Source organism: Mesoplodon bidens (assembly GCF_964165515.1).
Source record: "Mesoplodon bidens genome assembly, chromosome: 16".
NCBI classification, from domain to species: Eukaryota; Metazoa; Chordata; class Mammalia; order Artiodactyla; family Ziphiidae; genus Mesoplodon; species Mesoplodon bidens.
This window is the reverse complement of record NC_138173.1, coordinates 26,469,183-26,541,271: the sequence shown is the minus strand read 5'-3', so window position 1 is coordinate 26,541,271 and position 72,089 is coordinate 26,469,183. Positions and strand designations below refer to the sequence as shown.

Sequence of the window (72,089 nt, the reverse complement as noted above, 5' to 3'; positions counted from 1 at the left end):
CGGCATGTGGGATCCCCCCAGACCAGGGCACGAACCCGTGTCCCCTGCATCGGCAGGCGGACTCTCAACCACTATGCCACCAGGGAAGCCCTGTTTTTTAATATAAACTCTCTAATCACATTATGAGAAAATTTAAAGTATAGGAAAATCTATTTTAAGCAAACAATTATTCTAAAAGTTGAGAAGAATTTACAAATGAAAATTATGAATGGACCAGATTCCATGTGACCCATGAAAAATTAGACTATTAAAAATTATATTGTATTTTTTACTTTGTTTAGCTCAGAGGTATTTCTGTGGCTTCAGAATCTAAAAAATGAATTTTTCCTTTAGTTACCAAATATCTTTTAGTATCTCTTCTACCAAATCCCATTTTATCTCTCCTTTCTTTACTTTTTATCATAATAGTATCATTTCTCAGTCATGGCTAGGTACATTTTTCAAACTCACTGGTGACTGAGCCACTGTTCTCCCTTTCCACCTATGTGTCAAGGGTTGAAGAACGGCAGTAGGTTTCCTCCTTAATTTTCCAGTGCTTCTTTCCATACTGTCAAATTATATTATAAGGGAGCAGCAGACAGGATTCAGGCTGCCCTGAGGAGGCTAATTATTAGCTGAAATCCCTTTCTCTACTACAGAAGTCTCCAGCAGCATTATAAGAAATAGTTATTTTTTCTCTTACTTAGTAGTTCACAGTGATTCTTTTTTGTATTTGGAAGAAAATTTGTGAGTATATAAAAATATAAATTTTGGCAACATTTTAAATATTTCAAATTATTTCACTAAAGGAGTTGGGTCTTTAAGTGGTATTCCAAAATCTTAATTATTCAATTTCTCAGTCTAGAACTTCAAAATCACCAGGCTGTTTTAAAAATGCATGCTTGGAGCAACAAGGAAATCTGAGTAAGTGTGTAAGATATGTATTCATTTATATATATTTTTATTCTATATTCCTGGAAGTGTAATTCTTCAGATTTATCTTTAATTTAATGTGATTCAAATTTATATAAACGGGCATCTACTCAAAATGTACAATATTGCTTTTTGGAAAAAAATAACCTTATAATATGACATATTTTACTGTCATATTTTTTTAAATATGGATGGTTTTACTTTTTAAATAATACCTATATATATTTAATATTATTCACTGGAGAAAATATAAACTATAAGAAGTTATAGCTTTTATAGAGTATGTAGTTATTAAAAGCATATTTTCAATATTTTTGTAATATAAATATAGCTTGTCAGAGTGTCCTATAAAATCTCAAATATACTAATTAGAACTTCACTCACAACTTAGCTTTAAAGTGAGAGGAGGATCCAAGGAAATGAAAGCTACAGTATCTTGCATAACAAGTTATTTATATGAATTAAGGGACATGTAAAAGAAGAGTAAAAATGAAACTGGCAATGTGTTAATAGTTTCTTCCCATAGTAGGAGGAAGTTTTGATTATAGCACCATCAAATTTCCTTTTTCTTTTAATAGCAATTTATATTGTCCATCTCAGTTTTTTCACAGATAATTCTTGGCAACATTCATGCAGTTTGGTGGAAAGCTTTATTTCTGGCTTGAAGTGTTTTATTATTTTCCCACTGTCTCTTGAAGAAGAGTTTAAAATCTGAAGGATTTCCCCAATTTTAAATTCATTGTTTTCTGCCAAAGGAAAAACTTTCTATCTCCCATCTCCAGTTATATATTTATTACCATGGACTGAAGGTAGTAAATTTAAACATTTGGATATCTACAATTTCATTAAAGAAAAAAATTATAATAAATTGGAAATTACATTAGAACAAATATTTTATGTCAATATAGGCTTTACTTTGACTTAAATCCATATATCAGAATTTTCTCCCTTCTGTAATTCATGTACAGAAAAGCTGTATTAAAAATTGAGCCAAATTTTTCATACTAAAGAACTGTTATTATTATATTTACTTCTTCATCCTGCTCTTTTGATTAAAATTTGTCCATCTTTTTGTTTTCAATTTTCTTTCTTGTACATGTATGTAGTGATGAAAGTAAATATTGGAAAACATTGGTAGTTAAGTTTTTGAAAAATTAGAAAATATCTTAGCAAGAATCCTATTACAGTGGCAAATATTTGATTTAAAAACATAAACAACTATCTTTTATTAATAAAAATATTTTGATAAAACACTTGCTTGGTGCTAGATAAAGTGTAGGATCAATAGCTGAAATATATTTAAGAAAAAGTTAAGGTGGGGAATTGAAGTGGACAGTTTGATAGAAAAATAATAAAGCTGTTATTGTGGGGAATAAAAGTTTCCACAGAAATCATTTTTAATATATTAATTACGATGCTCCATCTGTGCTTGACATGAGCCTAAGTTCATAACCACTGAGTTCCTGGTAACATGTATGACAAAACTTCCCTAGCTAGAAAATAAGCAAGAACACTTGAATTTTACACTCAGGAATTCTGCAAGAGCATTTACTTCTGTAGGATTTGACTTTGGTTGTGGGTAGGCTTATCACATCAGCATTTCATTTATAACAATAGACTTTCTGTATTAATAAATTACAATAACAGCATCATTTCTTACATAAATTATTAGAAATTCCTGGTATTTTGTCAAAATGGTCTTGGTTTGAGTTCCCCTAAAAGCAAAGACTGAGGCAAGTTCCAGGTGTTGGTAATTTATCAGGGAGCAAATCCCAGGAGTCACAAGTGAGGAAGTAGAAAAGAAGAGACAAGGCGGGGAGAAAGACCAACAAAGGGCACATTGATGAGTGGGTTGTCACTGTGGACAATTGTGGTTCAGTCCTAAGGGGGATCTGAGGTAGAATGTGTATCTTCATATTATGGATTAAGAAAATGGTTTATTTTTCACTTTCACTAATAAACTTTCACTAATAAACCAGAAAATGGTTTGTTAGTTCTGGAGCCTGGTGATTCCTACCCTTAGGCTAAGCAAGTTCCCATGGCAATAGAGAAATTTTATGTTGAATTATATGTTGGGTAAGCTCCTACTATTAAGGGTGATTATGTTTGTGTGTGTGTGTGTATATATATATATATATATATATATATATATATATATATATATATATATATAATTTTTATACATATTCACAATACAGATGTGAGATTTTCAGCCAAAATATCTAATTAATAATCGACAAATTATAAAAATATGATGACAAAACTTCTTAAAACTAGAGAATGTCCCCTGTGTTCTATTTTGAAAAATCTATAACTAAAAGTAGTACTAGGGACACGCATATACCCTGTACCTTGATTCACCAATGGTTAACAGTCTGTCTCATTTGTTTTATCTCTTATCATAATATCATTATTGCCATGAAGAGATTTAACAGTAATATGACAATACAATCTATTTTAGAATCCATAATTTTAATTTAACATATATTCCAAAAGGTGTTCTTAGGCATATTTTTAACTTAAAACTTAATCAAATGTGAGCAGTGACATTTGGTTGCCATGAATCTTTAATCTCCTTTAATGTGGAAGAATCCACAAGTTTTTTTGTTTTATATCATATCAATATTTTTGAAAGGCCCAAATCAGTTCTCTTGTAGAATGTGTCAAATCTGTATCCCCTGATTGTTTTCTTACAATATGATTCAGGGTAGAAATTTTTGTAAATAATATAACTAGGGAGATTTGTGTACTTTCTATTTCATCTCATCAGAGGGTTCATAATGGTAGTTGGTTCCATTATTAGTGATCCTAAGTTTGAACAATTGGATAAGGTTGCATCTGTAACAACTCTCCACTAGAAATATATCTTTTTTCCTCTTGTAATTAAGAGATGAGAAATCTTGTGATTTTTCCTTATGTTTATGAGCATGTGAATATCCATTTCCCTAACAAGCTTTCATTCAATGATTTTATCATCCATTATTTTTCCTTGCTGGAAACTGTTACCACTTTTGGGTTGCAAAATTGTGACTTTCTAGTTTTGTCATTGCTTTTAGATTTATTATGCAAACTTTTTTTCTTTTTTTTTTAAAGTTAAATCATTTTATTAGGCTTCTAATACACAGAAATTTTCTTGCTTTAGCCTTCTCTATACCCAGTTTCTTGCTCCCAAGGCAATCCAACTCTTTTGGTCCTGATGCTTTCCTAGTTACTTTTTTTATAGCTTCTTTTTATTCTATGTATTTCTTTTTCTTTTTTTGTCATCTTTATTGGAGTATAATTGCTTTACAATGGTGTGTTAGTTCCTGCTTTATAACAAAGTGAATCAGCTATACATATACATATATCCCCATATCTCTTCCTTCTTGCATATCCCTCCCTTCCACCCTCCCTATCCCACCCCTCTAGGTGGTCACAAAGCACCTAGCTGATCTCCCTGTGCTATGCGGCTGCTTCCCACTAGCTACCTATTTTACATTTGTTAGTGTATATATGTCCATGCCACTCTCTCACTTTGTCCCAGCTTACACTTCCCTGTCCCTGTGTCCTCAAGTCCATTCTCTACTAGGTCTTATTATGCAAAGTTTCTTAAGTAAAGTAGTGCCTCTCCCCTACTTTTTGAGTATCATTGAGAATTCATGAGTTCTTTTGTATCCTGCTAAGAACTATGTAAGGTCCACAAATTCATAGATATTGGCAAAAATCAGGAAAATCCTGGTTCAAAGGCAAAAAACACAGCACATTTGATAGCACAAGCCTCACAGCTGAGGAATCTCAAACTTAGAAAACCTCAAACCTTATAAGGGGGCTACTGATAAATCTGTATAACTTTACCCCAGAGTGAAATTATACCTTTTTATTTTGGTGAGGAAACAAACGTTTCTTCTGCCTCAGAGGGAAGAAGTGTCTTTATTGTCCAAAGCAGTTTGCTATAAAAATATTCTTAAAAAGATAGTCCTGACAAAAGCTGTCATTGCCTTTATTCAAAGATGTGCAAAAATGCAAGTGCCCCATGGAGAATTCTCTCGCAACAATACAGTGTTGTAAAATCCATTCCTAATATTCATTGTGGTACTTTAATTTTCCAAAATTGTTCACTGGGAATATATTCAAGTTGGTGCTTTTATCTTTCAAAATCTCCCTCCCTCTCTCCCTCCCTCCCTCCCTTCCTTCCTCCCTCCCTTTTTTTCTTTCTTATTTTCTTCAATTCCACCCCCCCACACACTTCCCTTTCTGTCTTTGTCTCCATCTGTCTCTGTCTCTGTCCCTCTCTTTCTGTCTTTCTCTCCAACACCTTCTTGTTTTCTGGCATATTATTATACTTTATGCTTTCTCTTCTCCAGACCTAGAGTTGGTTATTTCTCTAAAAAAGACTTGATTCCTTTTAGTAGAAATGGTATTCCAAAGCAAAACTTGCAAATATTTTATAAACACTGTTTGACATCCAAATATAATTCAAATCAATTAAAATATTGCCTGGGAAGGATTGTCACTAAGGAATAAATAAGAATGTTAATCACTTTTTTGTGGATGTTTGAATTTAGCATACAGTAGTTTAGGAGTGCTGATTATATATATATATATATATATATATATATATATATAAAATATGCTCTTATAACATGGTAGGCATTGGGTTAGTGAATGTTAACTGAATGAAACTGTAAGTTGCATAAGATATAAACAAAAAATTTAGAGACTACTTACCTATAGTTTTCTTGGCAGAGAATTTTTAGTATATCTACTTTAATTAAAAGAAAATATTCTATTCTATATTGCAAATATTTCTAGTAACAAAACTTAGTTTGTCTTTGAGTATTGTAAATATATTTTGGATGTGATTTTAAGCTATGGAAAATGTTTGAATGGCTATATCTAGATAATTGATCAGTATCCAATGATTTGGAAATTCAGAGGAAGATTTTCTTATTTAAAATCTTTTGGCGGGCTAGGTAAGATGAGAGTGAACATGCAAGTTTTATATTGACAAAGTTAAGGAATCACTGGACAGAATGGAAGGATATAAATTCATTTGAACTCATCAATACCTATCAATATTTTTGACAACTTTGGCTACAGTTGAAAGATATTTATTGGGAACTTGAGGGCATGGCTTTATAAAGGGAAGATATATTATGTATTTTTTTACTAAAGAATTTGTGACTATATTTGTAAATAGATATGAAAAGATCAATCATAATGATGAGATTGATGACAGGAGAAAATAAGTTTATAATCAAGGAAGGAATATAGTACCAGGATCTCAAGATTAGATCAATGTTAAGAGTAGAGAAATGAAGATTATACAATATGTCAAGGTGCATATTGGCAAGACACTGTGGAATGAAATGAGATGGTAAGGCAAGAAGGAAACACTATCTGGAACAAAACCCACCAACAGAGAGAAGACAAGCAAGAAAGTGACAGATTCATCTACATGTATTTGGAAGAAGCCAAGTTTGGAAGCCATAATGCGGTAACAAAACAACATGTAAACAAAGAGCAAGTTTAGGACAGCCATAGGCTTCTCATGGGTCTATCATGGATAATCAACCTGTCTTCAATGCTGATTAACCTGATCATTGGAATTCAGTAGGCAGCAGAATCCTAGAAAAAGTTGTTAATAAGGTTTCAAGTTTTGAGAAACATTGTTCACTATTTTAACTTTTGATATTTATTTGCTAGAGGACAGAATATGAGAAGATAAGAAAAGAACAAGTTAGGTTGTTGGACAGCAGAAAGAAAGAATTCTAGAATTAAAAAATAAATAAATAAAGCAGTGAGTAATCCAAGAGGTATTGGTGTACCAGAGAGTTTATAAGTTCAAATGAGAATCAGGTATCAATACAGTAATCCCATTTCAAGAACTGAAGAATGAGCTAAATCAAATTGTCAACAAAGTATGACCTTTGGGCTTCATCTAGCTTGTAGCCTGTTTTTATATGTATCCTAGCTGAGAGTGACATTTAGAATCTTAAAGAATCATAACCACACACATGTACACACACAAAAAACTATCCAAAAGAGGATTTATTTGCCCATAAAGTACCGTACACATTACTAATGACAAACACTTAGGTTCTGTCTACTTTGTGCTATAAACAGTAGCTCCTAGAAACCCCAAAATTTACACTATAGGAGGAGTCAAAGTGGTGAAGTTTCAAAGTGTCATCTCTACAGATAATATATTCAATGATGTATTTCTTTACCTTGACTCTCCTGCCTCAGCCCTGTTATAGACCTTCCAGACACCAATTTATTCCTTAAACAAATCCATAAATAAGGGCCTGTACTTCACTAACATGTTCTTCCCAAAGCTGTTTTATCAGAAAAAAGATTTTGCTTATCATTGACTGATTTTTACCTCAGAATCATTGGGTCAGTCATTCATTCTATCAGCTCTCCAGCCAATATTTTAAAACATTTATCAGACAATAGACACTGTTCTAGAAGCTGAGAGTGAAATGTTGACTAGGATAGAGTCCCTGCTCTCACTTTGCTTCCAACCTACGGATGTAAAACAAGAAGGAAAGAAAGAAGGGACAGACGGAGGGAGGAAGGGAGGGTGGGAAAGATAAATTCTACGAAGAAGATAAAGCCAGGCAATGAAAGAGACTGGAGAACTATTTTAGCTAAAAATGGTAAGGGAATTTTTCTCTGAACTGAGACTTGAATCCATGGAAACAGCCATGGGGAGAGCATTTTAAAGAGAAAGGATATTGAATGCAAAGACCCAGAGAAAGAAACAAGCTGGAGGTGTTTAAAGGACAGAAAGGAGTTGAGGATGGGGCAGCATCTTGATATAGAAATGGCCAAGAAAAAGAGGACAGGGAGTAGGCAGAACACAGAGACTTCCTCATTACTGCCTCAAATGTTTTAATCTGTGACAAAAGCAATAACCAGTGAAGCAGAAATTCAAACACTTTTGTAATCAACTTTGACAAACAATAAAAATAATATCAATTATACCGAAGGTTGGTATGAAATAGTCTCAACATAACTATATTCAGCAAACTCTTCTTTTTCCTTTTTTTAAGGGCAGCAGCAAATATACCACTTTTCTGGAGAAAATTTCCAAAGAACTATCATATTGAAGCTTATTATTAAGTATCTCAGAAATTTATCTGCCATATTCTCCTAAAATTTCTGAGGAAAAAATGATCACTCCAGAGTAGGGTCATCTGAATTAGGTTACCTGAAAAAAAAATGACATTGAGGGGTCTTGAAGAAGGGTTGAAATTGGAACAGTAGACGATGTGGGTGGTGGCAGCCAAAGCCTGGTGAGATGTTCCCCCCTAAAACAGGGGTCCCTAACTCCCAGGCTGCAGACCCAGAAATGGTCCACCGCTTGTTAGGAACCAGGCTGCATGGCAGGAGGTGAGTGGAGCGCCAGCGAGTGAAGCTTCACCTGACACTCCCCATCGCTTGCATTACCGTCTGAACCATTCCCCACCCCCATCTGTGGAAAAATTGTCTTCCTTGAAACAGGTCCCTGGTGCCGAAAATGTTGGGGACTGCTGCCCTAAAGAATGAAACAGAATAGTTTTCCTGAGCTACAGTGTTTATGTGGAAAAATGGAATATGTATCTGGAAAGAAATCCTTGGAGCAGATGACTGTGAGTCTGTTCAAAAGTGTCTTCCAATTTAAAGAGCAGAAGTTTTAGGAGAAAGGGAGATTTTAATACTCACACAGCCACAATATACTAAACAAACCAAGCACTTATCAGGCACATATAAAGAAAGGCACTGTTGGAGATCTACAAACAAAAGGGAAGTGACATAAACCACCCCACCTATTTATCCCCAACCCCAGAAGTCAGGGCACTCTTTCTACCTGGATGATTGTGATTGATGTCCTATATGGTGTTGCTGACTGCTGTGTATCATTGCAAATGATTTCAACTTTATTTCCCAGGGAGAGCTTAAAGAGTACTTCTGAGTCTCTCAGTGCATTGCAAAAATAGGATGAACGTGATATTCCTACTGAAGCACTGTATATGGTCCCTCTCAAGTCAGGCTCCCATTTATCAGAGCAATGCCTCAGTTCTACTGGCTCTTTTTCTCTAACTTGTACCAACAGAAGCAGAAGGCATGGCATTTACTGTTTTATTTAGTTTAAGGAGCAAACTACTGTATTATAATATTGGCACTAATACTATATTTTACTTATGAAAACAAAGTGTACAAATGTTTTGTTTTAAAGAATTTTATAGCCAGAAATTCCCATAATAGTTAAATCTGATTGACTAAACATTATCAAGGCAAGATATATTCAGTGCATCTATGTTAATATATTCATTGTAACTCTCAGTTGATGCCACACAGATTTCCACAAAACTCCATACACAGGCTGGCACTGCCTTTTTCTTATCTTCTTAAGAGAGTTATTAATGACAATGACAAGTTTACTAAACATTTTTATAAGTAAGTATACACCAAGTTAAATTATATCAGTCAATATTTTTATAAAATACATTTTTAAAATTCAAATAGAGCAAGCAAATATTTCCAAATGACAGAACATAAAAATGAGAGAACCAGGGCTTCCCTGGTGGCGCAGTGGTTGAGAGTCAGCCTGCCGATGCAGGTGACAGGGGTTCGTGCCACGGTCCGGGAAGATCCCACATGCCGTGGAGCGGCTGGGCCCGTGAGCCATGGCCACTGAGCCTGCGCGTCTGGAACCTGTGCTCCGCAACGGGAGAGGCCACAGCATTGAGAGACCCGCGTACTGCAAAAAAAAAAAAAAGAAAATGAGAGAACCAAACATCCTAAGGAAGAATAACAGGAAACCCCAGTATATAGGGGATAGAAGTAGGAGCACATAATGAGAAAAACTGAATTACAAATCATAAAGTTAAAAAGAAAAAAAAATATAAAACAAATATTATGGATATCCTTGGGGAAAGGGCATTTGAGGAGAAGATCAGTCATAGTGGCCATACTCACAGACTGAAGACTGAGAAAGACTTTTCATATCTATTTAATAATTTATTGAGGGGGCTTCCCTGGTGGCACAGTCGTTAGGAGTCCGCCTGCCAATGCAGGAGATGTGGGTTTGAGCCCTGGTCCGGGAGGATCCCACATGCCGTGAAGCAACTAAGCCCATGTGCCACAACTACTGAGCCCTCGTGCTGCAACTATTGAAGTCCTCAAAGCTAAGAGCCCGTGCCCCGCAACAAGAGAAGCAACTGCAATGAGAAGCCCACACACCACAATGGAGAGTGGTCCCCACTCACCTCAATCAGAGAAAAGCCTGTGTGCAGCAAAGAAGACCCAACACAGCCAAAAATAAGTAAAATAAATAAACATTAAAAATAATAATAATTTATTGAGGAGACATTCACATAACATGAAATTAACCATTTTATAGTGAACAGTTTGGTGGAATTATCTCTAGTTTTGCATCATAGAATCTGAGAATTAAAAAGGGTTTTAGATATTAGCTCCCCTAGCAACAGAAACCAAACAGAAACACTTTTCATAACATAGTTCATATACTCCCATTAAACCTCTATGTGGACTTATCCTGGGGGTTCTAGTGTTTATTTTTCTAAACACAGTTGATTCCCTAGAGGTTAAGCTTGTTAAGATTCTTTTTTGTAAACAAGGTCCCCTTGATGAGACATGGCCTGGCAAGCACACATGCCATCTTGAAGAATGGTCCACATTAGAAAATCTACCCACTACAGAAGGGTTTAGATCAAATTAAGCATCAAATCTGATGTCAATACCCATTATGTTATTTGTTTTCTGTCAAGTGCCCAGTTTTTCTATGACTATCTACCTCTTAATCTAGGTTTGCCAGATATAATACAGGACACCCAGTTAAATCTGAATTTCAAATTTTACAAAAGCCTACCCTTTAAATAGGTACCAAATAGTGCATGCGAGTTACTTACACTAAATAACTGATTTGTTGTTTGAACTTCAAATTTATTTGGGTATCATGTATTTTTATGTGCTAAATCCAGCAACTTTAATTAAAACTAAACTTAAAACTAGACATCTTTTTCTTTTCACAATTTTCTTCCCAGAAGAGATTCTTCTCTTGTCTGTCCTTTCCCAGTTGCCTCTTTAAGAAAGATGATGTAGGCTTCTAATAGGACATATTATTTTTCTAATAGTGTTTCTACCTCAGCACATAAATTAAGAGCACCTTCCCTTTCTGAGTGCTAGGAAGAATAGCCTTTCCATAGCCCCAAGAAAATTTGTGATTTCCGAGTTTGAAAGGAAGAGCTAAGAATTTTTCAGTTGAGTTCTCTCTAGAAATATAATTTTTTTTCCAGAGGTAATTTTCAATAAGATATACAGATTTTTATGTGCAAAATGACACAAATTTGTGCTGTCTATGCTTAGAACCTCTGTGTTTTTCCTGGGACCAAGTAGTTAAATTTAATGCAATGACAGTATTAAGGAATCCAAGTGTGACCTCTTATCCATGTTTCATTTTCCAAACAGTTTATTTGCAAATACTTGACATTTAAATAGACTTATTATATTTTATTTCTCTATTAGTTTTAAAGCCAGAGAAGAGAAAGAGAGGTGTGAATAATTATTATTGCTAAAAGCCAAACAGCATATTGACACCTCCCTCTCTCCCACTTGTCTCAAGTCCCATTAATATTAATTTATGCTGATGCAATCCAGATGTTCTGAACCTAGGGTTTATTGCTGAATTTCATAAGGTCTTGATCCCCTTGACAGTATGTAAAATTTATCTCTACTTCTATGAGTATGTTCCTGGATAAGAGTTTATAATGTCATCAAATTTTGAAATTATTGAGAAATCCACAAATTTTTCTGAACCACTGATGGCTATTTACTTCTCTACCCTCTTCACTCAGTTCTCTCCAGAGCTAGTGAAACACTTCTTGGCATATCCTTCAGTTTATCTTCCACATCCATCAAACAATAGTTTTAAAAATTATGGTTGCTTATTGCAATGTCCAAAGATATACTACAAATCACTGAAGATATAGCTCAAACCTTTCACATAGTCAGAGATCTGTATGATTTTGATATTATTTTTGTCTTTTCTCTTGTTTTGAAAGTCTTCCCATTTAGTTTAATACTTAAGTCATACTGAACTAGATTAAAACTTACACATTGAGTGCTATGAAATAAAATATGTGCTATTCTTGAAATCTCAATGTCACTCACCTAGAAAAAGGTTCCTGACAGTAGGTCACAAATTAGGTGTGGTTCACCAGGATCATAATACAATATCAAAATTAGTATTAGGCACGTTCATTATTTATCTTATACCCAACAATGTAATTCTTCTTTAAGAAACACTTTAATAACATGTTCTCACTGTAAGTGTATAAGAATGCTTATATTATCTTTATTTATAATAGCCCAAATCTGCAAATAACCCAACTGTCCATCAACATTAGAATGGATAAATAAACTAGTATGTGCCCCCAGTGGAATACTATACAGCAATGAGAGCTAACAGCCTGCTTCATGCAACAACATGGATAAATTCTAAAGCAAAATAATCGAAATCCAAAAGGGTAAATGCTTTATGATTTCACTTATGTGAATTCTAATAACAGGCGAAACTAATCTATAGTGTTAGCCACTAGGAGAGTTTTTCATCTGGAGATCTTTGGGTTTGCTCAGAAATACATTCTATTCAAACTCTAAGTGGTAAATATTTAAAGCCCAAGGACGTCTTCACCTACAGTTCCTACTCTTTCTCACCTTTGAGCTTTCCCATTTGCTGCTACTCAAAGTGGAATGATTCACCTCTATTTATATAGCTAATCTTACATGTCTCTATGCTTTTCCCAAGCAGTTTTTCTTGTTTCTTTTAGTCTAAACTTGATGTCCTTCTTCAGTCTTCTAAAACAGCTTTCCCCAACCATTTTGGCACCAGGGACCGGTTTCCTGGAAGACATTTTTTTCACAAATGGGGTGGGGCATGATGGTTCAGGCAGTAAAGAGAGCAATGCAGAGCATTGGGAAGTGGAAGATGAAGCTTTGCTCGCTTGCCAGCTGCTCACTGACTGCTGTGCAGCCCAATTCCTAACAGGCTGCAGGCTGGTACCAATCCATGGCCCAGGAGTTGGGGAACCCTGTTCTAAAGAATCCCTTGCTTTCCTCCTTTATATCATTTATCTCAGTGTATTGTAATGGTTCATTTTTAGATTCATGACTTTTACCCAAATCTGTGGTTTCTAGTCCTGTTTTTCTCATGCTTGACATGTTCAAACATGAGATGAAAGATCAAACATGTACATGCATACGCCGATGTATAAAAATATAGATATGTATATGTAAGAAATAGAATAAGCCCTATATTAGGTGATAGAGTTGAGGTGACTCTAAACTGAAAGAAGGCAACCACAATATCCTTAAAATTAATTCTTGCTTTTGTCTTTTCATAGCATCCAATATTTTCACAAATTATTTAAAAAATATTTTTGCTGAAAATATATAAGCCCCTTCCTATTCAACCTTTTTCATAATTCTGTATTATTAGGAAACTTTAAATTTCTGTTTCAAGTTTCTTTAGGTTTTAATAATGAATCTATAGTTAATGAATCCTGTATGACAGGATTTTATTATAGGTCCTGTTATTTGTATTCATAATAATTATCTTACGGTAATTGAAAATCAAGGGTTTATGTTAAATATTATCACATTATTCCTACAGCATATATTCTTTGTACAGAAAAACTGAATTATAAGTATACCAATGATTATCATTTTCTAGATTGCTTTTACTTTTAGTAATGCAAAATTACTCAGTTTTCTTGGAGCATTCAGTCATTAAGAATCATCCTTTTAATCTTCTATTTGAAGCAAGGCAGCTATTATCTCTATTTTCAAAAAGCAAAACCCAGAAAAATCTGCTTTGTCTCACTTTGTTACTCACTGCTACTCATTTAGACTAAAAATGATTTGATCTTGTGTTTCATTTGAGAAAATCACATTTCTAGAGTGTAATTAAATCCAATATGAGATGAAAGAAACACACTTCTGTTGGGAAAATACCTAAAAATCAAATTTGCTCCTTTAAAATATTTTTCTTGTTATTTTTTAATGGTGCAGTGCTCCCTGCAAGTGCTTATATTTGACCTCATAAGAATTACCTCCATGTTAATGACAGATGCACTTGTAAAGGCCGCTTTTCAATATCCTCCAATGCTACACTAAGGGCAGTCATTCCTTAAAGGCTGAGGTTCCTGGTCAAGAAGCAAGGTCACTTTTAGATGTAACTTGTTTCCTTGGAGTACAATATTCTGTGCTTCCAAATTCAAAAATAAAAAATAAAAAAAAAACAAGAGAAAAAAACAGTATAAATGTTAAAGCTGTATTTTAGGTCACAGTGTTATGTAACAAGCATCAGCATGCTCATAGAGGTTAACCAGATATAATTTGTTAAAATTACCAAATATGGTTTATTTAAGATGAAATTCATGTGTGAGTGCAGAAGAGTCAAAATTATGAAGCCAAGACATAATCCCTAAAAAATACTTGACAGATCGAATAATATATGAAACTTCCTTCTAAAGTCTTCTGTATTTCTATCTCTTCAACATAATTTAAATATTTCTCTAGTGTTTAATCTTCACAGATTAATCTTCCTTCTTTATCGATTTGCATTTGAATGCTGCTTCATTCTCTTCTGCTTACTTTATATGTTAGTTGGGGTACTATAGAGGTAGGAATGTGAGCCCAGCATATTGTTTTACAATCTTAATGAGGTGGGGCTTGCTAGATTATTAGGAAATTTTATTCAGTACCCCAAAATTTTATTGCTAACTTATATCCTGTTGAATTTCTAATCCTGTTATAACTTTAGTCCTATAAACAGAATACTCCTTTTTGGTTACAGAATTTGGTTTAATATGTGAAACAACATTCAACTGCAAATTTTTACTTATAAAAACTCTATTATACATATCAGTAATGTGTTGAAATAAAATATTAAATGATAGTTTTTTATGTTTTCCCATTTCCTGGTATATAATCTAGTGCTTATTTATTTAGAAGAATTTACAGATTTGTAGAGGCTTAAGAATGATATATCAGACATTTGAAGAAAAGAGACAGTCAATGCTCAGTTTTTAAGGTTCAACTTAGATTCAGGAAACCCAAGACTGAAATATCCGTTTGTTAGTTTGATATTGGGCCTATAACAAAATATCACAGCCTGGGTGGCTGACACAACAGAAATTTGTTTCCTCACATATATAGAGTCTACAGGTCCAAGATCAAAGTGTTGGCCGGTTTGGTCTCTCCCGAGGCCTCTCCTTGGCTTGCAGACGGCCACCCTCTGGCTGTGTCTTCACATGGCCTTTACTTTATGCTCCTGCATAAAGAAACCCTGGTGGTGCAGTGTTTAAGAATTTGCCTGCCAATGCAGGGAACATAGGTTCGAGCCCTGGTCCAGGAAGATCCCACGTGCCGCGGAGCAACTAAGCCTGTGCGCCACAACTACTGAGCCTGTGCTCTATAGCCCATGAGACACAGCTACTGAGCCTGTGAGCCACAACTACTGAAGCCTGTGCACCTAGAGCCAGTGCTCCACAACAATAGGAAGCTTGTGTACCGCAACGAAGAGTAACCCCTGCACGCCATAACTAGAGAAAGCCTGAGCACAACAACAAAGACACAACATAGCCAAAAATTAAAAACAAAACAAAACAAAACAAAAAAAACCCACCAGGTGTTTCTTTGTGTTCAGTTCTCCTCCTTGTACAAAAACTCCTGTCAGACTGGATTAGGGACTACCTGTACAACTTTATTTCACCTAGTTACTTCTTTTAAGTCTCTATCTCCAAATATAGCTGCATTCTGAGGTGTTGGGGGTACCTCAGACTTCAACACATGGATTTGGAGGGAATACAGTTCAGCCTGTAACAATTAATGTTGTGTGAAAACACTTTGTGAGTATCCATGAGTGAAGTCCTAACATATACAATAGAGTGTAAGAAGGAAAAATCCTCCATTTCTAACATTCTCTTGTCCAAGGAACTATATGAGGTCCTCAGGATAGGAGAGTCAGAACAATAGGAGACTTGCTAGAGAGATTTATATTTTTTCATGCCTGAAAAGAGGCTCTTTGACGTACCCCTAGATAGGCAGGGGATTGGGATTTGGTAGGTAAGTGCCTACCCTAGGTAGGTAGAGGGACTTGGGACTGTTTACTAACAGGAGATTCAGGGAACAGCAAGCCCACTGACGAAACAATGGGCCCAGCATTGCTCCAGAACATTCATATAACAGTGACTAATGAATTATTTAGACAGAGGGGTTTGAGGTATCCTCATAGAAAATTGTGCTCCCAAGCTGCTAGTCAGACATTTTCTTTTTGCCCCAAATAAAGGCAAAGAAGTTGACTGGAAAAGGTGTCCCACAGTGTGACAAGGATGATCCAATCAAATGGAACATGAGATCTGAATGTTACATGAGGATAAGGCTTCTTCATCCAGATTTCAGTGCACTGATATTCTGACTACTGTAGATTCCAGCACGAGTGTATTCTGATGAATGATAGCCAGAGAAGAACACTGTAAATTTTGGCAGGTGTCAGCATAAGATGGCTGTGAACCAGGTGCTTCCCTGATAAATAGTGACAGAGGAATCTTCATTTGACTGAAATGATGGAAAAACCACCACATTCTGACATAATTTCCTTTCAAGAGCCTAGAGACTCAGTAATTCACAGCCAGGCATAATCTTAGCTTCAAGAAAGGATTGAGACATTAAAAAATTAGAGATTTTATGTTTTATTCATGCATAAATTATTTGAGTATGAATTTCTATCTGGTACACATTTTTTTACAAAAGCTTATTAAAGTGTGAATGTTTGTATGTTATCTGGGGTGGGGTGTACTTTTATAATACTTTTTTTTTGTTTATATTGTTTTCCTCAAAGCAGAGTGACTGAACAGCGACCATGGTTATAAACCTTAGACTAGGCAAAGTTTTAACTGCTTTACTTTGGAGAACATACCTAACTATTTTGCAGAATCTGCCTAAATTTGCTTAAGTAAACAATAGTGAAAGATATACTATTCCTGATCTCAGAACAAAACCAGCAGTGAAATGCCAAATGCATCCTGAACTATTCTGTTACCTTTCTGCCTTGCTTATGCACTTTCCTCTCAAATGGCACAGATCATAAACACTGTCAGCAGTATGTACCTGAATAATGCATCAGGAGACTGGAAGTTACTAAAAGGAAAGAAAAAAATCCTAAACTGCTGAAACAGCAATACTAACCACCATTACTGACAGTGTCAGTTTATGATAGAGATTATTGGTTGTTCCTGTTACTTATGTGGACTATCTCATAATTCATAAGGAAACATCCTTGCTTATTTGTTCCACATAATAAAATGAACTTACTCTGGAGCATGGCCAGGGTCTGATGGGGTAGTTATTGCATCAGCTTCATAAGCTTAGACATGTGTAACTATTTTTAGGCTCAGTTTTCTCATCTATAAAATAGGAAAGTGTTATTTTAAGAGTTGTGTTGTTGAAATAATGAATTTAATTTTCCTCAAAATATAATTATTGTTTCCTAATTATAGCATCATTTTTATAAATTTCTGGGTCAACGTTTCTGGTGAAGTTTTAATATTACAAAAAATATGTTCAAAGGGTAGAAATTTTGTAGCTGGAATAGTGCATACTTTGAAATTCTTAGGTAAACTTATCAGTTGTAATTGAGAGATGAATAGATTCTGGAAAATAAGAAAGCTGATTTGGTAAGATTTAAATATATAAATTCATATTAATGTATTTTTTTAAATAAGCTGACTTGAATAGGCAGAATACCCAGTAAGATTTGTTTACTTATTACCTTTCAGGAATTTGTTAATAAGATTGTAAAAATAGATATTTAGACTACAAAGGAGAAAAAGAAAAAAAGCTAGACAAAGTTTTATAGCCACCTAAATAAAACTGATTACGTTTTCAGAAAAAAAAGAGGGTATGGGAATTAAATTATTAAGTTTTACTTTGTCTTCAATTCTTGTTTGGAGACTGTTGTATAAAATAGACTAGTGTAATTTTAACTTTCCCTCTGATTATTTTTCATTGAACAGCACCATTCTAATGAATAAAATGATTTCACTTGCCAGACTAGAAAAAATATTTTTCAAATTTATTCAGCAGTATAGTATTCCAAATAGAATTTTAGTCCCTAGAGACCAGGAACTTATGTCTAATTAATAGTTTAAGTAGAATCCATTACTTGACCATCAAATCTCTTGAATGCTTATATTTAAGTAAACATTTTTGATTTGTGTTATCAATTAAGTTAGAATGAAATCCAATAAAAGGTCTGTTAGCAATTTAAAGATTCAGATTTGCAAAATGTACAGTGAATTCTAATCTTCTTTCAGTGATTGATGTACATGTGCAGAATATTAAGCTCTTACATGTTCCTAATAACATTTTCATTTTCACAAGCAGTGCACATGTTGAGTCAGTCAATGCCTTCTAATACGTCTTATTCTAGTAAAGCAACCTGGAACTGGTAATTGATGTTATTATCAATAAATGAAATAAATCAATTGAAGTGAATATCACAATTCTCTTTTTTCTTCACTTAATATAATTACGATAAAATATTCTGATGTGCTACAAAAAAGCAATTTCACTGTGTGTGAGCTGCTTTCTGGATGAATAGAGTGAATACGAATAGAATTTTTGTAGAAATAACAAGCTTTTTTAACTCTGCAATTTATGTTATATAAGAGAGGATTCAAACAGAAGAATAAATAGGGAGATCTATTTAAAAGAAGAAAAAATAAATTTCACTTTAACTGTATTATTTATATGCCAAAAAGCCTAAGACTTATAAGATGCAGACTTAAAAAAAATGTTTTATAAGCAAAATTTTCCCTAAATGTGGCTTTTATTGAACTATACTAATATATTGGAAATATATTTTCAAATTGATCAAACAGACTGATACATAGTTTGACAACACACAAAATATTTGAAATCATGAATGCATCAAAATTCAGACTGTGTAGTTATTGCAAATTAGTGTGAAGCATTATGCAGCCCATGTGTGGAGGCAGAAGAGTAAAAGGCATTGGTGGATTCCACGATATGAAATCCCAAATGCCCACCTTGAGAGCAGTATCAGGGTTATGGTGATGCCCTTAGCTGTAGGTGCTGCAAACAATGTGTAGCATGTGATATCAGAAGGCAGGTCTCATGACACAAAGCAGTCATACAGTCAAGGGGTAAAATCTAGTAATAAGTGCTGCTCAAGTCAGCAGTTGGGGTCTCAGCATCAGGCAATGGGTCGCCCTGACCTCAATACTTAACCAGGAATCACAGGAAGAACTTTAGCACCAGGAAGGAAAAGTATGGTTTCAGTTTCAGGCAGGTGAGCAAGGGCAGACACAGAGAAAAGGATTAAGGTGATCATTGATTTAAAAGACTAGAGAAAGGAGAAATATAAAGGGATCTCCCTCTTGACAAACTATTATATTTCTGAACAATTCTGCAGTCATTAACTATGGACTATGGTTAACATGATGTGTTAATATAGCTTCATCTTTGGTAAAAAATGTACCTTTCTGTTGAATGATGCTGATAATGGGGGAGGCTAGGCATGTATGTAGGCAGAGATTATATGGGGAATCTCCATACATTCCTCCCAATTTTGTTGTAAACCTAAAAATGCTGTTTAAAAAAGTCTTAATAAAAAAGAATGTAAAACAAATTATGAAGCCAAATGCAAATTGATTTATTTCTCCTTAAATCCAGTTCATTTTCCCTCTATAATTCATTTTTATTTTATTGCTGAATAGAACTCTCCCTTCAAATTTACTCTATAACTTATAGTTTACCTTAATATATGTAAAATAATAATGATTCAGAAAGTCTATAACACAAAATTATGTATATATAGATGCATATATATGAGGGATCTTACACATGTGAATGCAGTGATGGTTATGGTAAATAATGTTAGGGAATGTTTTAATCGGAATGAAGTGGCAAATGTTCGACTTGTAATTATTTGACTTGGGTGTGTGTTTTTTTAAAGGAGTTTGCAGCGTGGCTGATTTCTATTTGGAAAAAAAATGAGATGATACATATTAATGAATTTCTCATTTCCTTAATATTATGAAATAATTAAGGATACAGCTAACTATGAGAAAACGAAGGACTGCTTATTAAAAAAAAAGCTTTGACTTTATTCTTTACAGCTGACTACATATAAGACTAGTGTAACATATAAAGTTGTATCTTCTCTTTTGCCATTATTGGTAGAGTTTCAGAGAGATGTAATTGTGAATTTTTAGCTTAATAACGCAAACCTGACAGTAAAAATGGACTCTGTCACTGTGTTAATGAAACTTTTTGCAGAACTTGAAAGATAACATATCCAGCAATTGTGAAATAATGTGGATTCTGCAAAAAACAGTGAAAGTAAGCAAAGTAGCTTCAGAGCAATACAGTGTGGGTCTCAGGGACAGAATATGGCTTGCTGTTCTGTTTATCCTCTTGTCATAGATGATGCCATTTTCCTAACAAGTTAAGTATTGATGTCCCTAAAGCATTTTCCCAAAGATAATACTATATTTCTTAAGGGAAAGAAAGGATTTTTTAAATTAAATATCTGCAATTAGATCCGGACATCAGAATGTGTTCTGCCTTCAGTAAGGGACTTCATGACCTTATGCAGATATCAGGAAAAGCTCCTGTCTGGTTTGTTGTCTGTTTAAAGGATAAAACTGACAAGTTCTTAAGACAATGAATATTAATATAGAGCTAGTGATTTTTATTTTAAATAATTTAGACTACTTAAGGAAATTCGTTTCAAGATAGATGCAAAAAGTTAAAATGAAAATCTGATTTTTAAATGTCTACAGTAAGGGAGAAAATGCATCCTCTTATAAGCAAGCAAATAGGCACACACTGAGAAATCTCTAAATTTTTTTTTTTTTTTTTTTGCGGTACATGGGCCTCTCACTGTTGTGGCCTCTCCTGCTGTGGAGCACAGTCTCCGGATGTGCAGGCTCAGCAGCCATGGCTCACGGGCCCAGCCACTCCATGGCATGTGTGATCTTCCCGGACCAGGGCACGAACCCGTGTCCCATGCGTCGGCAGGCGGACTCTCAACCACTGTGCCACCAGGGAAGCCCACGTGTATATTTTTGAATTATGGTTTTCTCAGGGTATATGTCCAGTAGTGGGATTGCTGGGTCATATGGTAGTTCTATTTTTAGTTTTTTAAAGAAACCTCCATACTATTCTCCATAGTGACTGTATACATTTACATTCCCATCAACATTACAAGAGGGTTCACTTTCAACCACACCCTCTATTTACTGTTTGTAGATTTTGTGATGATGGCCATTCTGACCGGTGTGAGCTGATATCTCATTGTACTTTTTTTTTTTTTGCTGTACGTGGGCCTCTCACTGTTGTGGCCTCTCCTATTGCAGAGCACAAGCTCCAGATGCGCAGGCTCAGCGGCCAGGAATCTCTAATTTTAAATGAAATGTTCAGACATTAGAGAGAGGATTCCTAGCAGAGAATGAAATATAATGAGTAACCTGAGTCTATAACTATAATATAAGAAAGATTTATTGGGTTTTTTTTTTCTTCCCTTAAGTGGTTTACTTGTTAGCAGGCTGTAGATCAGGAGTGAGAAAATGAAAGTTTACCAAACTGCGGAAGAAAGCCTCTGTGCTTAAACAAATGTTAAATCTGGTCATATCATCCTCAGTTAATAGTTTCCTTAAAATATAAGATAACAGAAGTGCTTGTGTTTTGTTTCAATTCTGCACTAACCCAAGAACTTAATAAAATTTTACATTGAGCCACATGTAAAGGACTGAAAAAACAACAAAAACAAAATTATCACAATAAAGGATAATTTTTTAAAAAGTGAGAAAGATCACAAAACTAAGTCTATGTTTTAGAATGTTGAACCTATATTTTATTTGCATTTGAAAAACTAATCCACACATGGATTTTAGTAATAGTCTAACAGAATAAGCACTAAACAATGAAAAAGAAGCCTAATTTTTCTCTGCCACAACTCTTTCAGACTTCTTTACCCAGAGGCAAAACAAACACCTTTCTTCCCTGAATACCCTTCCCCTTTCTGATCTGGGCTGTTATTTCTCTACCACACTAGGAAACAACCACCTCCATGCCTTTAGGGTTCTTCACAGTATTAAAGTAAGCTTCTCAGCTCCATCAATCTTGGTTGCAACAATCCTCTTCTTTGTCATCATTTCCCTTGACTTGGATTTGACAAGAGAGCCATAATATACAATAAATCACCATCTTGTCAGGAACACCAGAGGTCTTTCTTTCAATATATTTATCAATATAAGGATAAATTACTAGTACATAATATTTTTCCTACCTCCTGAATAAGTGGATATAGTTCTACATTTATTCAAGTTTTATTTCATTTCCATCAGTAGAACTTTAAAGTTTTTCCTCCTCTAAATTGCTTAATGGTTCTCATTCAGTTTTATTGCTAGATCTTTATGCTTTTGAACATATTTTGAATTGAATATTTTATTCTATTATATGCCCCAAATTGTTACTGTATGTGTATAATATACTTTTAAGTGGTAACTTAATAATGGACCCCCTGCAATAATTAGTCAATTATTTAGGGAAGTTCTCTCCCTCCCCAGCTGATGATTTTAATTTTTCTAGATGTGCAGTAATAAATAAAGATAAACCTACTTCTTTGTGAGAACTCAATATCAATATTTAACATGGAAAAGACTGACAACCACAGACCAATTTTATTTTTTTATTTTCTACTAGGGATAAGTTTATTTATTTTTTATTTATTCATTTTTTTTATTCACTAGGGTGCTGGTTATGTGCCAGACACTGATCTAGGTGCTATTTACACTAAAGAACAAACATAAAAATCCCTGACATCCTATATCTTATATTTTAGTGAAAGAGAAGCCTAATAAACAATGGTTAATACATAGTGAAAGGGAGAGATGCTGCTTTTTTGTTTCTTTTCTTTGTGGGTTTAGTGCATGTTTTACAATTTTCTCTGTCGTGGTCAAGGAAGGCCTTGCTGAGAAGGTGAGATTTGAGAAAAGACCTGATGAAGACAAGGAAAGGAGCTATGCAATTGTCCAGGAAAAGAGATTTCCAGACAGAAAAACCAGGAAGTGAAGTCCTGAGGCAGGGGCATGTCTAGCAGTTTCAGAAAATAGCAAATTTCAATGGGGCTGGAGCTGAGTGCAAGGGGTATATACTAGGCAACATGTAACAATAGAAATCTAGAGAAATGAGAACAGGTTTTTTAAAAGAATAAATACGGTCTGTGGGCCCTTGCTTCAAATGACAAACATAATGTGAATTGGCTTAGTTCTAGGAAGAATAAATTATTGGAAGGATGCTGGAATAACTTCTCCAACAAGAAGACTGAGGTTGCACGAACCTGAACCAAGAGAATTGGGCATCTCCATCCTCCTCACTCTCCATCTCTCTTGCATGCTTCTCTCTGGATGTCAGCATCATTCTCACAGACTAGGTTCCTTCACAGGTCCACCATCAGAGAAGGATATCTTTCTTAATTTAGTTCTGATTTTTGAAATCACAAAAACGGTCTCTGGACTAAACTTCCAGACTGATTAATATGGCCAGTGGGTAGAGGGTGGAATGCTTTGCATGGTAGACCTAATAGCACCAAATGTTTAAAGTGAGCATTAGGAGCTATTCTCTTGTGGAATGGGTACACTGCATATAGATTTTTACTACATATTGTTAAGATTTAACTGAATCCTAAGATAGTGTAAAACTTACATATATCCATTTACAATCAGTTCATATCTTCATATATTGCTGAATAATTCTCTGTACTCAAATGGCTTCTAGATATGACTAAAGTCTTTGAAGATGTATCTGTAATCATTGAACCTTTATTCAAAGTAACTTTTTGACTGGTATCTTATTTCTAAGAAAGCTGAAGATAATGTTATTTCTGTAGAGAAATATTCTTAAGTAAGCAGTTATGTTGTGATTATTTTTAATTAATCAGAAATTCTCTTTTCTTCTCCGAAATTTACTCCTATAATCCATGTATTATTTCTCTACCATGTCAGGATGCATTCTTGTTATTGCATCCAGAACAGTAAATACAATAAAATTGGTCTTTGCCCTCATGGAGTTGGACTGACAGAAGATATTTAAGTACTGTGTGATTAGTATTGCAAAAAGTGTTACAAAAATGTGATGTGTTACAAAGAGAGAAGTACAGCATGACTGAGATTAAAATAGGAAGATTTTTCCATCTATTTGTGTCATCTTTGATTTCTTTCAACAATGTCTTATAGTTTTTGGAGTACAGGTCTTTTGTCTCCTTAGGTAGGTTTATTCCTAGGTATTTTATTCTTTTGGATGTGATGGTAAATGGGATTGTTTCTTGAATTTCTCTTTCTGATCTTTCATTGCTAGTGTATAGAAATGCAATAGATTTCTGTGTATTAAATTTGTAGCCTGCAACTTTACCAAATTCATTGATGAGCTCTAGTAGTTTTCTGGTAGCATCTTTAGGATTTTCTACATGTAGTATCATGTCATCAGCAAATGGTGACAGTTTAACTTCTTATTTTCCAATTTGGATTCATTTTATTTCTTTTTCTTCTCTGATTGCCATAGCTAGGACTTCCAAAACTATGTTGAATAAAAATGGTGAGAATAGACATTCTTGTCTTGTTCCTGATCTTAGAAGAAATGCTTTCAGATGGAAAGATATACCATATTCTTGGATTGGAAGAATCGATATTGTCAAAATGACTATACTACCCAAAGCAATCTACAGATTCAATGCAATATGTATCAAATTACCAATAGCATTTTTCACAGAACTAGAACAAAAAACCTTAAAAGTTGGAGACACAAAAGACCCTGAATAGCCAAAGCAATCTTGAGAAAGAAAAGTGGAGCTGGAGGAAGCTGGCTCCCTGTCTTCAGACTATATTACAAAGCTATTGTCATCAAAACAGTATGGTACTTGTACAAAAATAGAAATATAAATCAATGAAATAGATAGAAAGCCCAGAAATAAACCCACACACCTATGGTCAATTAATCTATGACAAAGGAGGCAAGACTATAAAACACAGTAAAGACAGTCTCTTCAATAAGGGGTGCTGGGAAAACTGAACAGTGACATGTATAACAATGAAATTAGAACATTCTCTTACACCATACAGAAAAATAAACTTAAAATTGATTAAAGACCTAAATGTGAAACCAGACACTATAAAACACCTAGAGGAACACATAGGCAGAACATTCTTTGACATAAATTGCAGCAATATATTTTTTGATCCATCTCCCAGAGTACTGGAAATAAAACAAAAACAAACAAATGGAACCTAATTAAACTCAAAAGTGTTTGTACAGCAAACGAAACCATAAACAAAATGAAAAGACAACCTACAAAATAGGATAAAATATTTTCAAATGATGTGGCTGACAAAGGGTTAGTCTCCAAAATTTACAAATAACTCATTCAGCTTAATATCATCAAAACAAACAATCCAATCAGATAATGGACAGAAGCCTAAATAAACATTTCTCCAAAGAAGACATAAGGATGGCCAAGGAGCACATGAAAATATATTAAACATCACTAATTATTAGAAAAATGCAAGTGAAAACTACAATGAGATATCCCCTCACACCAGTCAGAATGACTATCATCAAAAAATCCACAAACAATAAATGCTGGAGAGGGTGTGGAGAGAAGGGAACCTTCCTACACTGTTGGTGGGAAAGTAAATTGGTATAGATACTATGGAGAACAGTATGGAGCTTCCGTAAAAAACTAATAGAGCTACCATATGATCCCACAATCCTACTCTTGGGCAGGTATCCAGAGAAAAACATGGTCAGAAAGGATACATGCACCCCAGTACTCATTGCAGCACTGTTTACAAGAGCCAAGACATGGAAGCAACTTAAATGTCTATTTACATAAGAATGGGTAAAGAAGATGTGGTACATATATACAATGGAATACTACTCAGCCATTTAAAAGAATGAAATAATGCCACTTGTAGCAACATGGATGGACCTAGAACTTGTCATACTGAGTGAAGTAAGTCAGACAGAGAAAGAGAATTATCATATGATATTGCTAATATACAGAATCTAAAAAAATGATAAAAATGAAACTATTTACAAAACAGAAACAGACTCACAGACTTAGAGAATTAACTTATGTTTACCGGCATGAGGTGTGTGGGGAGGGATAGTTAGGGAGTTTAGGATTGACATGCTCACACTACTATATTTAAAATGTGTCACAAACCAGGACCTACTGTATAACACAGGGAACTCTTCTCAATATTATGTAACAAGCTAAATGGGAAAATAATTTGAAAAAAAATAGATACATGTATATGTATGACTGAATCACTTTGCTGTACACCTGAAACTAACACAACAATGTTAATCAGCTATATTCCACTATAAAATTAAAAGTTAAAAAATAAAATAAAATAGGAAGCTTTTTAAAACTTATTAGCTTAAAAGTAATTTTATCTTATTATTTGAAGGTAGTTATAATACCAATTCATAGGATTCTAATTATATTACTATTAAAATTGTAATTACTCATGCTTAACTGTTCTAATCATTATTAATTAGTTCAGACCTTAGAGCACTCCACAGTTGGTATGTTTAAAACAATTATCATATAACTTTACGAATGTTACACTTAGGGAAGTGTAGAGTAGTAGTGTAAGCTTAGAAAATAAAGGTACTTCAGGACATTGTGACACTAAAGTAATGCAACTTACTTTAATGTTTATAATATCTATATTTAGTATAAGTGAATATATATGTGTATGTATATATATATATACACATATATTTCCTATATTAGTCCTATTACCTTATTAGATGGAACAGATTAAAATATGCATATATCTTTAAAAGTTAAGAACAATGAAAAAATGCATGCCTTAAAGATCTGAAGGGATATCAGGTGATACTGCCATATTTCTATGTACATCCTAAGATTTTTTGGTGACACAGTTGGAGATTAAATACTGACATGAGCATCAGCATCTACATTATTATAATTATCATCTAAAACACCATTGTCTACCTACGCAAGAGCCATTCTTATTTCTTCTGTACCTAATGAATCTCAATTTTGCTCAGTTCTCAGGGGTCAATACCCTCATAGAAGGTGAGTCTATCCCTAGTCCTAAGGGGTGAATGCTGGCAAGTGTGAGATGGTTGTAATATACCGATCATTGTAATTCTGTTCCTTTTGCCATTGGTTGTCTAGGCATAGGTCTGTGATTCTACTCTGGGTAACAATTTGTTAGGAGAAGTCTACCAGATAACTTACTGAAAGTGGTTTTTCCCTACTCTGAAGAAGACAAAAACAGGAACATTTCCTTTTCTGTTTAGGTATGTAATCCCAAGAGGAGGGGATAAAAATTCTAGTTAAGAATTATTACAGGCACTGTAAGATTATCATGAGAGAAATGGAAAACACTCTGAAGGTGTCAGGACAGAAAAAGGAAAAGTGTTAAAGTATGTGATAATTTTGCTATTCCACAGAATTAACCATCTCTGAAAAAGATTACTTCTGAATTTATTATTTACAATTAAATAAAATCAAATAAACCTTATTACTTAAGCCATTGCTAATCAAGAACTAAGAAACTTACTACTAAAGATTATAACTGATGTAACCATGGTGTTTGTTAAAAATTTTCTATGTGCCAGATCCAGTGGTAATAGCTTTACATGGATTATCTCATTAATCTTCTTAAGTAAGATTATTATCCTATTTTATATATGCAGAAAGTGAGATTTATAGAGGTAAAATAGCTACCCATGATCACACACCAGGTAAGTAGCAGAGCTTTCAAATATAAATAAAGCTACTCTGATTCCAAAGTTATTCTTCTCTGAGAAGAATGACTTCTTCTGGCCCAATTTTTAAAATATACAGCACATTACATTTATATTTATCAGTTTTTGGTTTGTTTTCTTACACGGGAATACAAAATATAAAATCTGTTGTATTTTCAGAACCAATTTGGTTCAATGATATCTAAATTCCCACATATATGATCTTAGGTCTATTTATAATTCAATTTATATATTTCTATTTATACTTCATTTAGAGAAATTATCTGAGATGTTAAACCACTTTATTTTTCTAAATAAAAATATTTCCTTGGGCTTCCCTGGTGGCACAGTGGTTGAGAGTCGGCCTGCCGATGCAAGGGACACGGGTTCGTGCCCCGGTCTGGGAAGATCCCATATGTTGCGGAACGGTTGGGCCCATGAGCCATGGCTGCTGAGCCTGCGAATCCGGAGCCTGTGCTCCGCAATGGGAGAGGCCACAACAGTGAGAGGCCCGCGTACCGCAAAAAACAAACAAACAAACAAACAAACAAAAAAACTTCCTCATATTCATAACTATCTTTTATTATTGATCATTGTGCAAGCAGCACCTGGTCAAAATTGATGACAAAGAGCCATATTTTTGTAGGTTCCTCTACTGTGTTCTTTTTCTTATTACTCTAATTCACTTTCCTTTTTTAAAAAAAATATTTATTTAATTTGTTTATTTTTGGCTGTGTTGGGTCTTTTGTTGCTGCATGTGGGCTTTCTCTAGTTGCAGCATGTGGAGGCTTCTCTTGTTGTGGAGCACGGGCTCTAGGTGTGCAGGCTTCAGTAGTTGTGGCAGGCAGGCTCAGTAGTTGTGGCTCATAGGCTCTAGAGCTCAGGCTCAGTAGCTGTGGCTCAGAGGCTTAGTTTCTCTGTGGCATGTGGGATCTTCCCAGACCAGGGCTCAAACCCATGTCCCCTGCATTGGCCAGCAGATTCTTAACCACTGCACCATCAGGGAAGTCCCCCAATCCACTTTCTGCTTTGCTTCTGGAGTTATTTTTCTTACACATACTCTATTCATCTCATTTTAGACTTTAAAATTTTTGAAAATTTTCCCAGAATAAATTCAATGTTCTTCAATGTGGCTCAAGAGACTTGTAATATAGCCTTGGCAGACCTTCCAGTTTTCCTCTCTTGTCTCCCTCTGTATGTGTGTATATGTTTAGATATATGTGTAAACTTTCTACTTGTTTCTTTATTGTGTTCACATCCTTAGTACCTAACTTTTGTAACTCTTTGTCGAATGAATTCCTATAACAGAAAGCATTCAGTCAATTCAAACCATATTAACCTTACACAGAGAAGGCTATTTGGAGCCCAACCTAAGCATCAGTATTGCCAATTGCTTCTCTTCTAGGAGCCAATTAAAATCAAATACTTTCTTAGTATTAGATGCAGAATGGGGCTATAAAATAGAATTCCTGTGTGAAGCATAAAACACTGTGTTTTTTCTTCCCTGTGTGAGCTGTAAAACTTGACTTTTTAAAGAGTGTAATGGAAAGGTAAAAGCTACTAACTGAACTGCCTACAAGAACTCAATATCACCAGTGATAGAATAGGGGTGAAGATCCCGTTTATAAAAGACAGCTTGTGTATAAAGTAAGGGTTACCTCACTATTGGTCTATGGGGATTCTGTGCTAGTTTCCAGTGATGATTGTTGCCATGATACTTAACTTTGCACATAACAGGAATGAAAAATATTAACTGGTGATTCATAATGTTCTGTTTAAATACTGAAACACCCTAGGATGTTTTTTTGTACCAGCTTGTTAACATTGTCTATTCAAAGTGTGTAGATTGATGTTAATATTTGTTTTATTATATCTAGTCACCCTGCCTGGTTTTGCAGTATAAAAGACCCCTCAATAACTTGAACTTTGGCTGATAAACTTATGCACTTATCTGAATGACCTATTATCTGGAGACAAAGCACATCTTGTTGGGCCAAGAGAGAATTCTAGAAGCTACACTTACATGATCCAGATTTTACTAATATTTTTCTTATACTTCCTTACTTCTGTTGCTGGGAACCTATATATGCAACTACATTATATATACATGTATTCATATTCATTCTACTAAAAGATGAGAGGTGTTACCTTGACAATAACATTAAGTACTCAGGCTTACCTAGCATACCTATGTCTCTCCTGATTCAGTGAGCTCTGAGAATCCTGTGATCCTAGTGCTCTGATAACCATGTCTTCATCCACTGTGTGATGTTGGTTATCAGTTAGGCCATCAAAATTATAGTGTTATTTTCCTCATGAATAGCTCATTTCACCCATTATCTGGAATTACTGAGGAGATTAACCTGGTTTTACAAATCATTACTCTTAAAAGAAAACTAAATAAGTGTGAAATCATTGTATTTTGTTCTCAGAATGCATTCTATTTGTGACAGTAATCATTCAGGTAGATTTTAGTTTTAGAGGCTTTTTGACTTTATGTAAAATCAAACAAAAGGGAACATGATGGATTCAATCATCAGAGAGTGTGGTAACATGAAAAATGAGTCATGTGTGATTTATATTCAATATTGAATAACAAAACTGACTGCATGCATTTTAAACCAGGTACTTAATCTGAGAAACTACAGGGGTATAAGAAAATAGTCAATATTTTGAAAAGTTTTCTTATAACTTTTGGCAGAAACAAGGCCATATTAAATAAATGAGGGATGAGGTTAGTTAAGTTGAAAAAGATAAAAATGAACTTTGCCAACAGAATTGAAAAGTAAACAACTTTCAAGGAATTTGGATTTCTGAAAGTTAAAAATTATATTATCAGATTAGTATGTATGTCCTCTCTCCTGATGCTGTCAGCTATATAGGATCCTGGCTCTGCAGACAAAGTTTTGGATCTTTATTCAGCAAAATAACATTAATGGGCAGAAAAACATTACAATGGTCTAAAAATAGCTACACATAGTCACATTAAAAAAGAGCAGAAAATTACCTAAAGGAAGATACAATACAGATGATAAGGAGGAAGATACTTTAGACATTTGGAATATTTGGGGAGAATTGGGAATAACATGCTCTTCAAGGCAGATGACACACACACATACACACACACACACCTGCACACACACATTTTATTGCCTCTCATTTGATGTTCACTTCAGAAGTCAGTCTATAATGCAATATTATGTAGAGGCTAAATATCTTTTATATATTTCTTGTTAAGAAATATATTGGAGAATGAAAATCACCTCTTAAATCCAAATACCCTGAAGTTCCCCCTCCAATATTGAAAGGGAACATAATTTTTCAACTTGTGTACCCATAAAAATAGCTAGAATGTAAAATTGTGTGAATAATGCCAATTTTTCAATACTAGGATCACATTCAATATGGTAAGATGTTTCAATAAAATGAAAGGCACAAATCACTTAGGACATATTCATAATCATTTTATCAAATTATGAGTAGACTTTACTGTAAATCTTGGCTTTTTTGTCTCTCTTATTTATGTTTTGCTTCTGTCTAATCTTGATTTATCTTTCTCATATACCTATTTCTAACTAAGGCAATGTACTAGAGAACATTTTTAATAAATTCTCTTCCATGTTATTAAACGACATCATACTTTGGCATTTTATCCAAAGACTTTTGTAAGAGTGTATATTGTTTTAATATTTTTCATTTTTGAAGTGGAGTCTCTTACTAACACTGTGTTAAGACTGAGACACAAGTTAGTACTTCTTCAAAAGGGTTACATTCTATTAAGTTTATTGTCTACTAATTATATCACTATACCTAATATAATCCAAATATTTACAAAAAGGAGGTATTTTGAGAGAATGAGATGTGCACTTCAATCTCTATTGGGTGTATGAGGAAACTAAAAGGCAAGGATGAAACTCTGCTAAAATTACTAAGTGGAGTTCCATCCTTATAAATCTGTCTAAAGAGGGTAGTGGGAAGAGATCATAGTGTTCATAATATGGGAGTGAGTATGCGTCCTAAAAATCACTGATAGATAAAGAAAAAGAATCTAAACATAGAAAAAATTGTGATTAGGTAGACAGGCATCAGGACTCTATAAGGAAGTGGCAGTTTCTAGACATTTAATTTGAACTGAAAAGAAGAGTACAGTTCCTAAGGAGGGCTAACAAGAAAAGACAACAATCAAAGAGGAACTCTCTGTATAAAGAAGAAACATAGTGAGAAGTTTTATTATTCGTGTTGATATATAAGAGGTGACTGTGTATATTAGGTAGCTATCAGTATTTAATAAACCAGTCCTGAAACCTAGCAGTTTAAAACAACAATTTATTGTTGCTCCCATATTTATGTGTTGATTGAGCAGTTCTACACATTTGAGCCTGTCTCAGCTGATTTCAAACAGGCTCTCTCATGTACCTGTAGTCAGCTGGCAGACAGGCTGAGGGCTAGCTGGTCTGGAATGGCCTCACCTAGGACAATTTGACATTTTTCCATGAGAGGTTTTCTTAGACCCCTTCAGCAAACAATCTCAGTTTATTTTTGTGTTAATGGCAGAAATCCAAGAGTGGAAGCAGATACTCACAAGTGCTTATTAAAGCTTCTACTTGTGTCAATTATGTTATTATCCCATTTGCCAACACATATGGCCAATCCCAGAGAAAATGTGGAAGGCCAATACTAAAGAGGATGAATACAGCGTTACCTGAGATACTGAGAACAATTAATGCAGTCATCCTCTCAAAATGGGTGTAAGGACAAGATGGACATTCAAATCTAAACAGTGGAGTGTGAAGTCAAGGCCAGATTAATAATAAACTGGATTTGATACAGAATCCCAGAGTGATTCCGAGAGGGCCAAATACCTCCACCTAAGAACCAGAATAACATTTATTTAAACAGTTAGAACTCAAGCAAAAGATGGTGCTAAAACAATGCTATGGAGAGGCAAAAGAAAATTGGCCAGGAAAGGTTTCTATGAGACAACTAAATACCAGACAAATTTTATCTGGTCATTTGTTTACAGAATTTTAAGGACATTTTTAGTAGATACGGGTGTCCTCTCTTTATGGGCACACAGGAAGAAAACATTTCCTCTTCCCATTGTAAATGTATGTGGCAATGGGTTGTTTTTATAAAACATTTAATTGCTAGTAAACTATTCTTATTATTCCCTTCACTTCTGCAAAAATCAGAAAAGATTCTTGATGGATGATAGTACCACAAGATCAGTGGGGCCCGAGTTTCTGCATAAAGAATAGTTGCTCTGGAAAAATTTTGTAATTACAGTAGACTTTCTTTGAATATAAATTAATATCTTTGTGTTAGGCTATTTAAATTTGCAGGGTTGTTAAAGTAGCCAAAGGTCTCTTGTAATCACTAATAAAGCAAAGCAATTAGCCAGATGAAATACTGTACAAGCTCACTGTTAACTGTTTCCTTATACAATACCAATGGCTATTCTTGTTACATAATATCAGAGGGTACATGGTATACATATACATACATATATATATATATATACACACACACACACACACACACACACACACACACATATGACATTGAAAAAAGCTTAACTTTCATCACTTGGTTAATGTAGTGTTTACTAGGTTTCTCTGCTGTAAAGTTACTGTTTTTCCCTTTCCCTACTTTCTTCTTTGAAACTGAGTCACAAAGTCAAACTCAGCCTCAAGAGAGTGCAGGTGGATAAGCCCAGGCCCTGGCTGGGGGGATATATACACACACTATTGGAAATTATTCTGTGAGAAGCATATAATAGTTTTTATACGTTCCTATATTCAGTGTGTCAATATTTTGTTAAGAATTTTTGTTTTTATATTCATGAGAGGTAGTTTTCATTTTCCCTTGAGATGCTTGTTTTTTGTTGTTGTTGTTGTTGATTTTTTCCTTGTTTTGGTATCTGAGTAACCCTAGACTCACAGAATAAGATGGTGTTATGGGCTGAATGTTTCTATCTTCCCATGTAGAAATCCTAACTCCCAATGTGATGGTATTTAGAAGAGGCCTTTGGGAGGTGATTATCTCAGGAGGGTGAAACCCTAATGAATGGGATTAGTGTCCTTATAAAGGGCCCCAGAGAGCTCTCTTGACCCTTCTACGATGTGAGGACACAGTGAGAAGATAGCCATCTATGAGTCAGAAAGTTGTCTTTTCATCAGATAACAAATCTGCCTGTGGCTTAATTTTGGATTTCTTTTCCCCCAGAACTGTGAGAAATAAATATTGATCTTTTAAGCCATCCAGTCTATAGTATTCTGTTACAGCAGCCCAAACTGATTAAGGTAAAGAATGTTTACTGTGTCTATATCTTCTGAAAGAATTTGTATATAATCTGTATCATTTCTTCATTGAATTAACAGTGAAGCCACTTGGGCTCAAGCTATTATTTGTAGGAATATTTTAAATTACTAATTCAATTCCATTATTTTTTATGTCTATTCAAATTTTCTGTTCATTTTTTAGTTTTAATGATTTGCTTCTTTCTAGGAATTTTTCTACTTTGGTTAAGTTGTCTATTTAGCATAAATCTGTCCATAATATTTTCTTATGATAATTTTAATTACTATAAATTAGGTAGAGATATTCTCTCATTCCTCATTTTTTAAACATGTGTCATCTTTTTTGTTGATTATTCTAGCTGAATGATTACTGATTTTGTTGATTATTTCCAAGGATAAAACTTTAGTTTCATTGTGTCCTCATAGTTTTTATATAATTTTTCTGTTTTCTATTTATTTATTTTGATGCTTATTATTTCCTTCTGTCTGTTTGCTTTGGTTTTACGTTGCTCTTGTCTTCAAAGTCCTTAAGGGGCTGTTTAGATGTTGATTTAATACCTTTCTTCTTTTCTATAAGAGATACATTTATAGTTTTTGATTTTCCTCTTACTATTTCTTTCATTGCATTTCATAAATTTGGATGCTTCATCTTCCTTCAATTTAAAATACTTTCTAATATCTCTTCTGATTTATTTTTTGAATTGTGGGTTATTTAGAAGTGTGTTCAAGGTTATTAATCTTTAAAATGTCTAATCTACTGTTAATTCCATCCAGTGTATGCTGTATCACACTCACTGTTTTCATTTGAAAAAATTGATTTGGAACATTTTACTATTTTCCATGCCTCTGTTAAAATTTTGAACATACTGTGTACAGTTATAATAATTACTTTAATGTTCTTTTCTAATAAGTCTAAATTTTGTGTCAATTCTAGATTTGATTTATCAGTAGATTGACTAAGTTTGTTACTCATTACAGGTATTATTTTCCCTTACCTTTGCCTGCTTTGTCATTTTTTTAAATTGTTTTGCAGACTTTGTGAATTTTACCACTATTGGTGCTGTATTTTTTAAGAATCTTTATATTCTTGAGTTTGTTGTGGAATGATTTTACCTTACTTGGAAACAGTTATCTTTTTATATCTTCCTTTTAAGATTTGTTAGTTGAGGGATGAATTGGTGAAGGCAGGACAGAGCAGAGCTCATCCTAGAGCTCATTATTTTCTTTCTGAATGTTCTGAATGTTCTCAGTAATGTCCTTGTGAATCATGAGATTTTCTAGACTATTTGAAGGGAATAGACATTTGAAGGGAATAGACATTTTTTTCCAACCGTCTGTGAGCACTAAGCACCTCTTCAGTTAGGGTTTCCCCAACCTCCTGTAATTTCCCTACATGATAATTAATCAGCTAAATAACTGGAGGGAGGAGGACAGCTTTGTAGACTTCAAGTTCTTTCTCTGCTTGGTTCTCTACTAAACCATAATACATCCTCTAAACTCTAGACAATTTAGTCTCCTCAGACTTTCTACCCTGTCTCTTCAACTCAGGAAGTCTGCCATGCTCTTTGACCTTCCTATGTCATGCCCTGGAAACCCTCTCAAGGCAGCAAACTGTAGCAATCATACTCATCTTATCATTTGTTTTTCATATTTCAGAAATCACCCACTTTCATTGACTTAGTTCCAATGTCTTGAAAACCATTGTTTTATATATTTTGTGTTTTGGTTGTTTGAGACAGGAGGGAATATCCAGTCATTAGTAATTCACCTTAGCCAGCAGAAACTCTCTATTATTTCTTTTTAAGGATATAGATACTGGTGTCTGAGGTGAAACCGGTGGCAAGAATCACTGCAATTTTAACACTTTCTTCCAACTTTCAGGAGGTTAGATTGATAGGGGTTCTTAATTTAGATGAATATATTTTAAATATACACTTTGATGTTGACACATATATTTAAATTAATCATGTGTTTTTTTGTGTGTGTGTCTGAGTTAGGTATTAGATGTCAGCAATACCTGTGAATGAATGGACGTTTTACCATAAAGCTGTTTTCTTAATCATTTCTTCAAAAAGAAGTCAACAAAGATATTGCTCATACCTGATACTTGACTAAACAATAGCATCAAAGTAAATGTTCCTTACTCTGATTTGTTGTCCTAATTAAATGATTAGAATTAAGGGAAGTATGACATCCCAAGTATTGTACTAGATGTCTTACATAAATTATCTTATTTAACTATTACAACAACATATGAGGTAAGTTCTATTGCCCTCACTTTAGAAATGAAGAGCATAAGGCTTAAAGTGGTCATGTTTACACAGATAGTACATGTAGAACTTTATGTCAAACTTAGGTTTGTCTGATTCCAATATTAATTCTCCCTTTAGTTATAGCATATTTGACCTATTGATGGATTGTAAAAACATATAAAATTAATTTATTTTTATTTGTATTCTTAAAGTCATCTATTCCATAAACATACATAACTATAGGACTTTCACACAACAATGCCAATATTTCTACAGGAAAAGTAATTCAAAACTAATAAAAAATACCTTTGTATTAGATGCATGACTGTTTTTTGGTGGATGGGGTTTTTGAAAAAACAAGTGCATAATCAAAATCAGTAGGACCAATAGTATGCTTCTGGGATTCATATTTTCTTTAATCTTTAAGCATAGAAGAACACCTGTCATTTCTTGGAAACTGTAGTTTAAATCATTTTTGTTATAGGTAAAATATAACACAATGCATATTACAGGTTAATGTAGTTAGTAATTAGTATTATTGCATGTATTTTTAAATTAAATATTATGATTCAGCAATACTGAAATTTTACATATTGGAAAAGGTAATGCTATTGAATTGACTATTGGAGAAATAAAATAATCCCCTCAGAATTTAATTCTCCAAAAATATTATAGCAGAAATTATGCTAGCTCTTCATAATATTTACTCCCTTCTCTTCCCTTATAACATAATAAAAACTACAATATTTAGTTGGATATATTTACATTGGCTAGAAATAATACTTTTCCCACTCCCTTATGTTAGAAGTATAAATATAGAAATATAGAAATGGAAGTGGGATTGTTATTGGATGTCATAAAATGGAGGAACACTTGTCCTTTTCCATTTTACATTTGGCTGTTCAGCATGTACATATGATGCTTCCCAACTCATTCTATAAGGCCAATATCAACCTGATATCAAAACAAGACAATGACACCATAAAAAAGGAATATTACTGGCCAATATCACTCATAAACATAGATGCTGAAATCCTCAACAAAATAGTAGAAAACCAAATTCAACAATACATTAAAAGGATTATGCATCATGATCAAGTAGGGTTTATCCCAGGGATGCAAGAAATTTTTACTATCCACAAATCAATCAATATGATACACCACATTAATAACTGAAGAATAAAAATCACATGATTATCTCAGTAGATATGTTATGAAACAAATCAACATTCATTTATGATAAAAACTCTCCACAAAGTGGATATAGAAAGAACATAACACAATAAAGGCCATATATGACAAACTTAGAGCCAACATCATATTCAGTGGTGAACAGCTGAAACCGTTTTCTCTAAGATCAGAAACAAAACAAGTATGCCCACTCTTGCCACTTTTAATCAACATATTATTAGAAGTTCTGGCCACAACCATCAGGCAAGAAAAATAAATAAAATAAATCCAAACTGTTAAGGAAGAAATTTAAATGTCACTGTTTGCATATAACATTATATTATATATAGAAAATCCTGAAGACACCACCAAAAAACTTCTTAAAACTCATAATGAATTCAGTAAAGTTGCAGGATACAAAATTAACATATGCAAATCTGTTTTGTTTCCATACTCTAAAAACAAACTATCAGAAAAGGAAATCAAGAAAACAGTCTCCTTTCCAACTGCATCCAAAAAAATCCCCCCAAAACCTAGGAATAAATCTAACTAAGGAGGTGAAAGACCTGTACACAGAAATCTATGTCTCTGATGAATGAAATTGGAAACAATAAATAAAAATGGAAAGATATATCATGCTCATGAAGGGAAGAATTAATATTTTAAATTAATTAATAATGATGCTATTCAAGGCAATCTACAGGTTCAATGTAATTCCTATCAAAATGCTGATGACATTTTTCAAAGAACTAGAACAAATAATCCTAAACTTTGTGTGGAATTACAAGATACTGAATTTCCAAAACAATCTTGAGAAAGGACAACAAAGTTGGAGGTACCACTGTCCCTGATTTCAAACTGTACCACAAAGCCACTGTAATCAAAACAGTATGGTACCAGAACAAAAACAGATACATAGTCAATGGAACAGAACAGAGAGCCCAGAACTGAACACACACCTATATGGTCAATTAATTTACAAAAAAGGAGGCAAGAATATACAATGGGGAAAAGACAGCCTCTTCAATAAATGATATTGGGAAAACTGGACAGCTACATGCAGAAGAATTAAACTAGACTGCTTTCTCACAGCATGTTCAAAAATAAACTTGATATGGATTAAAGGCTTAAACAGAAGATCTGAAATCAAAAAACTTGCAGAAGAAAACATAGGCACTATGCTCTTTAACTTTGGTCTTAACAGTATTTTATTTAGGTATGTGTCATCAGGAAAGGAATAAAAAGCAAAATTAAATAAATGTAATTACATCAAACTAAAAAGCTTTTACACAGCAAATTATCAACAAAATGAAATGGTCATCTACTTTGTATGAGATAATATATTTGCAGAAGGTATATCTGATAAGGAGTTAAGATCCAAAATATACAAATAATTCCTACAACTCAACATCAAAAAAAAAATAGATAACAACAAAACCCCATTGAAAAATGGGCAGGGGATTTGAATAGACATTTTTCCAAAGAAGATATATGGATGGTCAACAGACACATGAAAAGGTGTTCAACATCACTGATCATAAAGGACATACAAATCAAAACACAATGAAATATTACCTCACACCTGTCAGAATGGATATCCTCAAAAAGACAATAAATAACAAGTGTTGATGATGATATAGAAAGAAGGGAATACTTATGCACTGTTTCTGGGAATGTGAATTGGTGCAGCCACTGTGGTATACACTATGGGAGCTCTTCAGAGAAACGAAAATAGAACTATCATACAATTCAGCAATTCCACTTCTGTGTATTTATCTGAAGAAAATGAAAACACTAATTTGAAAATATATATATGCACTCCTATGTTAATTATATATATGCAATTGAATATTTCTCAGCCATAAAAAAAAATGGAATTTTGCCTTTCGTGACAACATGGGTGGACCTAGGGGATACTGTGTTAAGTAAAATGAGTCTGATAGAGAGAAAGACAAATACTGTAAAATTTCACTTATATATGGAATCTAAATAAACAACAAAATTTTAAATATTAACGAACATAACAAAACAAAAACAGAATCATTGTTACAGGGAACAAACAGTCAGCTGCCAGAAAGGAGGGGAGTGGGGGGATGAGTAAAATAGGTGAGGGGAATTAACAGGTACAATTTCTAGTTATAAAATAAATGAATCGAAGAGGCAAAATGTACATTGTGTGGAATATTGTCAATATTACATAATATTATTGTATGGTGATGATGGTGGTCAAAATATATAAAATTTCTGCTATAAAATAAACAAGTAGTAGAGATGTAACGTGCAACATGATTTAAAAAATTAACACTGCTGCATGTTATATATGAAAGCTGTTAGGAGAGTAAATCCTAAGAGTTCACATAATATATATTCTTTATCTTAAAGTTGTATCTGTATGAGATGATCAACGTTTAGTAAACTTAATGTGGCACTCAGTTCATGATGTATGTAAGTCATATCATTATACTGGACACTTCAATCTTTTACAGTCTTTTCAATCTTTTAATTGCTGTATGTCAATTATATCAAAATAAAAATGGAAGAAGACCTCTTAGGATGAAAAGAGAAGATACACAGTGGAAGAAGCAGATATTTGCAAAACACCTATCTGACAAAAGTTTAGTGTCAAGAACATGTTAAGACCTTTCAAAACTCACTAGTAAAAAAGGAACAAAAGCAAAAAAAATAATCGTTAAAATTAGAAGCAAGACATGAAAAGATATTTCATTGAAGAGGACATACAGATGAAAATAAAGCACATAAAAGAGTTTCATCTTTATTAGTAATTAGAGAAATGCAAATTAAAACCAAAATGAGATATCACTACATAACTATCAGGATGGATTAAAAAAATGATGACAAAGATACAAAGAAACTAGATTACGAATGCTTTGCTAATATATGTTGTATAGTGCAGCCATTCCAGTAAAACAGTTTGGCAGTTTCTTTATTTTTCCTCAGTTTTATTGAGGATTTACTGTTTTACTGAATACAGCATGTGATTAATGTAAATAGTTTGGTGAGTTTGATCATGTGTATAAATTCTTATTACTATCACCAGAATCAAGGTAATAAACATGTCCATTACTTCCAAAAGTTTCCTTCTATACCTTTGGGGTTTTGGGGTTGTTTTTGTTGCTTTTTGTGTGTGTGTGTGGTAAGAGCATTTAGCATAAGATCTACGCTCTGAAAGAAATTTTAAGTGCAAAATATCTTATTGTTGGGGGCCTCCCTGGTGGCGCAGTGGTTGAGAGTCCGCCTGCCGATGCAGGGGATACGGGTTCGTGCCCCGGTCTGGGAGGATCCCATATGCCGCGGAGCGGCTGGGCCCGTGAGCCATGGCCGCTGGGCCTGCGCATCCGGAGCCTGTGCTCCGCAACAGGAGAGGCCACAACAGTGAGAGGCCCGCATACCGCAAAAAGAAAAAAAAAAAAAATATATCTTATTGTTAATTATAGGGAGCTTTTTATGAAATTAATATACTACTACTCTACAATCCAACAAATGCACTATTAGGCATTTATCTCAATTAAAGACAGACTTACACAAATATCTGTGCATGAATATTTATAGCTATTTTATTCATAATAATTAAAAACATAAAACAATTCAACTGTCCTTTAACAGGGTAATGATTAAAAAAACTATGATGTGTCACACCATAGAATACTATTCAACAATAAAAATGAGTGAACTATTGATACATACAACATCCTGGCTGAAACTCCAAAGAATCATGTTAAGTGTAAAAAGCCAGTCTCAAAGGGTTACATACTAAATGATTCCATTCATGTAAGATTCTTGAAATGACAAAATTATAGAAATGGATGACAATTTTGTGGCTATCAGGGTTTAGAGGAGATAGAAACAGGATGAAAAAGAGTATTAAAGGCAAGATGAAACATCTTTATATTAATGGAAATATGGTGTATATTGACTGTATCATTCCAATATCCCTCTTGTGAAATTACATTTTGTGCATGTGAATTTACAATTATGTCAAGATTAAGAAAAAATGTAAAACCATATCTCCTGTATGTGTCTGCTATGAAAACATGTATCTTGTGTAAGAGGAATAGGTAAAGTTTGCCCTTACTCCCAAATACATATCCAATTCAGCCACAGGTTCCAATAAAATGTCTCTTTGTCTAATAGTTAGGTCATTCTTCTCTCTGAGACATGTAGCTTTATCTCATATGTTTTAAATTCAGCTATGTATTTAAAATAGTTTTTGATCTATCTTATTCATCATGTCAGGTGTCTGTAATAAGATTTTCCCCACATTATTGTAGCCCTGTAGATTGCTGGATTTGGACAGCTATGAACCTATTTTACTTGAATTATTTCTTATACAGTTGAATTTAGAGTAAAATAAACTTCCAAGGATATGACTATTTGTCACTGAAGTTAGGATACTATATTTTTCACATTTTTCTAAGCTTTACTTGGAAATAATACTTTATTGTTGCTATAAATTTGTGATAGAGATATATCATAAAAATTCTCAATTTCCCATTCAAAGTTTCAAGAACTAGGGCTTCCCTGGTGGCGCAGTGGTTGAGAGTCCGCCTGCCGATGCGGGGGACACAGGTTCGTGCACCGGTCCGGGAAGATCCCACATGCCGCAGAGCGGCTGGGCCTGTGAGCCAAGGCCGCTGAGCCTGCGTGTCCGGAGACTATGCTCCGCAACGGGAGAGGCCCCAGCAGTGAGAGGCCTGTGTACCGCAAAAAAAAAATAAAAAATAAAGTTTCAAGAACTCATGTCAAATTCATGATAAATATTCCAATCAAAAAAAGGTAAAAACATTCATTTGTGATCCAACAGAGGGCAGACAGTAGAAGCAAGAAGAACTACAATCCTGAAACCTGTGGAATAAGAACCACATTCACAGAAAGATAGACAAGATGAAAAGGCAGAAGGCTATGTACCAGAGGAAGGAACAAGATAAAACCACAGAAAAACAACTAAATGAAGTGGAGATAGGCAACCTTCCAGAAAAAGAAATAAGAATAATGATAGTGAAGATGATCCAGGACCTCAGAAAAAGAATGGAGGCAAAGTTCGAGATGATGCAAAAAATGTATAACAAAGGCCTAGAAGAAATAAAGAACAAACAAAGAGAGATGAAAAATAAAATAACTGAAATGAAAACTACACTAGAAGTAATCAATAGCAGAATAACTGAGGCAGAATAATGGATAAGTGATGTGGAAGACAGAATGGTGGAATACACTGCTGTGGAACAGAATAATGAAAAAAGAATGAAAAGAAGTGAAGACAGCCTAACAGACCTCTGGGGCAACATTAAGTGTAACAATATTCACATTATATGAGCCCAAGAAGGAGAAGAGAGAGAGAAAGGAACAGAGAAAATATTTGAAGAGATTATAGTCAAAAATTTCCCAAACATGGGAAAGGAAATAGCCACCTAAGTCCAGGAAGCACAGCAAGTCCCATACAGGATAAACCCAAGGAGAAACACGCTGAGACACATACTAATCAAATTGGTAAAAATTAAAGACAAAGAAAAATTATTGAAAGCAGCAAGGCAAAAACAACAAATAACAAGCAAGAGACAAAAGAAGAATAAGATACAAGGGAACTCCCATAAGGTTAGTAGCTGATATCTCAGCAGAAACTCTACAAGCCACAAGGGAGTGGCATGATATACTTAAAGTGATGAAAGGGAAAATCCTACAACCAAGATTACAATACCCAGCAAGGATCTCATTCAGATTCAATGGAGAAATCAAAAGCTTTACAGACAAGCAAAAGCTAAGAGAATTCAGAACTAAACCAGCTCTACAACAAATGCTAAACGAACTTCTCTAAGTGGGAAACACAAGAGAAGAAAAGGACCTACAAAAACAAACCCAAAACAATTAAGAAAATTGTCACAGGAATATATATCTTGATAATTACCTTAAAAATGAATGGCTTAAATTACCTTAAAAATTAAATGCTCCAACCAAAAGACACAGGCTTGCTGAATGGACACAAAAACAAGACCCCTATATATATGCTGTCTACAAGAGACCCACTAAAGACCTAGGGACACATACAGACTGAAAGTGAGGGGATGGAAAAAGATATTCCATGAAAATGTAAATCAAAAGAAAGCTGGAGTAGTTATACTCATATCAGATAAAATAGACTTTAAAATAAAGAATGTTACAAGAGAAAAGGAAGGACACTACATTATGATCAAGAGATCAATCTAAGAAGAAGATATAACAACTATAAATATATATGCACCCAACATAGGAGCACCTCAATACATAAGGCAACTGCTAACAGCTATAAAAGAGGAAATTGACAGTAACATAGTAATAATGGGGGACTTTAACACCTCACTTACAGCAATGGACAAATCATGCAAAATGAAAATAAATAAGGAAACAGAAGCTTTAAATGACACAATAGAAGATAGATTTATTTGATATTTATAGGACATTTCATCCAAAAACAGCAGATGACACTTTCTTCTTAAGTGTGCACAGAACATTCTCCAGGGTAGATCACATCTTGGGTCACAAATGAAGCCTCAGTAAATTTAATAAAATTGAAATCATATCAAGCATCTTTTCTGACCACAATGTTATGAGATTAGAAATGAATTACAGGGAAAAAACGTAAAAAAAAAAATAACATGGAGGTTAAACAATACATTACTAAATAACCAAGAGATCACTGAAGAAATCAAAGAGGAAATCAAAAAATACATTAGGAAAATGACAATGAAAACACGACGATCCAAAACCTATGGGATGCAGCAAAAGCAGTTCTAAGAAGGAAATTTATAGCTATACAAGCCTACCTTAATAAACAAGAAAAATCTCAATTAAACAATCTAACCTTACATCTAAGGGAACTAGAGAAGGAAGAATAAACAAAACGCAAAGTTAGCAGAAGGAAAGAAATCATAAAGATCAGAGCAGAAATATATGAAATAGAAACAAAGAAAACAATAGCAAAGATCAATACAACTAAAAGCTGGTTCTTTGAGAAGATAAACAAAATTGATAAACCATTAGAGAGACTCATCAAGAAAAAGAGGGTGAGGACTCAAATCAATAAAATCAAAAGTGAAAAGAAGAAGAAGCTACAACAGACACTGCAGAAATACAAAGAATCTTAAGAGACTACTACAAGCAACTCTATGCCAATAAAATGGACAACTTGGAAGAAATGGAGAAATTCTTAGAAAAGTATAACCTTCCAAGTCTGGACCAGGAGGAAACAGAAAATATGAACAGACCAATCACACATAATGAAATTGAACCTGTGATTAAAAATTGTCCAACAAAGATAAGTCCAGGACCAGATGGCTTCACAGGTGAATTCTACCAAATATTAGAGAAGTGTTAACACCTATCCTTCTCAAACTCTTCCAAAATATTTCAGAGGAAGGAACACTCCCAAACTCATTCCATGAGGCCACCATCACCCTCATTCCAAAACCAGACAAAGATATTACAAAAAAAGAAAATTACAGAACAATATCCCTGATAAATATAGATGCAAAAATCCTCAGCAAAATACTAGCAAACAAAATCCAAGAATACATTAAAATGATCATACACCATGATCAAGTGGCATTTATCCCCAGGATGCAAGGATTCTTCAATATAGGCAAATCAATCAATGTGATACACCATATTAACATAATGAAGAATAAAATCCTTATGATCATCTCAATAGATGCAGAAAAAGATTTGACAAAATTCAACACCCATTTATGATAAAAAACTCTCCAGAAAGTGGGCATAGAGGGAACCTACCTCAACATAATAAACATCATATACAACAAACCCACAGCAAACATCATTCTCAATGGTGAAAAACTGAAAGCATTTCCTCTAAGATCAGGAACGAGAAAAGGATGTCCACTCTCACCACTATTATTCAACATAGATTTGGAAGTCCTAGTCATGGCAATCAGAGAAGAAAAAGAAATAAAAGGAATCCAAATTGGAAAAGAAGTAAAACTGTCACTGTTCACAGATGACATGATACTATGCAAAGATAACCCATAAAATGCCACCAGAGCACTACTAGAGCTAATCAATGAATTTGGTAAAGTTGCAAGATACAAAATTAATGCACAGAAATCTCTTGCATTCCTATACACTAATGATGAAAAATCTGAAAGAGAAATTATGCAAACACTCTCATTTACCATTGCAACAAAAAGAATAAATATGTAGGAATAAACGTACCTAGGGAGACAAAAGACCTGTATGCAGAAAATTATAAGACACTGATGAAAGAAATTAAAGATGATACCAACAATGGAGAGATATACCATGTTCTTGGATTGGAAGAATCAATACTGTGAAATGACTATACAACCCAAAGCAATCTACAGATTCAATGCAGTCCATATCAAATTACCAATAGCATTTTCTACAGAACTAGAACAAATCACCTTACAATTTGTATGGAGACACCAAAGACCCCGAATAGCCAAAGCAGTCTTGAGGGACAAAAACGGAGCTGAAGGAATCAGACTCCCTGACTTCAGACTATACTACAAAGCTACAGTAATCAAGACAATACTGTACTGGAACAAAAACAGAAACATAGATCAGTGGAACAAGATAGAAAGCCCAGAGATAAACCCACACACCTATGGTCAACTAATCTATGACAAATGAAGCAAAGATATACAATAGATAAAAGACAGTCTCTTCAATAAGTGGTGCTGGGAAAACTGGACAGCTACATGTAAAAGAATGAAATTAGAACACTCCCTAACACCATACACAAAAATAAACTCAAAATGGATTTGTGACCTAAATATAAGACTGGACACTATAAAACTCTTAGAGGAAAACATTGAAAGAACACTCCTTGACATAAATCACAGCAAAATCTTTTTTGATCCATCTCCTAAAGTAATGGAAATAAAAACAAAAATAAACAAATGGGACCTAATGAAACTTCAAAGCTTTTGCACAGCAAAAGAAACCATAAACAAGATGAAAAAACAGCCCTCAGAATGGGAGACAATATTTGCAAACAAATCAACAGACAAAGGATTAATCTCCAAAATATATAAACAGCTCATGCAGCTCAATAATAAAGAAAAAAACAACCCAATCCAAAAATGAGCCAAAGACCTAGAGATTTCTCCAAAGAAGACATACAGATGGCCAAGAAGCACAAGATAAGTTGCTCAACATCACTAATTATTAGTGAAATGCAAATCAAAACTACAATGAGGTATTACCTCACACCAGTTAGAATGGGCATCTTCAGAAAATCTGCCAACAACAAATGCTGGAAAGGATGTAGACAAAAGGGAACTGTCTTGAACTGTTTGTGAGAATGTAAATTGATACAACCATCTTGGAGAACAGTATGGAGGTTCCTTATAAAACTAAAAATAGAATTACCATATGATCCAGCAATCCCACTACTTGGCATATACCCAGAGAAAACCATATTCAAAGAGACACATGCACCCCAATGTTTTTTGCAGCACTATTTACAAGAGCCAGGTCATGGAAGCAGCCTAAAAGCCTTTCACAGATGAATGGATAAAGATGTTGTAGTACATATATACAATGGAATATTACTCAGCCATAGAAAGGAATGAAATTGAGTCATTTGTTGAGATGTGGATGGATCTAGAGACTGTCATACAGAGTGAAGTACGTCAGAAAGAGAAAAACAAATATCGTATATTAACACATGTATGTGGAACCTAGAAAAATGGTACAGATGAACCAGTTTGCAACGCAGAAGTTGAGACACAGATGTAGAGAAAAAACGTATGGACACCAAGGGGGGAAAACCGAGGTGGGGTGGGGATGGTGGTGTGCTGAATTGGGCAATTGGGATTGACATGTATACACTGATGTGTATAAAATTGATGACTAATAAGAACCTGCTGTATAAAAAAACAAAACTAAAATAAACTAAACTTTCTTTGTGTTATTTGTATGGATATATATTAATATAAATGTTTCAGACATTACATGAAATTTCTAAAAATCTTATATGTTGTGGTATAATGTTATAAATCATAATTTTAGTTGTTACTTTAAAATGTACATCTCAGAAATAACTAAATTTCCTTGTCAATTACATTATTATGAACTTTCATCAAATCTTTACCTGTGGTAATTTTTAAGTTTTTTGTCATTTACAGACAGTTCTGGGTGTACTCTGATGCTTTTGTAAAAATGTTCCTATAAAATGGTTACATCTTCAAGGAATTCATGGAAAAGACTGACAAGTACAGGTTTCTGGTAACTGACTCTACTGCTGAACTGAATGAATAAGCATTTTCAGAACTCTAATGGAAAACTGATGAATTCATAAAAGTGCTAACAAAAGATCAAGATAAAAAAATTAATTTCATGGTACTGAGTCAACTGATTATAATTTTTGCGATTTTCTGTTTGAATAAAACAAAAGAATGTTAAAAAAAGCAAAAAAAAAACACACATTCATTTGTGAGTTTCAGGAAGTATTCCTCTTCTGTGTCTGTCAGTAAAAGAAAAAGAAGGTTAATCTTGGTGAATTGAATTTACCAGTGTTTCAAAAAAGATAGAAATGTGGAAAAAATAATTTACTGTACTGAATTGAAAGTATTTGAACTTCCTTTAAAAGTATGTAAATATTATGATGCTTTTCCAAACTATTATTTATAAATATAATGTTAGTTTGATAGATGTGAAAGTTTGTACTTTAAACTTACCCTAGTCTAATACATACCAAATTCAAGTGCATTTCCTTTCAAAATACACCTGAAATTTATTATGTTTCCATTTCCAAGCTAGAATATTAATAGAGCAAAACAAGTAGGACAAAGTTCAGATGAATATTCTAATTATTTTGCCCAACCCTATCCTAGAAGCTGTGGAGGCATTAAAAGGTTCAAAAGACCTACTCTAAAAAGCTCCATGATACTAGTATAAAAAAGACATTAACCTTGCAATGTATTGATTTAATGATCAGATGATATTTATGCTATGATTCAAGTGTAATATTCATAAGGTGCTTAAAAATGTTATTTGGAATCTTGATATGTACAGTTATAAAATGTTTATTTTATATTATTTACATAAAGATTCTAATGATATATTGGTCTTAATGAACTTGTTTTAACAGGTTTACTCTCTATCCTTTGAACTTTTAAGCATCACACTTAAACCAAAAACATTTGAAGAGCAAGAAAATATATTGATTTCTTGTGTTCTAGACAAAGGCTAGTCCTCAAAGACAAAAATGTGTACTTTCTGTCCTTAAGGAGCTTATAGACATTGAAGAGCCTAGAAGAGTCATTTCATTTTTCCTCTACTGTGTATCACTCAGAGTCCTGGTTGATATAAGTTAAAAATGGCTATTTGGAAGAAAATTTAAGAAAATTACTATTTACACAGGTTTGGGCAAGGTGGAGGGAATCTACAAGGAGTAATACATTGAAACCCAGACGTCATTAACCTGCTAAGCTTCAAGCCAGGGTAAGGAGAGAAGCAGCGACTGGAATCCACAGTCAGGGAGAGCTGTGTGGAGAGGGCTGCCTGGCCTGAAGCTTTTCCTACTCACTAGGGGACTCAGCCAGGCTACTGCAATCTTGCCTGCATGCAGGAATTGGAGAAATACATTTCCAGATCTCACTCTCCTTCCTCCCCAAGGCTGAACCCAGTGAAGAACCAGAGGGCAAAGAAGTCCACCAGTGTAATTCTTACAGATCAGTATCTCATTGCACAAAGTAGGGAGAGGGAAAGGTGCAGAGTGGATCTAAGGGTGGTAGACAAGGATATCCAACACTCAAGTGATGTATTAATGACCTTAATATGCTTTGGTTAATAAAGATAACTGTGCTTGATTCAAAAGTAAGAGTAGTTTATGGGTATCTGGGATTCTCCCTGTATTCTATTTACTTCTCCTTAACTAATATTCAACACTTCATTATATACAAAACCAGATTTAGGATTTCTGGTCTGAACTAAAATAATTCAATTTCACTTCCCTTATTTTTAAAATCGAGACAAAAATTATATCTAGGTTTTGTTATTTTAAGGTCAAAATCAAATGAGGTAAAATATGTAATATATTCATTGCATCATTTACCTCACCCAGTTCTTCCATCATAGAACTAAAAGAATGCAGTCTAATATTAATAAATGATAGCACCATTAAGAATTAAATAAATTAAGCTATCAGCAAGTATATCAAAGGCAGATGATCTTTGAATTAAATGCTCTTCCCTTTCTACACAGGAATAACATTCAGTTCACTCAAACTACTTTTGTCTGGTTGATATTTTGCTGTATCTCAAGGTCAAGTTCATTGTCAAATAATTTATCTTACCGAGAATTACTAAATTTGAAGCTGGATATCATTAAAATCAAGAATTGGATGACATTTGGTGTTGAAGAAGGAGCAATATATGGGGAATATCAAACGTTGGATAAAAGTCCTTCTCTATTAAATAACTTTGAGAGCTTGAAATAAAAATTTATAATTACAACTTTCAAAAATTTAAATTCAGAAGGCCAAAATGGACTACGGTGGCATAAAACAATGTTATTAAATGTTTTTTTTTTTTTTCTGGATTCAATGAAGTCAATACACTAGGAGTTTGTTTTTAATGTGAGTGTAATGACTTAAGGCAGGTTAGTTTTTATTAAATGTAGATGTTAGAGAGCCAATACACACATACACACACCTTAACAATATTAGAGTTGAGGGATATTAATATACTTTTTCAAATTTTCAAATTAATGACTAAATTGCCATAGAATCAAAAGAGAGTAAATATGTTTGTAAGTTTTTTAAAAATCTCATTTATTTCTTTTTATTTTCATGGGGCTTGTAAAATATGAAAATTACTAATGCTATTTAAACATTTCCAGAGATAAATACATAGAATTTCATTTTATTTTTTTCTGTCATGTGTTTGGGTAGTTTGGTATTTTAATTATTTCTGACATGTTATATGCCAACTAATATCTTGCAAAACTTGCCTGGAATATTACATTTTTCCTTAGGCTTTTTCATTTTGTTTTATTACTCATTTTCATTCCCGAAAGTATTTGACATCTATGGTGCTGTAACTGCAATTTAAAAAGAATCCATTTGTGACAATAAGAATAATAAATTGTTGTATTTGAACAGAATTAAAACTTTAAAAGCATTTCCATTTCAAATAAATGTTTTATCCTATTGTTATAATGAAATATTTTATGTATTATAATTTTCTTCTGCCACAAGTAATTCTAATTAACCCAGGAATCTACATTATTGCTTTCAATTCCATTTTTTCAGTGTTCTTTTTTATAAAATTTATTTTCTCCTACAAACAATTTGCCTGGTCTTTTTAAAATACATGTTGTCTCTTCCATATTTCTACCTTTCTACTATGGATATTTGTACCTTTCTACTATGGATAAGAAAAATATTATCCATAAGATTGTGGGTTTTCCCCCTTTCGTTTTGATTATATATTAGAAAGTGTTTTTTTTTTTAATCTATAGATCACCTATTACCTTCCCATTCTATAATTTTTTCATTGACCCAAAAAGTTATGTTATTTCCAACCAGAGGCATTGTTTTTGTTTTTTATTTTTGTTTGTTTGTTTGTTTGTTTTGTTCTGAATATGTTTATATTTAAATATGTCTCAGATAATAAAATAGAAAGAATGCTTCATCTGGTGCGAGAGTGGGAACAAAGTCTTTCTAAAGTGTTGCCCCAGGCACTGTGGATTTCTGGCAGGGACTGTCTCGGACTGTTGTCATCATTCTTTTTTCCTAGCTGCCTGGGGCTGCACTTTTTTTGGTAAGACTCTGCCTCTTTACCCTGAGTTGGGGCCTCTCCTCCTAGGGGCTGCTGGAGGGGTGCTTCTCTTGAGTTGGAAATTAACCAGTTTGGGTTCCCCAGGAACCACAGTCACACTCACTGTCTCTGGGCCAAACCTGGGTGCTGTGGCAGTGATAGTGTAGGCCCCTGGAAGCAGCAGCCGGAAGTAATCTCCATGGTCACCTGAAGTGACATCTTGGTTAATCTCACTGACAGAAATCACTGCATCCGCAAGATTATTATACTTCTCATCCTGCACCATTCCCCTTATGCCTTGGTGTACCCGTTCCAAGAATTGAATTTGGGTTTCCTGATTACCCAGCCACTCGCGAGGTAACTTGTCACGGAAACTTGTTACAACTCAGTTCCAGCGTGACCTCAGGACAGTTGGTATGGAGGTAAAGTCTTGTATTCCCTTGCTGAGAGAATACCAGAAAGCCCCATTGGCGATGCCATCTGGGAAGTAATCCCCACAATTCCAACCTTGGTGCATCCATCAATGTGCATAGGAGTAGACCTTGGCTACCTTCTGGAAAAGTGTGTCATCAGACGTGGGGGTATTGGCAGTGTGGCAGAAACCTTGGACCCGGTGTTCAAGAGACTTGTCATATGAGTAATTGGCCACCACTGCCCCTCCATGAAGATTGGCTGAAAGGACAAGCTTGAAGGAGCGGATCCACTGGACACTGCCTGGGTCTCGGGTTCCACCTGATTTTTCCAGTTGTCTGGAAGTGGCAAGTGGTGGTTAGGGCCTTCGATCTTCTCACTGTAGTAGATGTAGGTATTGAGATCCTTTTCCCCCTTCTTTCCAGGCCAAGGGGAAACAAACTTCTTCAGTGAGGGCTACACGTATGGCACTCAGCTGCAGAAGCACTGGCCAGGCCAGGAGCACCTCTATCCATGGGGTGACATGGGCGAGATCCCTGAGTGGGTGCACCAGCTTGTGATCCAGAAGCTTGTGGAGCACCGTGTCATCCCCACAGGCTTTGTCAACAGCACTGTCATCAAAGACTACCAGCCCAGTGGCCACATCGTGTCGCACGTGGACCTCATCCACATCTTTGAGTGCTCCATCGTGTCCATGTCCTTCTTCAGCAACTCCACGCTCTGCTTCGGCTGCAAGCTCCAGTTCAAGCCTGTCCGGGTGTCGGAGCCTGTGCTTTCCCTGCCGGTGTGCAGGAGCAGCATGACTGTGCTCATTGGATATGCTGCTGATGAAATCACTCACTGTGTCAGTCCTCAGGACATCAAGGAGCACAGAGCAGTCATCATCCTCAGGAAAACAGGTTTAGGTTTACAGAATGTTGTGAAGATAGCAGAGAGCTCTCTGTTCATGTCTTCTCCTGGACGAGATTAGATTTACCCTGGTTGGAAACAAAGTCCCTGAGCAGCTCCATGTTACCACCCAGCTATGTCTCAGATCATCTGTCGGGAAACAACAGGGACCCCGCTCTGAAACCCAAGTGTTCCCACTGCAAGGCAGACCCTGACACTGCCCACAGGTCTCGGATCCTGGAGATGAACAAGGAGGAGAACCAGCCCTCTGCTGCCCACCCACCGGTGGAGGGGCAGCGTCAGCTCAGAGAACTACTGGCTCAAGTCATACAAGCCCGGGGAGGACTGCTCGGAGGTGACGGGCAGCCCAGCCCCCAAAGTGAAGAGGCAGCGGCATTGAGGCCTGAGCCTCCGTGACTCAGCTTGATCCTCAGTAGCTGGCCTTCCTTTTGTTTCATTTTGAGGTTTTTTTTTTTCTTTCTTTTCTTTCCTTTTATTTTATTTTTTTGATTCTTATATTAAAAAAAAAAAAAGACAGCTTCAGGCTGTCACAGCTTCACTCCCTGATCCAGCACAGCGTTTATGCGGGGGGACCACATGTTCCCTCCTCTCCATGCACTTCTCTTGTACAGGTGATGAGCCTGTGACCTGAGATTGTAGTTATTTATTTTTAAAAACATTTCGTACTTTGGTTCTAGTTTTTGTATTTCTTCCTATTACTTTAGGATGATATCAACAACGTCTTTCTCCAGTCATTCAATTCTAATTCTTTAGGTATTGCTTTCAATGATACCTCTTTGGAAATTTCTTTCCTGTAGTTCTTATTAGATCTTGAATATTTAGTTTCTACAGTGTACGTCCCATTGTTGTTTTACTCAGTTTGTATATTCAGTGTTTTAAAACATCTCTCCACAGCAAAGTTCTCACTTCTTACTTGGATATTAACACAGATTATGTTGAAAACGCAAAATTCACTGTTCCTAAATATCTTTACACTTTTCTCTTTTCCCTCTTTTCTCTCTTTTTTTAATGTTTTTATATAATTTTTTATATAATTGCTTTACAATGTTGTGTTAGTTTCTGCTTTATAACAAAGTGAATCAGTTATACATATACATATATCCACATATCTCTTCCCTCTTGCATCTCCGTCCCTCCCAAACTCCCTATCCCACCCTTCTAGCTTGTCAAAAGGCACAGAGCTGATCTCCCTGTGCTATGTGACTGATTCCCACAAGCTATCTATTTAACATTTGGTAGTATATATATGTCCATATATACACTACCACCTCTCAATTTGTCCCAACTTATCCTTCTCCCTCCCTGTGTCCTCAAGTCCATTCTCTAGTAGGTCTACATCTTTATTCCCATCTTGCCCTTAGGTTCTTCATGAACGTTTTTTGTGTGTTTGTTTGTTTTTAGATTCCATATATATGTGTTAGCATTGGGTATTTGCTTTTCTCTTTCTGACATACTTCACTCTGTATGACAGACTCTAGGTTCATCCACCTCACTAAAAATAACTCAATTTCATTTCTTTTTATGACTGAGTAATATTCCATTGTATATATGTGCCACATCTTGTTTATCCATTCATCTGTTGATTGACACTTAGGTTGCTTCCACGACTGGCTATTTTATATAGAGCTGCAATGAACACTGTGGTACATGACACTTTTTGAATTATGGTTTTCTTACAGTGTATGTACAGTAGTGGGATTGCTGGGTCATTTGGTAGTTCTATTTTTAGTTTTTTAAGGAACCTCTATACTGTTCTCCATAGTGGCTGTATCAATTTACATTCCCACCAACAATGTATGAGGGTTCCCTTTTCTCCACACCCTATCCAGCATTAGTTGTTTGTAGGTTTTTTGATGATGGTCATTCTGACCGGTGTGAGATGATATGAAATTGTAGTTTTTATTTGCATTTCTCTAATGATTAATCATGTTGAGCATTCTTTCATATGTTTGTTGGCAATCTGTATATCATCTTTGGAGAAATGTCTATTTAGGTCTTTGGCCCATTTTTGGATTGGGTTGTCTGTTTTTTTGATATTGTGCTACATGAGCTGCTTGTAAATTTTGGAGATTAATCCTTTGTCAGTTGCTTCATTTGAAAATATTTTCTCCAAATTTGAGGGTTGTTTTTTTGTTTGTTATGGTTTCCTTTGCTGTGCAAAAGCTTTGAAGTTTCATTAGGTCCCATTTGTTTATTCTTGTTTTTACTTCCATTTCTCTATGAGGTGGGTCAAAAAGGATCTTGCTGTTTTTTATGTCATAGATTGTTCTGCCTATGATTTCCTCTAAGAGTTTTATAGTGTCTGGCTTTACAGTTAGGTCTTTAATCCATTTTCAGTTTATTTTTATATATGGTGTTAGGGAGTATTGTAATTTCATTCTTTTACATGTAGCTGTCCAGTTTTCCCAGCACCACTTATTGAAGAGGCTGTCTTTTCTCCACTGTATATTCTTGCCTCCTTCATCAAAGATAAGGTGACCATATGTGCATGGGTTTATCTCTGGGCTTTCTATACTGTTCCATTGATCTATATTTCTGTTTTTGTGCCAGTACCATACTGTCTTGATTACTGTAGCTATGTAGTACAGTCTGAAGTCCAAGAACCTGATTCCTCCAGCTCTGTTTTTCTTTCTCATGATAGCTTTGGCTATTTGGGGTCTCTTGTGTTTATATACAAATTGTGAAATTTTTTGTTCTAGTTCTGTGAAAAATGCCAGTGGTAGTTTGATAGGAATGGCATTGAACCTGTAGATTGCTTTGCATAATATAGTCATTTTCACAATGTTAATTCTTCCAGTCTAAGAACATGGTATATCTCTCCATCTGTTTATATCATCTTTAATTTCTTTCATCAGTGTCTTATAATTTCTGCATACAGCTCTGTTGTCTCCTTAGGTGGGTTTATTCCTAGGTATTTTTTTTTTGTTGTTGCAATGGTAAATTGGATTGTTTTCTTAATTTCAATTTCAGGTTTTTCATCATTAGTGTATAAGAATGCAAGAGATTTTTTGTGCCTTAATTTTTTATCCTGCTACTTTGCTGAATTCATTGACTAGCTCTAATAGTTTTCTGGTAGGATTTTTAGGTTTCTCTATGTATAGTATCATGTCATCTTCAAAGAATGACTACTTTACCCCATCTTTTCAATTTTAGATTCCTTTTATTTCTTTTTATTCTCTGATTGCTGTGGCTAAAACTTCCAAAACTATGTGAATTATAGTGGTGACAATGGGCAACCTTGTCTTTTTCCTGATCTTAGGGGAAATGGTTTCAAATTTTCAACATTGAGGATAATGTTGGCTGTGGATTTGTAATATATGACCTTTATTATGTTGAGGTAAGTTTCCTCTATGCCTATTTTCTGGAGGGATTTATCATAAATGGGTGTTGAATTTTGTTGAAAGCTTTCCCTGCATCTATTGAGATTATCATATAGTTTTCTCCTTCAATTTTTTAATATGGTGTATCACATTGATGGATTTGCATATATTGAATAATCCTTGCATTCTTGGGATAAACCCCATTTTATCATGGTGTATGATCCTTTTAATGTGCTGTTGGATTCTGTTTGCTAGTATTTTGTTGAGGATTTTTTGCATCTATGTTCATCAGTTATGTTGTCCTATAATTTTCTTTTTCTGTTACATCATTGGCTTGTTTTGCTATTAGGGTGATGTTGGCCTCATAGAATGAGTTTGGGAGTGTTCCTCCCTCTGTTATATTTTGGAAGAGTTTGAGAAGGAGAGGTGTTAGCTCTTCTCTAAATGTTTGATAGAAGTCATCTGTGAAGACATCTGATCCTGTACTTTTGTTTGTTGGAGGATTTTAAATCATAATTTTAATTTCAGTGCTTGTGGTTGGTCTGTTCATATTTTCTATTTCTTCCTGGTTCAGTCTCAGAAGTTTGTGCATTTCTAAGAATTTGCCCATTTCTTCCAGGTTGTCCATTTTATTGGCATAGAGTTGCTTGAAGTAATCTCTCATGATCCTTTGTATTCCTGCAGTGTCACTTGTTACTTCCCTTTTCTAATTTTGTAATTCTATTGATTTGAGTCTTCTTCCTTTTTTTCTTGATGAGTCTGGCTAATGGTATATCAATTTTGTTTATCTTCTCAAAGAAACAGATTTCAGTTTTATTTATCTTTGCTATCATTTCCTTCATTTCTTTTTCATTTCTTTCTGTTCTGATATTTATGTTTTCTTTCCTTCTGTTATCTTTGGGGGTTTTTTTGTTCTTCTTTCTCTAATTGCTTTAGGTGTAATTTTAGGTTGTTTATTTGAGATGTTTCTTGTTTCTTAAGAAAGGATTGTATTGCTATAAACGTCCCTCTTAGAACTGCTTTTGCTGCATTCCATAGGTTTTGGGTTGTCGTGTTTTCATTGTCTTGTTTCTAGGTATTTTTTGATTTCTTCTTTGATTTCTTCAGTGATATCTTTGTTATTAAGTAGTGTATTGTTTAGCCTCCCTGTGTTTGTATTTCTTACAGATTTTTTTCCTGTAATTGATTTCTAGTTGCATAGCATTGTGGTCAGAAAATGTACTTGATACAATTTTAATTTTCTTAAATTTACTTGACTTGTGACCCAAGATATGATCTATCCTGGAGAATGTTCCATGAGCACTTGAGAAGAAAGTGTATATAAATATCAATTAAGTCCATCTTGTTTAATGTATAATATAAAGCTTTGTTTCCTTACTTATTTTCATTTTGGATGATCTGTCCATTCGTGAAAGTGGGGTGTTAAAGTCCCCTACTATTGTTGTGTTACTGTCGATTTCCCCTTTTATGGCTGTTAGTATTTGCCTTATGTATTGAGGTGCTCCTCTGTTGGGTGCATGAATATTTACAATTGTTATATCTTCTTCTTGGATTGATCCACTGAATGTTATGTAGTGTCCTTCTTTGTCTCTTGTAAGAGTCTTTGTTTTAAAGTTTATTTTGTCTGATGTGAGAATTGCTACTCCATTTTCCTTTTGATTTCCATGTGCATGGAATATCTTTTTCCATCCCCTCACTTTCAGTCTTTATGTGTCCCTAGGTCTGAAGTGCGTCTCTTGTGGACAGCATATATATGGGTCATGCTTTTGTATCCATTCAGCCAGTCTATGTTTTTTGGCTGGAGCATTTAATCCATTTACATTTAATGTTATTATCAATATGTATGTTCCTATTATCATTGTCCTAAGTGTTTTTGGTTTGTTATTGTAGGTCTTTTCCTTCTCTTGTGTTTGCTGCCTGGGGAAATTCCTTTAGCATTTGCTGTAAAGCTTGTTTGGTTGTGCTGAATTATCTTAGCTTTTGCTTGTCTGTAAAGGTTTTAATTTCTCCCTCAAATCTGAATGAGATCCTCGCTGGATAAAGTAATGTTAGTTGTAGGTTTTTCCCTTTCATCACTTTAAATATGTCCTTCCAATCCCTTCTGGCTTGCAGAGTTTATGCTGAGAGATCAGCTGTTAACTTTATGGGCATTCCCTTGTATGTTATTCATTGTTTTTCTCTTGCTGCTTTTAATATTTTTGTGTGTGTGTTTAATTTTTGATAGTTTGATTAATATGTGTCATGGCATGTTTTTCCTTGTATTTATCCTGTATGGGACTCTCTGCTTCCTGGACTTCATTAACTATTTCCTTACCCATATTATGGAAGTTTTTTACTATATTATTTCAAATATTTTCACAGTCCTTTTTTTTTTTTTGTCTTCTTCTGTTGAGACCCATATATTTCAAATGTTTTTGCGTTTAATATTGTTTCAGAGGTCTCTGAGACGGTTCTCAGTTCTTTTCATTCTTTTTTTTTTTCTTTATTCTGCTCTGCGGTAGTTCTTTCCACTGTTTTATCTTCCAGGTCACTTATCCATTCTTCTGACTCAGTTATTGTGTTATTGATCCCTTGAAGAGAATTTTTAATTTTATTTTTTGTGTTGTTCATGATTGTTTGCTTGGTCTTTAGTTCTTCTAGGCTCTTGTTAAACGTTTCTTGTATTTTCTCCATTCTGTTGACAAGATTTCGGATCATCTTTGCTATCATTATTCTGAATTCTTTTTCAGGTAGGCTGCCTATTTCCTCTTCATTTGTTACATCTGGTGGGTTTTTACCTTGTTCCTTCATCTGCTGTGTGTTTCTTTGTCTTCTCATTTTGCTTAACTTACTGTGTTTGGAGTCTCCTTTTCACATGCTGCAGGTTCATAGTTCCTGTTGTTTTTGGTGTCTGTCCCCAGTGGCTAAGATTGGTTCAGTGGGTTGTGTAGGCTTCCTAGTGGAGGGAACTAGTGCCTGTGTTCTGGTGGATGAGGCTGGATCTTGTCATTCTGGTGGGCAGGGCCACGTCTGGTGGTGTGTTTTGGGGTATGATTTTAAGCAACCTCTCTGCTAATGGGTGGGTTGTGCTCCTGTTTTGATATTTTTTTGGCATAGCGTGTCCAACACTGTAGCTTGCTGGTTGTTGAGTGGAGCTGGGTCTTGGCCCTGAGATGGAGATCTCTGGGAGATTTTTCCCATTTGATATTATGTGGTGCTGGGTGGTCTCTGGTGGACCAATGCTCTGAACTTGGCTCTCCCACCTCAGAGGCACAGTCCTGACAACTGACTGGAGCACCAAGAGCCTGTCATCAACATGGCTCAGAATAAAAGGGACAAAAAAAGAAATAAAGTAAAATAAAATAAAATTAAAAAGTTATTAAAATAAAACACAAAAAATAATTATTAAAAAATTTTAAAGTAATTAAAAAAAAAGAATGAAAGAAGAGAACAACCAAACCAAAAAAAGCAAATCCACCAATGATAACAAGTGCTGAAAACTATAACAACAACAACAAAAAAAAAACGGACAGACAGAACACTAGGACAACAGGTAAAAGAAAATCTATACAGACAAAATTACACACAGAAGCATATTCATACACACTCACAAAAAGAGAAAAGGGATATATATATATATATATATATATATATATATATATATATATATATATATCATATATATATCATATATATATAACATTGCTCCCAAAGTCCACCTTCTCAATTTGGGATGATTCATTGTCTATTCAGGTATTCCACACATGCAAGGCACATCCAGTCGACTGTGGAGATTTAATCTGCTGTTCCAGAGTCTGCTGGGAAATATTTCCCTTTCTCTTCTTTGTTTGCACAGGTCCTGGGATTCAGCTTTGAATTTGGCCCTGCCTCTCTATGTAGGTCATCTCAGGGCGTCTGTTCTTTGCTCAGAGTGGGCGGGGTTAAAGGAGCAGCTGCTTTGGGGGCTCTGGCTCACTCAGGCTGGGGGGAAGGTGAGGTATGGAGTGCAGGGTGAGCCTGCCATTGCAGAGGCCAGTGTGACGTTGCACCAGCCTGAGGCATGCCATTTCTTCTCCTGGGGAAGTTGTTTCCGGATCACGGGACCCTAGCAGTGGTGGGCTGCACAGCCTCCCAGGAGGGGAGGTGTGGATAGTGACCTGTACTTGGACACAGGTTTCTTGGTGGTGGCAGCAGCAGCCTTAGTGTCACATGCCCATCTCTGGGGTCTGCGCTGAGAGCCGCAGCTCATGCCCGTCTCTGGAGGCAGCCCTCTTAATCCCCTGTCCTCACACACCAGGAAACAAAGAGGCAAGAAATAGTCTTTTGCCTCTATGTCAGCTCCAGACTTTTTCCTGGACTCCCTCCTGGCTAGCTGTGGTGCACTAGCCCCTTCAGGCTGTGTTCACGCCGCCTACACCACTCCGCTCCCTGCGATCTGACTGAAGCCCAAACCTCAGCTCCCAGCCCCTGTCCGCCCCGGTGAGTGAGCAGGCAAGCCTCCAGGACTGGTGAGTGCTGCTCAGCACCGTTCCTCTGTGCTGGAATCTCTCCACTTTGCCCTCTGCACCCCTGTTGCTGAGCTCTCCTCCATGGCTCCGAAGCTCCCCCTTCTGCCACCCACTGTCTCTGCCTGCAAAGGTGCTTCTTAGTGTGTGGAAACCTTTCCTCTTTCACAGCTCCCTCCCACTGGTGCAGGTCCAGTCCCTATTCTTTTTCCTCTGTTATTTTTTCTTTCTTTCTTTTTCCATACCCAGGTATGTGGGGAGTTTCTTGCCTTTTGGGAGGTTTGAAGTCTTCTGCCAGTGTTCAGTAGTTGTTCTGTAGGAGTTGTCCCACATGTAGATGTATTTCTGATGCATTTGTGGGGAGGAAGATGATCTCCACATCTTACTCTTCTGCCATCTTGAAACTCCTCCCTATTTTCTCTTGTAACTCAATTGTTTCTAAAAGTCTCATTAACATTGCTGGAGAAGTTTGGTGGAAACAGACCAAATAATGTATGATACAATTGGGACTGCTTGACCTTCAGTTAAAATGTTAATATCAACACTTGTTGTATGCTACTATCTTTCATGTTTCTTCTTATGTTTTCTACTTCCTTTTGCTAATATTTTCCTTCTTCAAACTGTCTTCTAAGCTGTCTCTGATTTTATAATAATGTCCATTTCATCTGTGGTTTAAATTTTCATGACTATGCTCTACCTTATCTGGCTTAGATGTTACATATATAAAATATTTTCTCTAGTGTTCCTGTTATTTCCAGGGTGATTCTGTTATTAACTCTAAAATTGATTAAAGGTCCTATATAATTCTCTTATGGTCAGCTTCAAAATTTGCTTTTCTTAAATGATTTGCATATTTACTGAATATCTGCAAGTGAAAAAGTGTATGAAATTATTTTAAAGGATAATTTCTTCCGTCTTTCATTTTAACTCTTTTAGGTCATTGAATGTGAGACTGTAACTCACATATTGAACAGTCTAGTTGGGATGCATTACTGCATGATCTATAAACACAAGTATAACATTTAATCAAAATTCTTCTTTAGTCAAATATTTTAGGAATTGTCTGCAATGTTTTTAAGTTCACCAATCAGAACTAGACTTTCATGGCCATATAAATTTATACATATAGTCTTTCCTAGACTTGACAGTCATGTAGAGTTTGTTAATGCTAAGGATTCCTGTTTCTATTGTTCTTTATATATTGTTTATTGTTTAATAATATTTGCACTTCACATTTTATTGTGATACTTTTTTTTTGTATTTTTTTGGTTTTTTTTTTTGCGGTACATGGGCCTCTCACTGTTGCGACTTCTCCTGTTGTGGAGCACAGGCTCCGGATGCGCAGGCTCAGCGACCATGGCTCACGGGCCCAGCCACTCTGCGGCATGTGGGATCTTCCCAGACCGGGACACGAACCCGTGTCCCCTGCATCGGCAGGTGGGCTCTCAACCACTGCGCCACCAGGGAAGCCCTTATTGTGATACTTATTTGCCCTTTTTCCCTTCTGTAAATAACAGTGAGGTTTGAAATTTCTCAATCCTTACATGTACTTTGTGGAATTGAGAAATGAGAGACCATATTTTAATGTTTTACTGTGATGTTTGAATAGATATTCTCTGTTTCACCCTTACATTATGTTTGCATATTTGCTGTCCAGTTTTAATTATCTTTATACTCTTGTTTTTCTCACATTGTTGTCCAGTAGTAAATGCATGGCTTACCTTGTGACCCAATATTTCTCAAATTCTCATCAGTATGGCCTTATTAACCTTAATAAGGTTAATATATGAAAAGATCAAATGTGTAAATCAAATTTGTACTTGGAACTGCTCAATATTGGGTTCAACTCATGATAAGCCAAAATTTGTTTTTGCTGGGCTGCAACTCACAGGCCTACAAAGCCTGTGTTTGCCCAGCTTCAAGACCAAAGAGAGAGCCAGAAATCAGCAATAGATAAATCAATGATTTAATGGGTGGGGGTGCTTACACCTCTGGAGCAAGGTCGTGGAGCAGCACCCTACCTTGTGCAGTGGAAGGCAGACAGGACATGTTAGCAGTCTTTGTTCCTGGGGGGAATGGGAGATTACCAGTTATATGATAATTGATATCAGGTTGGCTCATTAGTTACCAGAGAAACCAGTAGAGGGGCACACCACTCACTGTCCTTTGATAAGAACAATCACTAGCTGGGGCCTGGGACAAGTACATAAGAAGGTCAGTCATGTGCATAATGTATAGATGAAGCAGGTACTTGTCTGGCAGGGGATGTACAGAGAAAAAGAGAACAGCCATCTTGAGTGGTCTGAACAAATGTACTATTTTCTTTCATATTTTGCTTTTTTTCTTTGTTTACATTTTCTGAATATTAGAATGTTATGTTCCTATTATTCTTTATCTATTGTTATTGATTAGTGTTTATACTACATAATCTAATTAAAAATAATGTTATAAAACAGATTTATAAGGAAGTGAAATTTCTGTCGTGAGAACACTTGATATGGTAATTTTGGGAAGGACTTTTTTGATACAAACATATTCTGTGTATCCTCATGATTTTACCAAGGTAATTATCTTTGGAATAATCCTGAATGGTATAATGTAACATGTCTTCCAAAATACCCCTGATAATGTCTATACCTATATGAGTGCTATATTCCTGCTGTTTGGTGAAGAATTAAGACAAAATTACGGCTGCTAAATATATACAGAGGAGAAAAAATATCTACCTTTGGGTGGATTTGCTTTACTATGAGAAGGATCATGTAAATGTTTCTCTTAATTAAACAAAAGTAAAATAAATGAATGTCCCATTATGTTATTTAAATATTGAAACCAAATATTTTGTAATTTTATGAAGGCTGTAGTTCTCCAAGGTCTAATGGATTACAGAGAAAATAGAGGATTTGAATAAGGAAAACAATGGCCTTCTAAGAGAGAAACACAACCCTTGCTTTCTAGAATTTGAAGTTAATAAAAAAATCTTTCAGAAAAAACCCGAGTCTTGTGATCAAATTCTCCTAGAAGGAATGAACGCAAAAATCACTAAAGTGTAACTGATTAGGACAAAAGACATGTTCTGACCTGATGACCTGGACTTTGCACATGTACCTATAGAATGATTACAGAGGATTTGATTTTATATATCAGGTAGCTTATTCCATTCAGGACACAGATATTGTAGCATTGTTTCTGGCTTTCAAGAACACAGAATTAAGATAAAGTTATTAATGGATAGGTTAGGTGGTGAAGTAATAATACACAATCAGAAGCTCAATGGTTCAAAGCAGGTTCTATAACTACATAGGCAATGCTGGTTGGTTGGGGCATCTGCTTATCTTAACCACTTAAAGGGTAGGCAGATAAAGGCTCTATGTCAACACATGCTATAATGACTTCCTCAGCAAAGGAATAAAATGATGGAAAATTATGTACCTCTTAAATGATTTCACTCAAAAGTGACAAATATTACTTATATTTCTCATGTTTTATTGGCTAAAGCATACCATATGGTCATGCTTAAATTTAAAGGTTCAGGAAATCCCAACCCTAGATTGAGTCTTGAAGTAGAAAACCAGAAAGATTGGTGAACAACACTGCTGATTCTTCAGCATTACATTGGTAGAAATTACTTGACATTTTGCCTATGATAGACACATAGTTCTCTAGAAACCACTTAAGTCCCTTTACAGTGATATGATTCTGGAAACTGGAAGAATAATCCAACAATTTAAAAATTCTCTTTCTTTTTTGTGTTTAATTTACCACATTTTCCCTTTTGTCATTAAATTTTATTTCCTGTACACTTAATACCATATCACATAAAATAGACTATGGCATCAGGAACTATTTTAAGTGTTGTAAAAAATAAGCAAATACAATAATTTAAAATAATGACTAAATTCACAAAGTCAGTTTGGGAAAATAACGATTGACATTGGAAACCTCTTTTTTCAAAGTGGCTAAATTGTTGTAGTCCAAATTGTTAATAAATTGTACACAGGAGTGGCAGGCTTAAAATACAAGGGTAATTATGTAGAGAATCAATAATGGAATCAAAATGATCATTGTCATTTCACTGTTAAAAGACATTTTATTGTTAATACTATTCAGATTTTAATCTGCCTTATGACCAAGAGGACCTTAATGTTTCCCTCAGGTTGACTAAACTTTGTACAGTCTTCCTGCCTCTAGACCTTGACTCTACTTTTCTTAGACATTTACCCTAAAAAGCTTGTAAATTCTTTTTCTGCATCTTTGAAATGTAAATTTTTAAAAAGCCTCTTGTCAGTTTTACAACCCAAGGATGTCTTTCAAGGACCTAGTAGCCATCTCTTTGAAAGGTAGTTATTAAAGAAGATGGCTTCCTTGTTTCCCAGTCTCTCTGAGATGGTAAGAGTCTAGTTTCTTTTAGAGCCCTCCTCCAACTTGTAAAACCACCACCTGTCATAACAACAGAAGACAGTTTACTTTTCCTTTAGGTAAATCCAATTAGCAAAATGATGCCCAATGGTCTCCCTCTCATCCCAGAGTTTAACACTCCCTGTACTTTGTCCTTTCAGCAGAGTTGAGTTCTGACTTCCTTCTAGTTCCTCTAATTGTATTTCCTGTAAATACATTAGAATTTACTTTAAAACTACATTTATGGTCAAGATAAGTTTACCCCAATAGTATGTATTTGTTAAAAAAAAAAAGCTATTAATAGTATTATTCTCAATGTGGTGATCTAGTGAGAAAATGTTTTCTTTGAATATCTCTTACATTTTCTAAAATCCCAATAAGCCTCTCACTATCTCTCATCATAATATTTAAATGTAGAACAGTTTAAATAGTTTGGACGTTTGGGTTTTCATTTTGTTACAAAACAGTAAATTCTTCACAATTAATTGTCATATACTTAGCATTATTGATTAATTTCCTTTATTTAAGGCATTTTCAATCTTGCAGGTCATTCTACCTGCTTTTATATCTTCTGATTTAACACAGTGACCAGAATGGTTTGGATGCTTAACATATAAATAAATGAAGGAATAAATAAGCAGTCATATATATAGTTATGTTTTAACCATATGGCAGCAGAGGTTTCTCAGAGTTTATAATGTCTGAAATAAAGACCATTAAAAAATAAAGCTCTTCTGTCACATGTGAAGAATAAAATATTAACTATAAGCCAAAGTTAGATTATTGATCTTTTTGCTATTGACCACAGAAAGTCTACTGAAAACTCATAAATTACTGTCAAACACTGATTTGCAGAATACTATCCAACTACACAGTAATTTATGTTACAAATAATATGATACAGTCTTTCTTTTAATACTAATCAATCTGTGTCTTTATTGACAAGCCATATGATTCATAATGAAAAATATATTCTCATTGATACCATTATTACAAATCTGTGCGCTTTGGGGAGTGAAGAGATGGTTTAATCTTACAGGTGTCTCCTAATACCACAACGACTAAAACTGTATGAATTAGAATCCTCTCTATTGTTGTTACTGTGTGGGCCAATAAATAAAACAGATGTTTTGCAAACTTGATTGTGGATCATTCAAATTTTAGCATGGAATGACTTCACCTTGAATTCAATTTGTCTCTGTAAATTTAGATATAGATCTTTACAAAATAAGCCCTCACTGAATATTAGAGTAAAAAGTTTTTTATAATATTTTACAACAACTTTAATTTTTATATCATGTGGCATATTCAATATCATGGCAAGCACATTGTAAGCACAATTTTCCAGAAAATAGTTTTTACCATAAACATCATCAATTAATTTTAACCCACTTTTATTATAATCACTTCTATTTAAACATTTAGATTAATTAAATTTGATAAACAAAGATTTTAATTCAAAAGTTAAAGTGTTTATTTTCATTGCACTGATGTTCATGCTCCCTGAAGAAGAGAATAGAGTTAAATATTTTAAATGAATCCTAAAAATATTATAGATAACTATTATCTTACTCTGACACAAGGATAATGATATATTCTGATGTTCCATAAACTGCAGAATAATCCTTCCTTTAATAACAGAAGTATATCAACTTCACTAAATTTTTCTTTGACATATTTGCTTAATTAAAACCTGTAAGATTTTGTAAAGAATTGATATTCTGCTTCAAAATATTTAGTCTTTAATTCAAGCCAGACAGAATGATTATATGGAGGACTTCTTCTAACTCTATCAATAGGTAGGGTGTGAGTCAAGATTGGTGAGTTATATGAATGTTTCTAATCAGAAAGCAACTCTTAATGATCACATACAATAGAGTCAATCCCTCCATAAACAACATTTAAAACACAACCAGAAAATCAAGAGTCACCTCATGAAAGCATTCTGAAGATTTTTGGCTGTAAAATGATCTATCAAAAGATAGGAAAATTAGAATGTTTTTGTATATAATCTCATATTTACATAGAAATATGAGACTAGAATAGTGTTTATAAATAAAAGAAAAATTAAATAGTAAGATAAGTCTAAAATTTAGAGAGTAAGATAAGTCTTCCCAATAACAACACAAAATGAGATGAACTAAAGAGATGAATTATAATTATCTACTGCAATGTGAATTTTTTATTACCTATTGCAATATTAACTAAAATTAATGCAGGATGCTTTTTTTGTGATCATCTCATTTAAGCCTATGAAATCTTCAACTTTAGGATCATATAACCTAAACACTAGAAGGGATGTAGACCCATAAATTTCTTCTGTCACATTTCTTATTTATGACCATAAACCCTCTTGATTAATCTCTCAGGAAATTTATGTCAACAGATAATTTGTTCCACTTCAGTGTCTTCTAAAATCATGATAAAGTTCGTTAATATATAGAGTTCAACTCTGTCTTCTAATACCATTCTCTCCTATGATACAGATATAGAGCTTACCAAATATGGCACTCCATAGTTAACATTTCCTAGCATCCTCAAAGTTTGATATGGCTGTGTGGCTACTCTGGCTAATGAGCTGTGGTCAGAAATAAAGTAGTGTGTCCAATTCATGGAAGAGTCAGAGCATGATTTTCCAACTCTCTTCCTCTGATCTAGACACCTAAAGATCACATGTTTCAGATGGAGTGTCTATAAAATGGTAGAGAAGCATCTATCAGCAGGAGTACTTGAATGACCACATGGAGCAGAGCCCTCATAGACACAAACTGACAAGTATTAGGAGCAATTAATCATTTTTGTTGGGTTAAGCTACTGAGACTTTCAGGCTTTTTGCTGTTGCAGCATATCTGAGCATATCCTATTCTATCCTACAATCTCTTGCCTAAGGCATTTGCTGGAACCTCAGAAGTGAAGTCTAATAATTTTTCCATGTTGGGTTCAGTCAGATAATTGGGGACAGTGACCTCCCTGTCATGTTCTAGATAAGCAATGTTAAAACAATAGTCAGATCTGCTAAGTGATGTTGCCATAACAAACAACTCCCAAATTTCAGTGTTTGCAACCACAAAAATTTATTTCTCTCCCAGCACCTGTCAGCTTGGCTGCAGGGTGGCAGTGGCTCTGATGCATAGGTCTTTTTCAATGAAAGGTAAACCCTTTAGGTACTGTATGGATGAAAGACAAAAATACTGGGGAAGCACACACAGATTTTGACTTTTTGCTCAGGGTTAGCACTTATCATTTGCACAAGTTGCTTTCACAGCCAAATGGTCAATTTTGGAGTAAATGGAATATGAAGTTTAATCACTTCACAAGGAGAAGTAAAAATAATAATAATAATAATTGGGAGCAATAAGAAAATATGCAACACTTAGTTTCTTTAATTATTTGCTTCTATAGACATTGCCAAATATTATACTTGGAGCATGGTGGTAAATGTTTTGAGTCAATGGCTTTTATCTCTCAACATTCTGCTTACTCCTACATTATTGTTCCTTAACAATTTCCCTCTTAAAAACGTATTTTTGCATCCATTGTATTTAGAGTTACCTTTGCCAGAGAAGAGTAGAATATGCCTTAAAATTCACTCCTTCTGGACTATACATTGTCTTTTAATGAAATTTAAGATATATTAACTTTCTAATCACCTAGATCATATTATATTACTGACACATGTAATTATAAGTTCAACTTAAAAGCCTAATATTTTATATTGTTCTCATACTGTTTTTCTGCATTTAAATCATTAAACCTTAAGAACAGAATGTAATGTTTATTCATATTAAATTGTATCTAGTTAGATTGAACCCATTTATCCAGACTGTTCAGATTTTTTGGCATCATGATTTTGTCATCCAATATATCCCTCTTAATTTTGAATCACAGGCTTTCTGGCCATTCCCTTGAATCCTAAGTTTAGTAGTAATACAAAACTGAAGATTGTACAAATGTTCCTATCATAGAAAATTCTCTAAAAGATGGCATCAGCCAAATGTTGTCCCAGAATGTTTTAGACATGGTTCCCCAAATACAGATGCTTTTCTACATCTGGCATATAAGTGAAAAACTGAACAAAAGAAAGGCAGAAATTGGGCTTACTATTAAAACTAGATGCCCCAGACATAACACATTTTCTTGTCTCTGTGGTGAATTTTGGATATGTCTTTTTATAAACCTGTTGGAACAAGGAGAGATGTAAAGAAAGGAGTTATGGCTTAGAGATACATATAGTACTTTAGTGATAACTTCTGTGTGTTTTTGTTTATGGAATATGGTAAAAATCTAATCTAATTTTCCATGAGTAGCCAATTTTCTGAGTGTCACTCACAGAATAGTCCATGATTTTCCACTGATTTATGGTATTTTTTTGCCATCTTTGTCATTATACTGTAATCTAGGTAGAAGGAGGCACATATTAACAGATTGCAAGAATTAAAATGTGAACATCTTGGGTGAGGGGGCATTATTCTGTTAACCACACTTTTATAAACCTGTTCAAGTTTATTCACATTGCTTTATGTGATTACTTTTTAAATTAGTCAAGAGAATAAAGGTGAAAAACTATGGAATCCTACTGTTTTTTGTAATTATTTATATAATTATGTTTATTGACACTTTGTGCATGCATGTGTGTGTGTGTGTGTATTTGAATTACTGTCTGGTGCCAGCTGTTTTCAGCTTGATAAACTTCCTTTTGTATTTCTTGTAAGACAAATTCAACTAGTAACAGATTCTCTCAGCTTTTGTTTATCTGGGGAGGTCATTATTTAGCCTTCATTTACATAGATCTTTGAGCTATCCTTCTTGGAGTTTGATGAGGTTCTTAGGTGTATAAATTATTTTTCAATAAATTTGGGTAGTTTTCAGCTATTGTTTCTTTGAATATTTTTATTCTCTTTTTGTCTCTCTCCTCTCTTTCTGATACTACCATTGTGTGCATTTTGGCATGTTTAATGGTGTCCCAAATTTCCCTGAGGCTCTCCTCGTTTATCTTCATTCATTTTTTCCCATCTTTTTTTTTTTGTATCTTCAGATCACTTATTCTTTCTTCTGTCAATTAATATCTACTTAAAAGCCTCCCAGTGAATATTTTTTTCATTTCAGTTATTTACTTTTCAACTCCAGAATTTCCTTTGTTCTTTTTTCTGATTTCAATTTCTTTATTGATATTCTCCATTTTATGTGACACTGTCATTATACTTTGATTTATTTCTTTAATCATAGTTCCATTAACTCCATAAAATGGCTTATAATAGTCACCTTGAAAATTATTTTCTGATAAATCTGGACATCTACTTATGCTCATTGGAAATTTCTGTTACCTCTACAGCATATAGGTTAAATATTCCTGTTTCTTAACATGTCTCATTTTTTTTTTGTTAGAAACTAAACGTTTTAGATATATATTTTAGCAACTCGGGGTACTGGCCCTACCATTCCTCCAGCCTTGTTATTGTTTTGTTTATTACATTAGTGACTCACTGGATTATTTTGGTGAAGTCTATTTTCCCTCACTCAGAGTTGATCCTCATTTGATCCTTAGTAGGGCACAGTTTTGGGTATGCTCACAGTCCTCCTGAGATAACATTGATTTTGGTAGAGCTCTCTTCTTCTCTTTCCCTGACTGTGTTCACCTGCTAAATTCCACAAATGATGATAGTTCTTTTGGGAGGACATTGGGAATTATGTATTTTGTGACCTGCTTTCCCCCTACATCCAAGGCTCTGGAGCTTGGCATTGGGACAATGGTAAACTTCTCACTGAGTGACACCCACCTGCTAGAAGCAAAGCACTTGATGGGGGGTTGAGGTGGGAAGCCTCTCAGCTTATCTCCCTTCACGTGGAATCACTGTCTCATGAGCTGAGGCATGGATGATCAGGGTCCCAGTATTCATAGTGGTGAAATGCCCAAAACAGGGCCTCCATTCCATGAGTGGTGGCTGGGCAGAAAAAGTGAGCCCTGCTTCTCCATTGTATTCACTGGTATTTAGCCTCAGCAACAGATAAGACAATTGTGAAATGGGCAGATAGGGAGCTCTGTGTTCTTGTCTACAGCAGTCAGGAGTGGATGCTGTGCCTCCCTGGCCAAGGAGGTAGGGAGGAGGAAATTATTCTTTGTTCAGCCTCCACAGACTCTTATCTTTCTTATCAAGTTTTCATAGATTTTCTTGATTAGGTGTTTCTTCACTAACCAGTTGCTCTTAAAACCACTTCCAGAAGCTTAAATTGTTGTTTTTCTAGAGTTTACACCAGTTTCACTGAGTAATCAGTCAACAGAACTACTTATGCTGTCATGTCAGAAGTTTATCTCCATGTATTTTTAAATAGTTTTAACCGTATTTGATAGTTTTCTCTCTCTCAGTCTCTCTGTCTCTGTTTCTCTCCATCACTGTCTCTCTCTTATCTCTGTATCTTTCCCTATAGCTTTTCCTCTCCTTCTTTACCTCTTTTTGCTTTTCTTAAATTATATAGAGAGGACATTTTGTTGATATATTCTGTCCTTCCATAAGACACAGTCCCAAAGCAGGTAGTATACAGGTGGATAATGGTTTCTGTACCTTGCTAAATATAGGTGATTTATAAAAAGGAAAAAGGAATGAAAAAGAAATAGAAAGAAAGAAAGAAAACAAGAAAACAAGAAAGAAAGAGAGCAAGAAAGGAAGAAAGAAAGAAAAGGGGTGAGGGAGGGAACCAAGGAGAAGGAAGGAAGGGAGAAAGACCAAATTCCAGTGAGAAATTTGACTCATCCTTTCATTTAAAAAATGTGTCTACTTTCCCTAGTGCCATCACTAAAGAACTTCCAGACACAAGTCAGTGCCAGTGTTTTATTCGTCCACATTTTATGGATGTGGGAAACTCACTCTATGCTCCAATTTCATAAAGCCTTTCTGGTTCTATTTGTCTACGTCATTTAGAACATTTAAATTCCTGTTACCTAAGAGAATGAAAGTGCTTGAATATCTCTGTTAGATCCCAGAGACCAACAGTCATATAAATTCAACCTCAAGTAGCATTCTGCTTCTGTTCCATAAAGTTATTTATCTAGCCTTCAGTAGAGTTGCATGTCTTTTAATTTGCTCATTTTTATATTTTCTTGACAAGGTATATGTGGAGAATTTGGGAAATTTCACAACTAAACTTAACATACATTTTGCTGTTAAGTGATAATTTCACCTTTCCTTCGATTTTAATATGTAAAATCTAGTTTAATAAAAAAACACAAACTTTTTTTTCAATCTTAATATATATATGATCTACTAAGGGAAAAAAAAACATCATA

The 72,089-nt window shown here is 34.6% G+C and overlaps 2 pseudogenes across 2 annotated transcripts; one reads left to right on the top strand and one right to left on the bottom strand.

Annotated features, from left to right (window-relative positions):
* Positions 1 to 50,828: 50,828 nt before the first annotated feature.
* LOC308630007 (carboxypeptidase N catalytic chain-like) lies at positions 50,829 to 52,122 on the bottom strand (annotated as a pseudogene). The gene has a single exon. The product of its transcript is annotated as a carboxypeptidase N catalytic chain-like (transcript).
* A 19-nt stretch (positions 52,123 to 52,141) lies between these two features.
* On the top strand, positions 52,142 to 52,984 carry LOC308630006 (RNA demethylase ALKBH5-like; annotated as a pseudogene). Its single transcript has 2 exons — positions 52,142 to 52,601; positions 52,667 to 52,984. The product of its transcript is annotated as an RNA demethylase ALKBH5-like (transcript).
* Positions 52,985 to 72,089: the final 19,105 nt, after the last annotated feature.